This window comes from Centroberyx gerrardi, chromosome 15 (assembly GCF_048128805.1).
Source record: "Centroberyx gerrardi isolate f3 chromosome 15, fCenGer3.hap1.cur.20231027, whole genome shotgun sequence".
NCBI lineage: Eukaryota > Metazoa > Chordata > Actinopteri > Beryciformes > Berycidae > Centroberyx > Centroberyx gerrardi.
The window spans coordinates 26,929,423-27,000,790 of NC_136011.1; the positions used below are offsets into that span (position 1 = coordinate 26,929,423).

At 40.7% G+C, this 71,368-nt stretch overlaps 5 protein-coding genes across 5 annotated transcripts in view; 2 read left to right on the forward strand and 3 right to left on the reverse strand.

The window, feature by feature from the left end:
* LOC139929552 (myelin and lymphocyte protein-like) overlaps positions 1 to 8,047 on the reverse strand; it is a 9,064-nt gene extending 1,017 nt beyond the window's left edge. The window contains exons 1-3 of the mRNA XM_071922487.2: positions 7,923 to 8,047; positions 1,188 to 1,355; positions 573 to 698 (exon numbers count right to left, since the gene is read on the reverse strand). Coding sequence (XP_071778588.2) covers positions 573 to 698; positions 1,188 to 1,355; positions 7,923 to 8,015 — 387 coding nt within the window. The 5' untranslated portion in view covers positions 8,016 to 8,047. The remainder of the gene's footprint in view (positions 1 to 572; positions 699 to 1,187; positions 1,356 to 7,922) is intronic.
* A 2,936-nt stretch (positions 8,048 to 10,983) lies between these two features.
* On the reverse strand, positions 10,984 to 22,118 carry LOC139929553 (myelin and lymphocyte protein-like). Its single transcript, XM_071922488.2, has 4 exons — positions 21,885 to 22,118; positions 14,088 to 14,252; positions 12,638 to 12,775; positions 10,984 to 11,350 (listed from the first exon to the last, which is right to left on the reverse strand). The coding sequence occupies exons 1-4, from the start codon at positions 21,969 to 21,971 to the stop codon at positions 11,276 to 11,278; spliced, it is 465 nt and encodes a 154-aa protein (XP_071778589.1). The 5' UTR covers positions 21,972 to 22,118; the 3' UTR covers positions 10,984 to 11,275.
* A 12,701-nt stretch (positions 22,119 to 34,819) lies between these two features.
* nphp1 (nephronophthisis 1) lies at positions 34,820 to 46,602 on the reverse strand. The gene is made up of 21 exons (XM_071922489.2): positions 46,480 to 46,602; positions 45,300 to 45,361; positions 45,083 to 45,143; positions 44,379 to 44,512; positions 43,529 to 43,712; positions 42,289 to 42,390; positions 41,285 to 41,433; positions 41,008 to 41,056; positions 40,826 to 40,913; positions 39,865 to 39,959; positions 39,443 to 39,571; positions 38,840 to 38,914; positions 38,421 to 38,531; positions 38,213 to 38,295; positions 37,638 to 37,714; positions 37,113 to 37,212; positions 36,714 to 36,826; positions 36,198 to 36,271; positions 35,813 to 35,857; positions 35,189 to 35,508; positions 34,820 to 34,981 (listed from the first exon to the last, which is right to left on the reverse strand). Exons 1-20 carry the CDS (start codon positions 46,543 to 46,545, stop codon positions 35,230 to 35,232), a joined length of 2,076 nt encoding a protein of 691 aa, XP_071778590.2. The 5' UTR covers positions 46,546 to 46,602; the 3' UTR covers positions 34,820 to 34,981; positions 35,189 to 35,229.
* A 4,527-nt stretch (positions 46,603 to 51,129) lies between these two features.
* LOC139929555 (C-signal) lies at positions 51,130 to 55,270 on the forward strand. Its single transcript, XM_071922491.2, has 4 exons — positions 51,130 to 51,456; positions 52,508 to 52,685; positions 53,171 to 53,265; positions 54,073 to 55,270. The coding sequence occupies exons 1-4, from the start codon at positions 51,130 to 51,132 to the stop codon at positions 54,262 to 54,264; spliced, it is 792 nt and encodes a 263-aa protein (XP_071778592.1). The 3' UTR covers positions 54,265 to 55,270.
* Positions 55,271 to 57,332: 2,062 nt separating this feature from the next.
* Positions 57,333 to 71,368, forward strand: part of pank1a (pantothenate kinase 1a) — a 27,153-nt gene continuing 13,117 nt past the window's right edge. The window contains exon 1 of the mRNA XM_078288828.1: positions 57,333 to 57,600. Within this exon, the coding sequence (XP_078144954.1) occupies positions 57,333 to 57,600 (268 nt within the window). The remainder of the gene's footprint in view (positions 57,601 to 71,368) is intronic.

Sequence of the window (71,368 nt, forward strand, 5' to 3'; positions counted from 1 at the left end):
ATTGTGTGGATTTAGTTGCTGACCGTGCGTTTTGATACTTTCACCATGTTTAGATAGACCATCCAACTCCTTTATCATCACAGAGGCAAGGGGAGTCCTGCTTTACACCAGATGGGACCTTTAAGTACGTGTAGCTGGAGAGAGTAATAGCAATAGTAACAGTAAGAGAGCTTTTTCCATTCGAGAAATATTAAGAGTCGCGCCCCTTACTCAAAACACAACCTGTCTCTCTGCTGCATTGCATTCTGGTCTCTCTCCTGCTCCTGTGGGTGGAGAAACTGGTCTCTCTCCTCTTCTACGATGGATTTCTCCCTGTATGATTGTTGAACGTCTCTTGGTGTAAAATGGCGGCTCTAGAAAGAAGCCCTCGCTCTTTGATTCTGAGGGACTGACACCAAAACCTGACGCTGATGTTTTACATCCTGAAACATTTTCTCATATCAAACTCCATCGTAGCTGCTGGAAATATCTATGGACCCAGAACAGTGTGTAGAATAACAGTGTTTTAGGCTGGATTGTTCCTTTAAAAGCTGCAGGGTGGATGGGACTCTATCTGATGAATGTGTTCTTACCACAGCAGCGATGTCGATCTGGTAGATTTTGAAATCGGTGCCTGATTTCTTCAGGAAGGTGATGAACGCCAGATCCACCGCCGCGCTGAGGTAGAAAAACGCTGCCAGGCCGTGGTAAGCAAAGTCCTGCACACACACACACACACACAGATGATATAAAAATAATAATAATAATAATAATAGTAGTCTATATACAGTATATCTCTGTCTCCTTCCCTCCCTTTCTCTCTTCTTCTCTCACCCTCCTTTTCTTATTCCCTCTCTCAATCCTTCTTCCTTTCCTCTCCCTCCCATTCCTCCTTTCCTCTTTCCCTTTCACCTCCCCCTTCTCTTCCTCCTCCTCTTTCTCACTCTCCCATCACTCTCTCTCTCTCTCTTCCTTGTTTCCTCTCCCTCCCATTCCTCCTTTCCTCTTTCCCTTTCACCTCCCCTTCTCTTCCTCCTTCTCTTTCTCACTCTCCCATCACTCTCTCTCTCTGCCTTGTTTCCTCCCGTTCTCATTCCCTAACCTCCCTTCATCTCCTCTCCTCCTTCCCTCTCTCTTCCACCTCTCTCTCTCCCTCTTTCTCACCCCTCCTTCCCTCTCTCTCTCTCTCTCTCTCTCTCAGGTCTTACGGCGGCAGCCCAGCCGGAGCTGTTCTTGTGTCCTCCGGCGGCGAAGATGATCATCCAGAGGAAGGTCATGACGAAGCAGAAGACGGAGACGAACATCACCCAGCCCAGAGGGTTGGGCGGGTCCACATGGGTCGACGCCACCAGGATCCACACCAAGCCCCCGAACACCTGGAGGGAAGGACGGATAGATGCTGTTATGGTGTTATGATTTCTGATATTTACGATATTTTGGTCTTGTGTACAGACCAAATCTAGCCTCCAACATCTTTTATTAAAAAACAAACCCAGCCTCCAACTTCTTTAATTAAAAAACAAACCCAGCCTCCAACGTCTTTAATTAAAAAACAAACCCAGCCTCCAACTTCTTTAATTAAAAAACAAACCCAGCCTCCAACTTCTTTAATTAAAAAACAAACCCAGCCTCCAACTTCTTTAATTAAAAAACAAACCCAGCCTCCAACTTCAATTAAAAAACAAACCCAGCCTCCAACTTCTTTAATTAAAAAACAAACCCAGCCTCCAACTTCAATTAAAAAACAAACCCAGCCTCCAACTTCTTTAATTAAAAAACAAACCCAGCCTCCAACTTCTTTAATTAAAAAACAAACCCAGCCTCCAACTTCTTTAATTAAAAAACAAACCCAGCCTCCAACTTCTTTAATTAAAAAACAAACCCAGCCTCCAACTTCTTTAATTAAAAAACAAACCCAGCCTCCAACTTCAATTAAAAAACAAACCCAGCCTCCAACTTCTTTAATTAAAAAACAAACCCAGCCTCCAACTTCTTTAATTAAAAAACAAACCCAGCCTCCAACTTCTTTAATTAAAAAACAAACCCAGCCTCCAACTTCAATTAAAAAACAAACCCAGCCTCCAACTTCTTTAATTAAAAAACAAACCCAGCCTCCAACTTCTTTAATTAAAAAACAAACCCAGCCTCCAACTTCAATTAAAAAACAAACCCAGCCTCCAACTTCTTTAATTACAAAACAAACCCAGCCTCCAACTTCTTTAATTAAAAAACAAACCCAGCCTCCAACTTCTTCAATTCTGCAACCTACCTTATAACCTCTTCAATTCAACAGTAACAAACCTAGCCTAGCACACAACTTTTTTAATTCAACAACTAACCCTAGCTTACAAGTTATTAAATTCAACAACAAATCTATCATACAGCAACAAGAAAACTAGCCTCACACACCCATTTCAATTCAACAACACACCTCGCCTAACCCTAACGCTAACTGACCTCTTCAATTCAACAACAAACCTATCTTATAACTTCTTCAACAACAAACCTAGCTAAGAACAGCTGAACAACAACAATAATCATGACCGTGATCATAACATGAAATGATCCCCATTGGGAAATTTGGTTGTTAGCGCAAAGAACAATAGAATTAAAACCCTAACTATAATAAATGGGGGTTAAATAAACATACGTAGCCAACGATTTCAACACTAGCATGTACGAATGAAAAGTATAGGGGAAAGTATTACAGCATTGTTAGAGTGTGCAAAGTAACTTTCTGAGGCAAAGACAATGCAGAATATTTATGATATGCAAATATAGTCCCACAAATATGAAATGTATGCAGTATGAAAGAAGTGGACAAATTATAATATATATCAATATATGAAATGAGGAGGATATGGAAGTATGAAGAGGACAGACATCTGAATTTACAGCAAATAAGATGTACAAATATGTAACGTGTAAAATGTGTCACATTCACGTTAAAAAGTGTACAGAAGGAATTCATATGGACAGAAAGTTTCTAGGTGTGTAGATATGTGAACTGTAAAAAACGATACTCCTTGTCAATATATTGTCAAATATCAGTATTGATATCAGTATTGCTAGCTGCCCCCTTATAACTCCAGGTTGTACACATGTACAGAGAAATTACTGTGTCAAGCTCATGTACATTATTGATCATAATCATAATCAATCACTCCCTTTACATTAATTTCGTTTTAGGAATTTAGTTGACGTTCTTATCCAAAGCAACATGCTGTAATGTGCAACAGAAGCTTAAATTCCTTGATCACTAACATTACATGCAACCAACAGTAAAGAGTGCAAAAGTCAAAACAACTCCCAGACTGTAGACTAAGTAAAAATCATTCTAGATCCCATAGACAACGCATGCATCATCACTCATGCATCATCAACACAAAAAACATAAACATGCAATGCCATTAATACAGAAAGTCAGTTGTACCTACAGTGCCACTAAGTTCCTTAAAACCTTGACTTTTTCCACTTGTTTGGGAAAATAAGATTTTAAGCCTGAATCTAAGCTTAAATGACATTTAGCAGTGTAGTAACTCCCTGAAGACATGAAGTCCTACCAGCAGCAGAAGTGTGTTCTGATCCTCCTGGTTTCTGGTCCTTAGGAAGACATTTCCCCCCAAAGCACCAAAAACCTTCATCTGCTCAATAATAACACTCCTTTTCTTAAGCACAGCAAACTGGTTTCAGTCTAAAAAGAGCTAAGTTTTAGCAAAGCTTAGTTGAAAACTGCATTTAGTTGAAATAGTTAGATTTTTTAATGCTCTATGCGTGGATTGCACCAACAAGGATTAACTTTTAAACTGGATTAGATCATAGTTTAGCAGTTAATTCTGTTGTACTGTTAAATTTAAGTAGGGTTAAATTTAAACCTTCCTTTAAATTTAACCCTAAAAAGTTTAGTTTTTACCTTAAACCTAGATTTTATTTAATCCTGTTGCTCCAAAACTTTAAACTTTCAACTGTCAAAATGGCAGCATTTTTGAGGTGTTTGGAGCAAAATTCCCCAAAGGAAAATAACCCAGTTGAATTTTATGATGATGAAGGGTTAGAAATATGAGACCCGCCTGCTTTGTCCGTGAAAATAGACTCAGCAGGTGAAACCAGGTGGAAGCTGTGATCCCTTATTTATTTCATTTATTAAATCCACCTCAGTCATGCAGGGAAGATGCAGATGAAAGGGGAGAGACGGGTTAAAGAAGGATCTTAAAGGCTGTAAAAAAAAACCTTGCCTGTGTTTTTTTCTGTCACAGTAAATGGTGAAAAGGCAGTGATCAGTGTGTCGGTTCCTGTCTGTCTGCTTAAAGCCCTCACTACCATTATTTAGACTTGGACAGGGCCGGATCACTGATGTTATTGGGTCAAACAAGGTGAGGAGACACTACAACCACGCATGGGTCAAATAGTATTCCTCTGCTTTTTTGTTTTAAATTTTTACCTTTAATCAGGTAGTCCCACTGATATTAAGAATGTATTTTTCAAGGGGAAGACCTGAAAGCAGCATCATGACAAACACCAAAGTCACAGACGAAGAACATGCAACAAAAGCAAAATCAAATCGAAACAAAATGAAAAGTCAAAAGCCAATAAAAATGTGCTCAAAAGACAGAAGTCCAGTAAGAAATCAGCAGGATCAGCGGCCAGATCGATCTAAATCCTGACAGCATCCTTCATTAATAATTAATCGTTTTAAACTCACCAAGAGAGACCGGCTCTTTCAGTTTTAAATAATCAGTGTTTGTTTTAACTTACTCAGATGATCAGATGGGTGGTGTTTAGCACATCAGCTCATTTCAGATAAGGTGGTTGAACTAAATGTTCTGGCTCTCATAATGTCACTGTGTCGTCACCCCACCCACCTGTTACTCCACGCACGTTAAAACAAACGCACGTAAGCATTTGCAAATATTTGTAGGTCTATTTTACTAACTAAAATTTGCAAATATTTCTCCCTCTCTCACTCTTTAGTGCAGAATCAACACAAAGATAAATCAGGTCATTCCCATGTTCACTCAGATATTTCAAATATTCCAGGTCTGTGACCCAAAGACGTTTATATAGACGAGAAGTTTATAATAAAAGATTTGACTGCAATAGTGAAAGCATTATCAATACATTTCGTATGCCAAACTACCTAACTCCTCAGTCACAGTAAGAATCAGAATAACCTTAAAGGGGCAATAAGTGAGATTTTTCTGCCCCATACCGTTGAATGGCCTTAATATATCTGCAGGGGGTTGATAGAGTTGTTGATCAATACCTTATTCAATAACTTCATTTTTATTATTATTTTACAGTGGATTTTATTTTCCATCTTATGTTATGCATTCCTCATATTTTTACTATTGTTATTCAGTGGGTTTTATTTTCCATCTTATGTTATGCTCATTCTATGTCTATTTTCATGTGAAGATGCATTTTATGTATTCTATTCTCCTCTTTATCTTATTCTCACTATCATTATCAAGTTTTATGTGAAGCACTTGGTGCATGTAATTTCTCTGTTGTAAAGCACTTTGAGCTGCATTTCTTGTATGAAAGGTGCTATACAAATAAAGTTTATCATTATTATTATTATTATTATTAATACCAGTGACTCAGCGATTACTTAAGCAGCTGCTGAGATTTCTGGCTTTCAAAACTCACTTTCTGGCCTGTACTTTGGGAACAAAAACTCCCCACCCTTTGAAATCTCAACACTCCCAACCCTGAATTTTCAGCTGCTCAGCGATGGAGGGCGGTGCCAGGAGAGCGACCGGCTTCACGACACATTTCAGCTACGAAGACTAAACGGCATCGTTCTCAAGCCACAAAAGCAACTGACAAAGCAGTTTTATTATTCCACTATTCAGCATGGTGATGTATTAGCTCTTCACTAGATGTTTCTGTTGGATCTCTGCTCTCGTAAGCTAGCTCGCTCCTCTCTGTTGTAAAAATGTGACTTTATTGTTCGTGTCAATTACAGGCCACCGTACGCTGCTCGCCGATAGACGACGATAAAAGTCATAGATTACTTAATTCCCCTTTAATGACTATGTTGTTGTTGTTATGTAAAAAAGTAAAAAAGTACAGGAATTTGTCTTGCCTCAAACAAAGGAAGAACACTCTGACACTATTGCCGTTTCAATACAGTTTACGTTTCATGACTTTCACGACTTGTGACTGAAGGGTTGAAATCTCTGAGCAGATTGGTGGGGAAACTGAACGATTAACTCTTTCCCCTCCCATCAAACCACTGTCAGTGTGCCTTTGAGCAAGGCATTTAACCAACAGTGTCCAACAGTAGAAGTATGTGTGTATATTTGTGCGTTCATGTGCTGCTGGGAAAGTCCGACATCCAGGACCTCCAAGTCGGCTGCTAAACAGCGCTGCTTTCATCTGCTATTTTGTTGGAAAATCAAACCCAGAAGGACATACAGGAGAAAAAAAACTGACTCTCTGCAGCTTAACAAGCTAATTAGACAAACTTAATTCAAACAAATGGTAGGTTTTAGTCTGGCTAACTTCAAACTTGCAATAAAGGTGCATGTGTTTTCTTACTGTTGACTCATAAAACTTTATTTTTTCGCCTTGTTGAGAAGCTTAAAGGTCTCCATTGCATCAGAACTAAGAAACTCGGGTTGCTAAATTTTCTGAGGTTCCAACTTTGGAAGGCGTTCATGTGAAATTTCCAAGTAGGAAATTAGTTATTCTGATATATCCGATAGCACCAGGACGTCCTGACACAGAGCCTGCATGCTCAGCACAACCCTTCCCTTGATAAATAAAGGCTAAAGAAAAACATCCAAAACTAATTTAAAGTCGACAAATCAGACACGCAGACTCAAAAACCATTTCAGTATTTCCTCTGATTGTCGCACCGGTGGATATATGAGCAGTTTCTACCTTTTGTCATCATCATTCATCTAGATGAAGTGTTGGCCCCATTCTTGCGTAGATTAGCAGCACAGATACAATATGAGTGAAATGTGAGAAGTGAAACACGCAGCTGTACCACCCATACAAGGTGGGCTGCAGGTGTATCAGACCTATCAGTATTCATGTTAGTAAAATCCAATACTTCTCTCCTAGTTCAACAAAATGCATTTTTATGCATTATTCATATCGTTGGAAATCCTTCCTCAACTGTACATTATACTGAGCAAGAGGAAAACAACTATTAAAGGAATTAATGTTGAGTTTTGTTCCAAAGTGTGATATCCACCATTTGGGGAAAAAATGGCACCTACTCTTACAAAATGATTGATAGCATAAAATTACACAAATTATGGTACTTTTAAAAGTTTAGCAGCTAAATTGAGTCCTTAAGTTGCAAAATATAGATCTGTATGAGTCATGGCAGAGGAATGCATGTAATCATTTGAAGAGTTAATTGCCAAAATGCTACATATCCATTTTAGTGGAAAAATTACCTTTAGTTCATCATTCAATAGCTGTAAAATATAAATATAAAAAAGAGGATCCAGCCTGTAAAAGCTTTAGCATTTTGTCAACCGAAGACTTAAAAAACTTTCTACCCTTTAAAAGTGACCATAATTAGTTTTTATATTATGCAATCAATCATTTTCTATGGGAAGGTTCTATTTTTTTTTGTTTTGTTTTGTTTGCAAAAGTGGGATCATGAGATATCTGCATTTGAAAAAAATGTAACCCTACCCATATAAAAGAAAACCTTAAATTTATGAGCATCCTAAGACACTTTTCAACAGTTATGTTCCAAGCAATTACTAGTTCTTTAATTACTTGTTGTATTATCTTAATTACTCTGATCCTAAAAATGTAACCTAATCTAATTCATGAGAACAGAACCATTTTAATACCGACTGATGAATTTCAGGCTGCAAAATTTGACCCAAAATGGATATTCAGCATATTGTAACGAATCCCTTCACGTTTCCTCCTCCGGGTCGAGTCCATCCTATCCGTCCCGCTCCACTCACCAGTTCAGGCAGGTAAAATATATCCGGGACGGTGGTGCAGATGCCCAGGCCGCTGGGCAGGCTCTCCATGGGCTGAGCAGTAGTGGCTGCCATCTCTGCCTGTTGTTTCTCCCAGTGCGACCGGCCCTCTCCGCTCAACTAACGGAGCCGCGGCGGGTGTCACCGATCCTTATAAGAAAGATAAGTTAGCGGATAAACCCGTTCTGCTGTGGTGGCGGGGTGAGGCGGAGGGCCCGTCCCACAGCAAAACGGACACACCCTTCGTCCCGCAGCGCTCCGGGCTGCTGAACTGTGAGGGGATTTTGAAACTTCCCACAGAGGAAACTGCTCCCCAGAGGCTATACCGAAACCCACGCAGCTGAAACATGTTTATAGTTGCTGCAGAGTAAAGACTCGGGTCATTGGGTTTTCCAGAGCGCTGGTTATTACTGCAGGTTTTGCAAGTTTTTGACCCTTCTGCACTTTATTTTGTCTGTCTTTGGCTTGTGAGTGGAGCGCCTGCAGCCTGTGTTTGTATTGCACCCAGAGGAGAGACCAGAAGTTGCATTTCAAAATATACATGTTCATAGATGCTGTTTTGGGTGAAGACACTCCCCTTTAAAGGAGCTACATACACAATTACAATACATGTAACAAAACTGACATTCAGGCTAATTTTGTGGATACAAGATGTGATGCAGAAACTAAATAAACTAGAGAAACTGAGCTTTATACTCTGCTCCATCATAATCATTTTGGAAACCATTCTTGGACTACGCTGAAACTAAACTTTAAACTGCCCCTTTGCGTGTAACTTACAATTTTTTGGAATTACTCTCTCTCTCTCTGAGAAACCAGCAGAAAAAACATCAGAAGCAATGACGTTGATTGAATATCAAATATATTTATTTCACATCATAGATTCCAAAAATACCTGTAAAGTGAGATCATTCAAATATTTACATATTGAAAGTTGTGGAAATTCTCATAAAAACGCAAACAATAAATCACATGGAAATACCATACATCAAAAACCAAGCTTTCATTGTCAATCAAATCTGGGTTATGCTTTGCCAAGAAAGAAAAAAATCGGCTAATGTGGTTTGAAATTGAACAAAAAGAGGTGTGGTGGTTGTGAAGGAGAAAGTTATTTTGCCTTACATTCATCCTTCTGTGTACAGTAAACATGGAGGATGCATGAAATAAACCGCCTCCTTTCATCTCCCCTTGAGGGCAAGATTCAGGATTTTTTAGAAGCGTATCCTATTGATCGCTAATCAAAAACCCCTCTTAGGACATTCAACAAGGCTTCAGGTTTTCTGAATGGCACCAGACTCCCGCTAGCATTTGTTAGCACTGCTATTACTGGAACTGTCGAGCTATATGGAATAGCTTGTATGTGATTTTTAGAGGAATGGTTTCATATCCCACTTCGATTAGCACAAATGCTTACTTCAAGTTGGTGGCAAAACCATCGCATGAAATTTGAAACTGAAGACTGGACTTGATTATTGATCGGTAAGACAGATTTATAAAGATGCTGAACCTTCCATTTAAAGAAATACACCAAGTTTTTGGGTGATCGGTCTGTTGGTCAAATTATCTGATAAGTGATGAGAACATAGACACCAAAATCATCCATGTGTCCCTGGTAGATCATTGGCTCCGGTGCTCCATGCTAACACTTTAGCATTCACTGTGTTGAGTGATAGTAGGCGACTAGCATCATCTCAAAAGTGAGGAAATGAGGACTTGTAGCAGCTATAAAGCTACATGATAAGTCATCTTAAATTATATACTACAACCAAATCTGACAGTTTTGTGTCACAGATTGGTAAAATTTACACAAAATATGATATAAAAATAATGTTGTTTTGATCTAGCAGGGACTACTTTCCCTGTTTCCATAGGAAGTGAAGGTGGTGAGTGATGGGAGACTGTTTACAGCTAAAAATCACTGCACAGCGGATTAATACGTTGTTGCTCACCTGAAATAGTTCCAAAATAGATTTACATCAGTTATATTGAGTTAATGATGTATCATTTTTTAAGAATGTATGAATCTACAGGCCACTAAAACCCACTTACAACTATTTATTCCTTAAACGTCTTCTTTGGACAATGCTAGTTGCCTACTATCACTCAACATAGTGAATGCTAAAGTGTTAGCATGAGGCACCAGAGCCAATGTAAGTTAAGCAACCAGCCAATCTCCCAAAAACTCTTCCTTTAAGAGAGGCTTGGTTAGTGTAATAGCACAGACTTGTAAATATCCTGAACTTTCCCTTTAAAGCAATAGTCCATTCATGAACAGATTCAACAACAGATCCCGCTACTGTGATTTTCAGTTTCAGTTGGTCCAACGTTTTATAACATAATGTCTACGAATAGCATTTTTATTGATAGAAGAGAACATAGCGGAGGGATACCATTTAGGAGAGATATTCCCGTTTGGGAGGCCAGATCTACTTTTATTTTTAAATACTAATTTTAGTGTTAACCAAGAATAGAAATGCAAAATGACGACGGGACCAGGATGCTTTGTTGTCTTAAAAGCAGGATCTGTTGTTGACTCTGTTCACTAACATGTTAAATGTCAGTTTTTCGTGGCTCATTCAAATGAATGGGAAGTAAAAATCTGAACGCTATAAACTCGTCCAGCTGCATCTGATCTTGGTGAGTAGTTTATATTCTGGTTTTCATGGCAGTCAAGAGCCAAATAACTCCCATGTTAAAGCTAAGTGGAATATTGCTTTAAATCTCCCTGTCAACACTGCTGTTTAGTTTGTCTCAGTAATTTGCCTCTTACTACGGTGCAAGTGCATTGTTTTTTTAATCCCCTTCATCAATTTATCTTTATATATTTACCTTTATATATATATATATTCTAATGTTGTGCCCGCTCCTTTAAATACATTATTAGATCTATGGGTTTAATTAGTTTTTCTCAGCAAAGTTATACACACATCCATCTTCATCTTCAAGGGTGAAATAGTAGATATTGAAAAGTAGACCCACAATGAAATGAATACAAATGAATACAATTTCTACCTGAACAGATCCACTTGATCAGTTCTGTCTGCTTTTTAAAGAAGCATATTGTGTGGTGATAATGTACAGACCTATTTTTACTAACAAGACCAATTGACAAGTGACATTTTTGGTATTTTTTTTGCAGTTTCATTTGCGTGTTAGTACTTTGGTGTGACAGCATTTTGCTTTTGAAAAATTGTGAGATGAGGAAAAAAAATAAAAATTAAACATTCTTCATTCTGTGTTTAGTCCAATAACAGTTAAGTTTGTTATTTGATCAGTATCCCTCTCTTGTGGTCTTCTTGTTCTGTTGTTTGTTAGTTTGTGGACGTCGGTGTGTTTTAGGACCGCTTCCACCGGATGGCAGAGAAGATGGCGTGGAGGAAGTAGAGAAGAGTGGCCACATAGGACATCACCTGGACACACACACACACACACACACACACACACACACACATTATGCGATCATGATCTTGAGATAGAAAGATGGAGGCATCGCAAATCTGCCACAAGATTTGAACGCTGATTGAAGACAGAAACAGAGATGCATTTCTTATCTGAATGTCCTAAATATGATAACAAGAAAAAAACTATTCCAATAAATTCCAGATTTTGATACCAGATTTCTCTTCCCTCTGTCTGGAACAAAAACTACCTCATGTAGTTGGAGAGGAGAAATCTGCAGAAAACTTGATGGTTTGAATTAACAAAGATATGACACTGTACTGTGCTTTACTATCATTTACTTATCAGCGTTGTGTTTGCATCATTTACATACCGTAAAACTTCAATTAATAGCCCAGTTTGCTTCAAACACTGAACTCAACCGGCCTATATTTGGGACAGGCGTCTATATGAGACAGGCCTTTAATTCCTTTCGCACAAAACTCTTGCTCAGCAAAGATGGAAAATACGATCAAATTGTTTATTTAAACCAGTAGAATATTACTTGTATAAAAATTAGGCTATCGAATAACATATCAATTACGAATCATTCATTTGATCTCGCTCCGAGAGACAGCGCATCTAGGCCAGAGAGAGAGAGAGAGAGAGAGAGAGAGAGAGATGAGTCCCGTATCAAAATACCGGTAGCCTACCTTAGAAAGGATGAAAGCCGAAAAAAGTTTATGGCAGCAAGAGGTTGTACTTTTCATTTGTGTTATTGATAAAAGGTGGCGATCAGCGACCATGGCGATCAGCAAATGTGACTGACGTTTGAATGCAAGTAAAAAAAAAAAGAAACTGCTTCGCAGCATCAATGGCAACCGGCTTCTAATTGAGACCGGCCTTTATTTGTCAAAACGTGTAGCCACACCCGGCCAGTAAAAGGGACTCGGCGTTTAATTGGGACTCGGCTTTTAATTGAAGTTTTACGGTAATTTCATGCTTGTAAGCTACTGTATGTGTATGTTCTCTGTATGCTGAAATATTACAATGATAACTGCATTGTATATAGTATATAGACCTATGATGATTTACTCTGTGAGTAAAGGGTTTGCAGCTCAAAGTGTGGGATATATAATGGAACGTTAGAAGAAGTAAAAACAACACATCAACAACCATTTAAAACAAAGGCAACAAAAGAGATAAAAACAATGAGGGTAAAATAATAATAAATATGTAAAACAATAATGGATATTGATGTCTTGCGGTTAGTTTGGAGAATGTGTGTGTGTGTGTGTGTGTGTGTGAGAGTGACCTACCACTGCAGAAATTTCCAGTCGGTAGATCTTGAGCGCCTCGTCGCCGCTCAGCACCAGGCCGTCTCTCACGGTGATGTAGGCCAGAGCCACCGACGCACTGAGGTAGAAAACCACCGCAATGAAGTGATAACCCACATCCTGAGGGGGGGAGGAGAGAGGGAGGGAGAGTTAGAGAGAGGGAGAAAGGGAGGAAGAAAGGATTATGCCAATTGGCCAATTCAAAACCATTATGCCCATAGTTTGAAAACCTTCCAATAAATGAAAAACTCCAATATATTCTAGGAGAAAAAAGGAGTGTGACACTGCAGACAAACCTGTCAACTGATAACGTAAAAAAAAAAAAAAGTTGTAAACTGTATGTATTTAAATAAATTGGCTGAATGTTGTAGGCTATTTATTCATTTATTGACACATCAATTGTATATTTATTGTTCATTGACAGTTTGATTACTGTCATTTGAATTTGTTAACTTTGAGAGAGAAAGAGAGAGGAAGTGAGAGAGAGAAGTTAGAAAGAGGGAGAGAGGGATGGGAGGGAGAGAAATGGGGGAGAAGGATGAAGAAAGGGAGGAAAAGAGGATAGACGGAGAGACAGAGGAAGGGAGAGAGAGAAAGTTAGAAAGAGAGAGCGACAGATGGAGGGATGGAGGAGAGGAAGGGAGAGAGATGGGGGAGAAAGGAGAGAGGAGAAGGAGAAAGAGTTAGAAAGAGGGAGAAAGGGAGGAAGAGAGGAAGGGAGACATTCAGAGGAGGGTAAAGAGGAAGAAAGAGAGGATAGAGAGCGAGAAAGAGGAGGGAGGGAGAGAAAAGGAGCAAAGGAGGGAGAGAGAGGAATGGAGAAAGAGTAGAAGGGAGGAAGGGAGAGAGAGAGTTAGAAAGAGGGAGAGAGGGAGGAAGAGACAGAAGGAGAGATGGTGAAGGGGAGGAAGAGGAGACAGGGATGGAGAGAAAGGAGAGCGGGAAGGTTAGAAAGAGGGAGAGAGAGGCAAAAACAGAAAGAGAGGGAGGGAGAACAGAAGGAAGAGAGAAAAGGTGAGAAAGAAGGAAAGAGGCAGAGAGAGAGAGAGTAGAACAGGAAGGGAGGGAGAGAGAGAGGAGGGGGAGAAGGGAGCCAAAAGGACAGTGGAAAAAAGAGGGAGAATGAAGAAGAAAGAGAGGGTGAAAGGGAACAAGAGGAAGAGAGAAATAAGGACAGAAAGAATGAGAGAAAGAGCAAAAGGAAGTGAAAGAGAGAAAAAGAGAGGTAGGAAGAAAGGTTAGAAAGAGACAGAGGAGAGAGTGGAAGACAGAGAGGAGTAAGAAACAGAGAGAGGGAGTTAAGAATGGAAAGAGAAGAAGAAAGACAGAAAAACAGAAACAAATCAATCTATTAACAAGATAATCAATCAATCAACCGACTCGTTAACCAATTAAACAATTAGCCAGTGAAGCGGCGGGGGGCGTGTCTAACCAGGGAGGGCCAGACGCTGCTCTGATTGGCTCCGCAGAGGAAGAGGAAGAACCAGAGCGTCGTCAGGACGAAGCAGAAGACGGAGACGAACATCACCCAGCCCAGAGGGTTGGCTGTGATGACACGGGTCGACGCCACCAGGATCCACACCAAGCCCCCAAACACCTGGAGGGGGGGGGGGGGGGAGAGAGATTTGATTTTTCATTGGAATACCGCTGAAGCTTTTGATAGCTAGTTTAAAGTCCTCTGATATAACTTGTAGGGAGCCAAAGTTGATTGTTTCCGTCAACCCTGTGTCAGTGTATGGGAGGTTACTTCATATTTAAGCAAAATAAAAAAGATATGGCTTTGATTTTTAAATATGCTGTAGGACGCATCAACACATCTTGTTTGGTTCAATTTCACAAAAATGTATTCAGTATGTAAGATCTGTGAGGTTAGCAAATATAAATATTCAAATATATATTAATTATTCAAATTAGTGAATAGATTAGTAAGTATTAAAGTAGTGAATATGGAGAGTAAGAGTAAACCATCTTTTAAAAAGGAATGAGTGTGTTTGTGTCCAGCAAGACAGACTGAACTATATGAGGAACCAGAGAGACAGAAGAACACATAAATCCTTCAGGATGATGTTTCAGCAGAAGAAGAGTAACCAGAGACAGTCTGGCTCTATCAGCTCCCTAAAAACTGACAAAGCTTGACATGGATGTTATTTTGGAAAACCCTCCAAGAGGTACAAGAAGAGAAGAGAGGAGAGAGGAGGAGAGAGGAGAGGAAGACCCAAGAGAGGACCGAACGATGCCTAATTGTTTTAAAATGTCTTTATTTATGCAAAATAGATATTATTCCTTGACTGTCTTGCATAAGGTCTGGTTTTGATTTACCCCTAAAAATCCTACAAGTACTATTTACATAAACGACAAAATTAGTTACCGAGTTACACCACCCGGCAGGATTTTAGCTAGCTGGAATGTTCCGTCTCCTGTAAAGGGAACAAGCTACAGTAGCTAGCTAGCTAGCTGCAGCTTCACAGCTACAGTGAACAAATGTCAGCTGTTACTGTCATGAGCCTGAAGTCATACTTTAGTGAAGTCTCAAACTGCTTCAGGTGGAAACCTAGCTCGGTTGGTCGCCATATTGTTTGCACAGACTGGCTTTTTCTGGAGAGATTTTGACAAACCCTGTTTGGACTCATTGTTAGCAGCAAGAGGCCTAGCAGCAGAGTTCACTGTTTTGACTGACAGCTGACTCTGGAGCCAATATTTTCTGCAGGTCCAAGTACTAGCCTACAGGTAAATAAGAGACAAATTATACTGTATAGGTCCAAAATCGGCAAACCTATCCTTTAATAAACAACGTCCTGGATAGGCATGCAGGTGCTGATGGGATTTGTGGTTGACTTTACTATGTTTCAAAATGTAGCTGGGTTGTGCGACGAGTTAGTAAATGAATGTAAACAGAAATCAGATTTGGCTTTCCTTACAGCAGCAGTGCATTTCTTCCTAAAATGTCTGAAAGCAAGTCAGTGAGACCTGGTTGGCCAAAGCCTAGGATTTCTTTCTTTGCTGGGACACTACTGAGAGTTCAGTGAACCACGGACTAAACCTGTCTTTTATTCTTACTTTCTTAAAAGAGCCATGTTTATCCACCACTAAAATGAGGGTTGGCCTTCAAAGTAGAGGGATAAAAAGTCCTGTGGAGAACACACACACACACACACACACACACACACACTACTAGGCCGACTCTACTGATGCACACTGACACTACATGCACACATACCAATGCCAAACTACAGTATATTCATGCATGCTTTCTCTCTCTCTCCTCCCTTGGCAAACATTGTGGTTGAAAGAGCCTCCGGCGTTTTGATAGAGCACGAAACTCCCGCATTTGTTTCCTGATAAGAGCTTCATTGAAATGTTCATTATATAAAAATGACACTCTTCAATGGTCAGGCTTCACCGCCACACATCAAACACTACGGTTACTAAGCCTGCTTTGGTTAGAGTGACAATAGATGTAGATACTGCCTGTTGTGTTTCACAGTCTGATTCTGAACAGCTGTGAACTTACAGGTCGATACTGTCTGGTGCAATATTATGTTTTTATCTTAAACTGTTTTCTTGTCTTCAACTGCTCTGTATTTGACAAGTACTTTGTACTTTGTAATTACATTTGTGGCGGCGAGGATTTGTTGACGGTTAGAAATGCATTAAAAAACACCAGCCTTATCCTTTAATTTTTAACTAACATTTTCTTATTCAACCATGACAAAACCATTTCTCCTACCTTAACCAAGTTGTTTTAGTTGCCTAAACTTTACCCTAACCTTAACCTTAACCCTAACCAATCTTGTTTTACGTGCCTAAATTTAACGAAAGTCATTTTACGTGCCTAAATTTAACCGTTAACCAACCTTCGGGACGTAATTCAATTCGTGCCGGAGAAACGTTTTTAAATTCGTGGTGGAGGAACGCATTTCAATTCGTTGCGGGGGAACGTAATTCAGTTTGTGGTGGAGAAACGTTATTTTCCCATAATACGTGTCCACAGCGCGTAAATCGCCGTTTTAGAGATCATGTTCATTTCACGTATTTGTGTGAGATCATGTTGCTCGAGTCACAATTTTAATCAACGTGATCTCACAAAAATACGTGAAATGAACACAAAATCTAAATTTACGTGTTGTGGACACATATTATGGGGAAAAAAACGTGCCTCCACCACAACCTGAATTAACGTTTCTTCCAATGTGATCTCACAATAATACGTGAAATGAACACGAACTCTAAAACGGCGATTTATTGTGGACACGCATTATGGGAGAAAAAAAATGTGTCTCCACCACGACCCGAATGACGTCCCAAAGGTTGGTTAACGGTAAAATTTAGGCAAATAAAACTAGTTTGGTTAAGGTTTGGATCAGGGTTTATGGTAAAGTTTAGGCAAGTAATGGCGACCTTACACCAAACGACTTTTCAAGCGATTTCACTGTCGCAGACAAATTTCCAATGTCGGAATAAAATCATGAGAGTTTTGCTGGAGTTGTGGCGCGCTCCCGTCATCTCGATCGTTTGGTGTCAGAAAACTCAGTCCGAGCCGTCTTAAGTCAGTCTTTTTCTCGTCTTGACGTTCCGATAAAATCAAACATGTTTAATATTATCGGAAGTCTTTAGTCTTGGCTCATGCAAATAGTGGTGTCAGACTTTAGTCTTTTCAAAGTCTTCTAGTGTATGGTAGGCATAAAACAACTATGGTTAAGGTTTGGATTAAGGTTATGGTTAGGCAACTAAAACAACTTGGTTAAGGTCAGGGGAATGGTTTGGTCATGGTTAAATAAGAAAAGCGTTTGTTAAAAATTAAAATGTGACTTACGGTTGCATGTCCTATGAAAACGCTGGGAATCGAACCCCAGTCGCCGACATCTAAGGCAAACGTATACGCCCGTCCACCACCCTGACCACAACACCCTTACTGGCCACCGTGCTACTTCAATGTCACACTACTTCCTGTTTATAGTCGTGTCTCCTTCACGTAACCGTTTCGTGCTGGGAAAACGTAAATTTAACACTTTATGTTCCACCAACACGTAATTTGCTGTTAACATGTTGTGTTCATTTCACGTTTTTCTGTGAGATCAGTCTGGACTCAAGTCCAAGCATTTGGCAGGTAGCAAGTGTCAGTGAAATTCAAGATTTACTCGTCGCTGTTTCCTGGTAGAAACGTTAGTTACCTGCCGAGGTTCAGAAAAGTTAATAAATCAATTTCAGTCAGCTGTGTAAACATAGTAAGTTTCATGTCACACCAGTCTATTCAGGTCTATTTACTGAGCATTTTTCACCCCAGAAACCACCATTCAATCTGTACTGACCACATGTGAAGAATGTGCCACACCCTGACATTTTGGGCAGTACACCTGCACAAAGTCCAGGTACTGGACGTCCTGTAGCACACCGCTACATAGATTTAAACTTAGATTATTTCATATGATCATCATATTTTTCCTACCAGTGTGAATTTAACATAGGCATCTTTTTAAATCACTATTAATATATAAGGATGTCAAGCCTGTCGTAATGTTTATAATGGAAAAATATGTCTAACCCAGTAAGTTAATACAGTATATTATCTGTGCCAGTTTACCTCTAACAGCTGTGCTACTTTAGAATTTGTTTATGAAGACCATTACAAAACACAAAACACATGTGCTTTTTGGACACTTTTCATATGTGATCGTGACATTTCCCATGTGAAAATGTGTCTTTGCAAGTGAAATTAAGTTTTCACATGTAGAACACATATTGTCACATGTACTGGCAGATGAAAGCATGCAAAAAATGTTCATGTGGAAAAAACACTATACATCACGTCATGTCAAAATACAATGTGAAAACTATTCACACACAGTATAAAAGCCACCAGGTATCCAAAAAGCACATGTGCTTTAAATTCACAGGTGGGTTTTTCACTTTTCACTTTTTTGAGTTTATTTTATTTCCAAAATGCTACATATCAATGCTAAGTTTTTTTTTTCAAATGGGCGATATCTTATTCTGGGATGAAGCTCCTCTGGTTTAATCTGTTCAGCCTGTCTATTGTGTTTCTATGTGTAATAATTATGTGCGCTGGTTAGAAATCAGAGATCCTTTGCACCCCTGGGTGTTGTTGTGACAGGTGATACAAAAAGAACTCGGTTGCTTTAAAAAAAACAGCTAAAAAAAAACAACTCCCTTACACTTTCAATTAAAACCTTTTGTGGGAAAATGCCACATTAGTCAAACATGCGATAGTGTCAGATGTTGAAATGACCTCAAGCATCAAGTGCTCAGCATGTGAGATATGGATCAGAGCAAACACCTGAAGCAACGATGCATTACTGGGAAAACAGAATGACCTCATTCAAACACTGTATTAAACAATCACATGTAGCAGTATCGGCAAATATTACATAAGCCTTATCTCCGCTGTTCTATATCAGACTGGGAAACATTATCCGTTCCAAAAAGGGACCAAGCACTACGAAACCAAACCCCTCAATTTTATCCCTGAAATGTCCTGAATTTCTCATAAACTATCAATTAAAACAATTTGACACAGCTTTAAAAAAAAGTAAGGTTAGTATCATGGGTTTTTAAGGGATTTATTCACGAGTTGATTCATGGAGACACTAGAAATTAAGGGATTTTGTATGCCTTTTGTGCAGGTTTACAGGTTATGAGTGAGTTATTAATGGAAAGTTCCTGTCTCCCTGAATTTTACATTAAATTAGAAAGTAAGCAGTCAAACATTAAGGGGTGTTTAAGGTAGCTTTGATGGGGTCTCATCCATTAATAACTCCCTTAACCCATTTTAACCATCCTATTATGTTAAAATTAACATAATAGCAAATTATTTTCCATCGACAATTCACTCTTATAACCTTTATCAACACAGTTTTCCACAAATTTGCAAAGATTAAATCTATTTGTAGGGTTGATGCAACATGGCAGATTTTGACAAAAAATGTTGATGTTGTTGCTGTTGATGGATGTGATATTGAGGCCGTTACATCACTTCATGTGAATCGGTAAATAAATACACGATATGTCGTCTAAACGCTCATGTTGTGGTTCTGACAGTTCACTGGGAATCAGCGCTGCGTTTTCTGTAGCATAATAGTTGTGAATTTTAACTGTAATTTCAGTTGAAGTTATTATTTTTGCTCTTTTAGACCTATAACATGGTTGGTAGACAGAGATCACGACTTCAGCTAGCACCCATATCCATGAAAGGTAAGCTCCGCCCCCTGCTGTCCGCCTCCAGCTTCTTATCTCCACGACTGCTTGAGATGGTTTAGATTTACACGGCCAACTGGCAAACATTTCCCAGTACATTTCCATATCTGAGTAACACATTATCCATGATATTCTATATAAAAGCCCCGCATGCTGCTGGCTGGTTGAGATGGTTTAGATTTACACTTCAGTCTGCAGACTCAAACTGTCTTTCCACCTATGTGGCACAGATTTAATCTTCCCCTGGCTGCCTACAGGAAACAGGTCGGATTTCACGTCAGTTTTCCATGTGTGGTGAGCAGATACTCTTTCTTCTGAAAGCTCATGAAACACAGGGAGCTGTGGCTTGTATTTAACATACTAAAAAAAAGACACTTCATTGATCCAAGTAGGGAAATTCTCTTTTCTCTTGCCCCCCCACCACAGGGGGGTCAGAGGTCAGGGTAGGGATTCAGTGCCTTGCTCAACGACACTCCAGCAGGATGGAGGCTTGAACCCCGGTCCTCCAGGTAAAGGACAGTCTCTCTGACCAATAGGAACAGAGGTAACCAGGTTCCTGGTTGCCGAGCAACTCTGAACAGACAAACGAATGTTTTGGCCTGAGGAAAGTCTGTGTCCTTAAGCTAGATTTACACAGCAACAGAGAAATCAGATTGTTAACCCAATGTGACCCAGGTTTGACTGGAAGAACTGACAAATGTGTTTTAGCCAGGGATAAAAACAAGACAGCAGTTCAGGTCTGGTGTTGAGGCCGAGAGTTTGGTAATGACAGACTGAACTTTCATTATCAACAAGGCTTGATTTAATCCTTGAGAAAGCTGATGCCTACGACTACAGTACATAATGATTGAGAGCACAGAATTTGAGCAACAGGCACCTTCAGACCTTGTTTATACAGTATGATGTTTTAGAAATGAAAATTTCTATTCCAAAATGCTATATTTTCTTTTTTTTTTTGTCATTTCACCTTTATTTATTCAGGGAGAAAAAATGATCATTACCTGAGCTTGATCAGTCAGTATCTCTAAAATATAGAAGATCCAGTCTGCAAAATCATTTGTCAACTCAGGTTTTAAGTTATCGACTGGCCTTTAAAAAGTAGAATAAAAGTTCTAATTTTGTGCTATTATGCAATTATTTTTGCAACAGTAAGCATCAACCAAGGACTGAAGTTAACTACTATACTTAACACTAGAAAGGCCAATGGATTGTGGGAGCCAACAAGCCGTACATTTAACAGAATAAATATAATTATAACAACTATTTAATTAAGTGATTTTGAAAATCTAACACTGGTTTGTACTGAAAAGTGAGTCTAGGAAAAGTCATGGAGGGACATTTTGAAAGCTGAAGATATTTCAACTCTACACTTCAAAACAGCAGTTGGCATCTTGGCATTTCCAGTGTTAAAAAAAAGTGACATAACTTAGAGATCTCATTTTGGAATAAAACTCTCCAGCTCATATCAGCCCCGGCTCCAGGCTTTAAGACCAAACCAATGGATCCTTCTTATCTTCATGCTTAGTTAGCCGGTCAGTCCGACAGATTCCTATCTAAACAGAGACTCGCCTCAATGGAGTGGAGCAACGATGAAGAAAGAGAGAGAGAGAGAGAGAAAGAAAAAACTCAAAGAGAACAAGATCAAAATCTAAATGGCGTTGACCTGAGTGAATAAAGGATGCATGGATGAGAGAAGAGAAGGAGCGAAAAAGGAAAACACAGATAAGAGAGAGGGAAAGGAATAAGATGTTAGTCTAACTAGATATGAGCAGATACGAGTGAGTAAATGAAGGATGGATAGAAAGAAAAGAAAGACAAAAAAAGGAAAATGTCTTATATAGAAAGGGGAGCGATCTGAAGAAAGACAGAGAACAAATAAAGATGTTAGTCTACATTTGATTCTGCTGAGTGAAGAAAGGATGAAAGGATGGATAGAAGGGGGGAAAAGGGGGATCTTACAAACAGAAAAAAAGAGAAGTAGAAGCTAAAATAGTAGAATAGTAAAATAGAAACTCACAAACTCGGGGAGGAAGAACAGGTCAGGGATGGAGGTGAAGATCCTGCCGCCTGTGGGGAGAACATCGACCGAGGTGGTGGAAGCCATAGTCCAAAACACAGTGTGTGTGTGTGTGTGTGTGTGAATCAGAGTAAGTACAGTAGTATTACAGTCTGTGTGTGTGTGTGTGTGTGTGTGTGTGACAGTTTTCTCTGGAATGAGATGTGTAACTTGTCTTAATCTGCTTTTTAAATGCCCTCTCTCCCTCTCTCTCTCTCTCTCCCCCCACACCTTCCTCTACCTCGCTCGCCCACTCCCTCTCTTCCTCTCCTCCTACCCATCCATTCCTCTGGTCGTCACTTTGTGTTTTCCTCCTCTCTCTCTCTCCTGTTGAAATACCAGTTTGACAGGTGCTTTACCGCTTTTGGTGTTGTTTGTGAAAGGAGAGGACGTCTCTCTGTGTGTGTGTGTGTGTGTGTGAGTAGAGGTTTTATGTGTTTGTGTGGGCCCTCGTGTGTTTACAGTGTTTGTGAGTGTGTGTGTGTGTGTGTCTGTAAATGGCAGTGACCACATTTACATGCACAACAAAAAATGTGATTACAATGCGATTAAAGCGCATTTTATAGTCAAACGTAACGCAAACGAATGTAAAGTGTGAACGTAAAGAAGGCAGCGGCGCTTACATTTAAGTTTTTATTCTTCTGCGTTGATGTGAGCATCGCATGTCGTTGAAATCACGAACACAGGGTGGCAGTGTTTTTAAAAAAAATCATATCGCACCAAAACTAAACGTAGAAGAAGAAAGGAACGGGAAGCAGATGTGACGACAATCACCGGTAAAAACAAACTAAAGCAATGCAGCTGGAGGAATGGGATGTGTCGGAGCAGCTGGAGGTTAAAGCGTCGGACGCCGTCATGATCGCCCCTATGATCGACCAATCAGAGTGCACGAGTCTGTGTAGACTCTGCGTGAAGTTGATCTTTTTGGGCAGGTTCCAACACCTACACTGAGACTATTTTCTACCCCAAATATGTGTCAAATAGCGTCAATTTCCACGCAGAGACGCTATTTCATTAAAGTATAAAATGCGCTTAAGTCAATAATGTGAGTGAAGCAGGATCCATGTAAACACCGTACTTTGATTATGTTACTTTTTAGCCTTCAACCCGGAAATCATTGGCTCCAATTGTAAGCTAAAAACCTTTAAATACAGCTCACAAAGACATAGTTTCAATTTTAAAAATCGCTAACTGTTACCATGAAAAGTCAGGCTGTTGTAGTTATTACCAAATCAAATTCAAATGGGAACAAATTCTTCATTACGCCGGGGACTATTTTCTGTGCTACGGAACTACTTTCCTGAGATGGAAAACGTGTTTTTACGGTTGGCTTATTAAATTGTTTGAGGAGAAAATTCGGCAGTGATGAAATATGTATCGTATTTTTAATACAATGGAGTTCTATGGCTACTGGGACATGGCTTCCTTGGGCATGATTTAGTTATTTTCATAGGATTTGTTGACGGTTAGAAATGCATTAAAAAACACCAGCCTTATCCTTTAATTTTTTTTCAAACATTTTTCTTATTTAACCATGACCAAACCATTTCTCTAACCTTAACCAAGTTGTTTTAGTTGCCTAAACTTTACCATAACCTTAACCGATCTTGTTTTACTCGCCTAAATTTAACGAAAGTCATTTTACGTGCCTAAATTTAACCGTTAACCAACCTTTGGGATGTAATTTTCAATTTGTGCCGGAGAAACGTTTTTAAATTCGTGGTGGAGGAACGTATTTCAATTCGTTGCGGGGGAACGTAATTCATTTCGTGGTGGAGAAACGTTATTTTCCCATAATACGTGTCTGTCTACAGCACGTAAATCACCGTTTTAGAGATCGTGTTCATTTCACGTATTTGTGTGAGATCATGTTGAATAGAAACCTAGGGGCATAGGCGGCAGTGAATACGTGTAAAGCGGATTATTAGGGGAAGTGTCACTTCAGAGAATCATGTAAACGCTGTTGGAGTTTTGACAGTAGTCGGGTAATTGTGTGCATGTAAACCAGTCCCTCCAGGAACTTGCGATTTTGCGATCGCAATAATTAACGCAAATTCACGAAATCTCCACAATATTTGCGAGAGCTTGCAGTTTTGCAAAATTGCCGCAACTTTTCCGCATGAAACGGCCAAATCAACAGACCGCTTGTGATTTGGACCAATTGTCGCATTCGGTGTCGCGGTAACTTACGTCATCGCAGCGCGCATTCAGGTGGAAGATGAACAAAGCTCACCTGCCAACAAAAATGACTGCCATAGACCGTGCAAAACAAAACAAAAGCAGCAAGAATCGAGGTGAGTGCAAAATTCAAGCTCTTGGAAGAGTTAATAGCTTAAACGGAGAGTGGGAGAGAATAGGGGGAGGCTGTGTGTGTGTGTGTGTGTGTGAGTAAGAGAGAGAGAGAAAATACTTTTTTTTTTTCCTTTGCTTGCAATTTTTCCCAATTCCCGCAATTTTACCGCAAAAAGAGCGCATAAAACCTCGCAAATTGTATCGCAATTTTTGAGAAAAGCCGCAGCAAAATCAAGCATTTTTGGCCGCAATAATCACAAAAAAAACTCGAAATCCTGGTGGGACTGGTAAACGTAGAGGTGGGTGTGGGTGCGTAGGTGGAGAATTTTGTTTTCTGCCAAAAAATACAAAATCATATTGCCTCTAACGAATGCTTGCATCTGCTCAGCGCTGTCACCCGCCTTCACTCTGTTGTCCCACCTGGTTTCTACTCACATGTTCACTATGAAGCAGCAAGAAAAAACAGCTCATTTCTTTTTTTTTAGATTTGAGATTTGATGAACAGGTTGAAAGAGCTGTTCAATGTTGTTTCTTTCAATTGAAGAATATTTCCAAAATGAAGCAATTTTTTATCTGTCAGTGATCTGGAGATAAGTCATCATGCTTTTATTTCTTCGGTGCTGAATTGAGTTTCAGAAGTAGAAGTAGTCCAGTTTTAGTTTTTCGCAAAGTCTAGTTTTTACTTTAAGTTTACAACAACGTTTTTTAACAGCTCATTTTCATCTTAGTTGTAGTTTACTATAACGACCTTGGCTAGGATTCTCTTCAACTGTTACTTGTTTGCTGCAGAATTGATTTGGAGATTTTACTGAGCACTTTTAAGGCAGGAAAGGCTGTAACACACACCATTTAACCCTATATGAGCTGGATGGCAGCTTGTGTACATTTGTGTGTGTGTGTGTGTGTGTGGGGGGGGGGGGGGCATTGTTGAATGGTAGTGCATTCCTGCTGACTTAACAGGATGTTTGTTCATCAGCTCGTTTGCATTGAAACTCAAAACTTCAAGGCCAAAATATATGGATGGAGAGAGGGAGGGAGGGAGTATTTGGTTTGTTAATGTACGAGAGAGAGAGAGAGAGAGGGAGGAGTGGCAGGGATTGAAGTCATCACCTGTTACACTGCAGTAGTTTTCCACCTGGATTCAGAGGAAAGAGACGCTCCATCTCCTTCACTCAGACAGAAGCAATGTCTTTTGTTATTACCCAGAATTCAGTGCTGATACTCCCATCGTTACCCATCTATGTGGAGAACGTTCTCCACCTGTGACCTTGTAGAGAAAGGTTTAAAAAAAAACATAGCGATATTCCTTGTACTTTATCTAAAGTAATAATCTGTGACATTTTCATATGAATCAATATCCATTTTATTACTTTCTATCCCTGACTGATAAAACACAACAGTGATTCAGCCTATATCCAGTTCATAAATCTTTTCCACTGTCTGTCTGGTAGCTCTTTCCCGGGAAAAATCCTCTGCCGCACAGGAAGTGATGCGTTTTATGTTTCCGGTTTGTTTGGAATAAACAAAAGAAGAAGAAGAAATGGGTAGTTAGCATGAGCAGCGATAGCCACCATGACTGAACAGACAAAGAAAAGAGAAACTCAAACTGCATCAACAGAAAACCCAAGCTCCGCCCCCCACACTGTTTGATTGACAGGTGATCTGTGGGAAGTGCAGTGCAGAAACACCACAGTGAGGCTGAGCGACAAAGATGGAGACTGAATGATAAAAAAGAGCAACTTCAAATTACCATTTTGAATTTGTGCATGTGTGTGTGAGAGAGAGAGATTGTGTATTTCTCTTGTTTTCTGTCTGCTTTGATAAAGACAGAGAGATAAGAAGAATTAAAGAATAAGACCTAAACAACAGGTTTTGTGTTGTGTGCCGGGTCTTAATCCCTCAGCCTAGAAACCATCTGTCTGTTTGGCAGTTTGACTGGGTTAGGGTGTTAGAGACACTTGGAGACAAAAACACAATCAGGCTAATCTTCATTCACACATAATAACTAGCTGATGGATATTTGGCATCTCAATTGAACAATGGACAAAATGCCATATTGTTTTTCTCACAAAGGGTAAAACATAGCAGGAAATCCAGGACTCAAAGACCAGTTATGGCAGTTAAAAGTTCTCTAAATCATGGTTTATCAATAACTTCTGTTGCACCAAACTTTACACCTAGTTTAAGCATAAACAAGATTAAATTTAAACCTTCTTTCTCAGTTCAGTTTTTACTTTAAACCTAGATGAACTGTCGCTCCAAAACTTTTAACTGCAATTTAAACTTTTTTATTCAGGGGTTAAATTTAAACTGACAGTTGAGCTGGTTTAACTCTCATAATTGCAGCTTCTTTGAGGTGATAATCGTGGTTTAAATCATTCAAATTTAGATTCGAAATTTTCGAAAATAAATTCGTGGTAACAGTTGGCGATTTTTAAAATGTAAACTATGTCTTTGTGAGCTGTATTTAAAGGTTTTTAGCTTACAATTGGAGCCAATGACTTCCGGGTTGAAGGCTAAAAAGGGAACATGGGAAGTCAGAAAGTAACGGGAGTAGAGCAAAGGCATTGTTGATTTTGTTATTTTCATAGGATTTGTTGACGATAAGCAATGCATTAAAAACACCGGCCTTATCCTTTAAATATAAATTGTGCAACACAGCTCTAGTTCATTTCAAATACAGATACAGATGTATTTTATTAATCCTGGGGGGGGGGATTTCAGTGTCGCCCAGCAGCATTACATAAAAAACAGCAGGAAAATCTGACAACATTATGGAAAGGACCCTACAGAGAAATCAAATGTTTTTCTTTACCTTACGCTTGATCCGGTCTGTGTGTAACTTCCTGCAACAACTCTTGGTTACACACAGACTTAATTTACTTAATTTAACAACAACTATTTCATGTAGGCCTATTCATTTGAACAAAAATAAACACAATTAAACAATTAACAATAATTAACTATAGACAATGTATTTTGCGAGTGAATTTTTTTTTTTTTAAACTTCAGGTATGAACATGTTTTTCACTTGTCCACCATTGTAAGACAGGATGATCTTGCAGGGAATAACTGCCTCTGCAGATGGGAAACACCGGTCCCAAACATCCCTGGTGATGAAGACCAGCGAGTCCGGAGACATCGCACAGGAGGAGCTCGATGTCTCCGGAGTCCAGCTCCTCGTGCCCCAGATCTGAGCTTCCCTCCTCTCACTGGTGACAATCTACTGAGAACAAACATGTTATTACACTAGTGTTTTGTGCATACACACATACATAGCCTTTTTGAAATGGTTCAATGAAGTAGTCCATTAGAAGTCCAGTGGGGTACAACACAAAACATACAAATATCATAAGTAAAATAAATATGTACTCTATATGTTGGTTACCTCCACTTGGGTGAAGTTGGTGGAGTGCAGAAAGAACATCACCTTCTCCTTCGACTTCGGCTCATCTCCAAACCCAGTCTCGTCGCAGTTCCAGATCAGGTGAGGCTTGTCGTGGAGACTGTGACTCTCGATGATGTTTTCGTACAAGCTGAAAAACTTGTCTGTTGCCTCAGGTGTGGCAGCGAGGACCCTGACCCGATCAAGGGAGTCCGGTGTCCGGGCGGTCAGCTCTGGCTGCCGGACTTTAAAGCGGGCCCACCAGTTATCGCTTGGGCCCCTCTCAAGGTTCACCGGAGTCTTCCGGCTGCTGTCCCTGATAATCTCCAAGGCAAGGCTCTTAATAATGGTCCTGGTTAGAGGAAACCCATGACCATGAAAGAAAGAGAAAACACATACAGGTTTTCTCTGGGTTTACGATGTAGTTTGTTCTATTTCTTGCTTTTCTCCTTGTTTTTATGTTTTATGTCCATCTTATATCCATCTTTATAGAGTTCTGTCTTTATTTTCACAGAGTAAAGTGATGTTGAACCTTGGTAGTGTCTTGTGTTGTGTCTCTTCCTCCATGATAAAACCCCAAAATCGCTGATTCTCTGTTATCTGTTGCTCTGGTAGAGGAGACTGGAGAATTGTGTTTTTTTTTCCCCCCATTCACTGCCATTGTATGGAGGAACAGTCTGAAAATCACACTTTCAGATTCTGACAATATATATATAAAAAAAAAAACGGAAGTCATGCTGCTGTATTGTTTTTAAGTGAATCTCTTTTTTATGTTTATTAAACCTTTCAATTTGAACAAGTGTAACACTGAAATCCGGTTGGAGGAAACGTATGATGATGGAATAAAGAAAATAAAATGTTTATCAATAATTGTAAATAGGCGAAAACCAGGATTTTGATAAAGCAAATTCTGCCAATATATAAGAAACGAGTCTCACCTTTTTTCGCCTATTTATTAATTTATCATTTTATCATCAGTGAATCATCACCACATTAACTAGGAAAACATGTAATTTTGTCATGTTGCATGTTAAACACTACAGATGAAGGTCACTGTGCTTCAAATTGACTGCGGTGTGTAAACACACACACACACACACACACACACAGAAACATGGTTATTCTTGCCAGGCGGTCAACAAGTTGTGTTTGACCAGCGTTGAGAGAGACACACCTGGGACAGGCTGAGCTGCTATGGATCTGGTTACATGCCATAACTTTCCACCTACACACACACGCACACACACACACACACACAAACATGCACAAATCTACTTCCATGGGAACCCCTGCCAGCACTCTCTGCCAAAATACAATGGCTATTTGTCAGTGTCAGGTAGTTACACACTGTAATACACACTCACACACACACCTACACACACGTATTCTTTTTCCTCTGTAAATCCTCTGTCCATCATGGCTCTGTCTCCATCTAAACACCCTGCGGAATGAGGAAGCAGTTTTTTTTAAAGGAATAGTTCACCCAAAAATTTAAATTCGGTCATTATCTACTCATCCTCATGCCAGTACAAACTCGGGTGAGTTGTTTTGTCTTCATACGACTTACCTGGAGTTCTGCAGGCTCGCTGCTGGAGGAGCTTCTTCCAGTGAATGGGGAGTGAATGGGGAGCCGGACGTTCTGCTTCAAAAAGGGCAATAAATGTCCATATAATTACTCCATAAAGCTCGTGTAGTATAATCAAAGTCTTCTGACGCCTGACGATCGCTCTATGAGTCGAAAAAAACATAATTTGATCCATTATTTCATGAAAATCTGAGTCGATTGCCATTGCATTTACTTCCCAAACCTCACGAGATGGAGGTCGTGCACTATCGAACACACACACCGGGTTCAGGCCTGCTGAGGTCTGTCTGAGCTCTGAACCCCTCCCGGCTCCGGGGCGACGGCTCTGTAGCTGACCCTGACCCTGACCCTGACCCTGACCTCTGACCTCCCTGGATGACAGCAAACAAAAACAAAAATTTCAATGAAATGTAAAATATTTTTCACCTTGTTAGCCAATTCTCATATCATAATATACACCTATTTAATAATAAACGCCATTTTTTTTAAAACTTTTTTATTGTCTCATATTTTTTCCTTCACAGTATATTTTCAAGTGACACTTAAATGAAAAATGTCTTTTTGCCTTTTTAGCTCATTCAAACTGTTTTCTTGGAGAAAAACTGAATGCACGGGTTAACATGAACAACTTCGATATTTTAATATTGCGATACAGACTCTGATTATCAAAATATTGTGAATGTTTATATTTTGTGGGGGAAATTTTTCATCCATGAAATAAAAATTACGGGAAAAAAAATCTTTGTTCTAATTGTTGACTTGCAGCAACATGTGGACTCCTTGGTGGGATTTAAGTTCAATAAAGTCAATCAAATGTCTGTTTATTGTAATCCATACATTACAATTCATGTATATCTACTTTTTTTTATTTGTATTTTTTCTTTACTTTGTGCTTTTTATAATGTGATGCACATGCAGGTTTGTTTCTTCAATAAAGAAGCAGGGGGGGGGAATAAACTCAGCTTTCCTGTGCGCGCCTGAAACTTTACCCCCTGGAAACTCTCACCCTGCTCAACTGGTCCTCCTCCCACCCCCCCATCCACCCACACACACACACACACACACCTCCCTCATCTTCCTCCTCCTCTTCCTCCTCAGACACAATAGTCCCGGGGCAGAAAGAGACTTGGGAACTGGGTGAAAACGTCTCAACATTTCCAGGTGATAATACCAGTCACGTCAATGCCGGGGTTGTGTGTGTGTGTGTGTGTGTGTGTGTGTGTGTGTGTGTGTGTGTGTCTGCGGTTGGGTGTTGGCTGCAACTATCAAGTTTCCATCACATTTTCAAAATTCCACACTTTTTTTCCAGAACTTAAAGGGGCATTACGTAGATTATTACTTTCACTGACCAGTAAGAATTGCAGCAACATCAACAGGGCTGTACAGGGCATCATCAGCTCTGTACGGTGGCCTGTAACTGACACAAACTAAAAAGTCACATTTTTCACACTAGAGAGGAGTAAGCTAGCTAATTAGAGCAGAGATCCAATAGAAATGTCTGGTGAACAGGTAAAATATCACCAGGCTAAATACTGGAATGATAAAACTACTTTTTGTCTTTTGCTTTTTGTCTTGAGAACGAGGATTTTTAGTCTTCTTGGATAAAATATCTTTCAGTGCTGGTGGTCATTTTTGCGCCATGGGACAGTAAAAAATTTAGCTTACCGCCCCTTTAATTTCTTGACAGCATTTTGAAGATTTTTATTTCTTTTTCTTCCTTCTCCTTCTTCACGATGATTCAAGTGTCACAGGAATATTGTCCAGCGCCTCGGAGCCTGTGTCTCCTTACTACTGGTGGCTGGTAATGTTGGTGATGCAGAAGTTGAAGCTTTTTCCACTCTTACCATCGCTGCATGCTGCTCTGAATCCGGAAGCAAGCTAAACGTCTAAAATCTAAAATGTAAATCGCTGAACCAAATCATGTTGCAGGTGTGATGTTTGGCGGTTATGGTTATGTGTTGACCAAATTGTCAATTCTCTGCCTCAAAATGTGTGTGTGTAAGTATTGCCATGAGGATGGTGATACACTTAGCAATTTATTGGGCAATATAGATGGGCAACACTCCCGGCACTAGGCAACAAAGTGAGAGATAGAAATGCATTCAGATGTTTCCTGGCAACACACTCACACTGTTTCCATGTGATTTAAGCAACAATGCTGAGGCAACTGTATGTGCAACTATTGCTCCAACAGAGTTGCCCAAAAAGCTCTTTCAGTGAAACACTAAACAACGCTGTTTGGTCGCTGTGGGTATCGCCATGGCAACGGCTAGCACTGGCTGTTTGTGGAGCAGAACACACAGGATGGAATGTGGAAATACAGGAACTGCAACCATATTATTTACCAGCAAACACTGCAGTGAAGAAAGGCTCTGTGTGTGTGTGTGTGTGTGTGTGTGTGTGTGTGTGTGTGTGTGCACTTGGGAGGACCAATTTGAGTTCTGGACATAGAGAGTAAAGATTTTTTCTAGGTGAGTGAGGGCAATTTCAGCACAGTCCACCAGCATGAAGCATCTGATACATACAGTAGTTATAATGTGATTTCTCACTGATGTTTTGAACATATTAAAATTTTAAAATCATGATGGCCACAATGGAAATGAGTCAGATTTAATTGTGACATCTCTGTTGATTTTATTAATGCTTAATGGATTTTAATATCCTCAAATTATAACCCTAACAGGAATGTTTTGACTGGTTGATTCTTTGCATAAGACTCCTGGTTATGTTATGTTGTGTTAACGTTATATTAACATTATGTTTATGTTTATGTTATGTTAATGTTATGTAATAAATGTTAATGTTACATTAACGTCATGTTATGTAACGTAATATTATGTTGTGGTATGTTATGGTATAGCATGTTATGTTGCCACAGCCTCCCCAAATCGCTTTCTTTGTCTCTCATATTACATACAAAAGAAAACTAGAAATAACCGGCTCACGGTTGTTACGACCTGGCTCAGGTGGCCATAACAAAAGGGAGACACACCATGATGAACGTTTAACAAAAGAAATCTTTATTATACAAATTAAACCAAATGTCATCAATTAAACCAAATTAAACCAGGATAGGGTGCCAATTGAACCAAATTACAGAATGGGTTAAGTAATGAACGTCAGTGGTATCAGTAGGATGTGTAAGTGCTAAATGATAGGTGTGTGTGTGTGTGTGTGTGTGTGTGTATGTGTATGGGTGTTGGAAGGTGCATAAAAGCAAAGAAACTAACTAAGGCAGCATAATGAAACCAAGCCGGAGCGAGTGCCTGTAGGGAGAAGCAGAGAGAGAGAGTGAATGACTTCAGCCGAGACTTAAGTAACTTCAGGACACCGGGCCCAAGTGCACTGAGTTACTGCAACTAGTCACCTGCAGGGGAGGTACACAGATTACACACAGATACAAACTCCCAGATAACACCACAGGGGCCGTCACATCCGCCAACAAGTCAAGTTGCAGTTTACATCCATGTCTGTCCAGACTGATAAAATATATATAGTGAAGACTTTGAAGGAATTTAATAAAAGGTATTAAGTGTATTTTTTGGCGAAATGGAAGTTATCACTATATTGACATGTATGATTCCAGTGAATAATTTCCAGAGAGAAACATGCTGTCTTCACTTAGAGACTATTTTTACAGGAGTACAGAGGACTGATGGAGAGCTTCGTCACACGGTGCAACGACAATCACCTGAAGCTCAAGATCAGCAAAACCAATGAGCCTGTGGTGGACTGCCAGAGGAACAGGAGGCCCCCTGTCCCGGTGGTCATCCAGGGAGAGGAAGTGAAGAGGGTGGACTCATACAAGTATCTTGGGGTCCAAATCAATAAAAAACTGGACTGGACTCACAACACTGAAGCGCTCTTCAGGAAGGGACAGAGCAGACTGTTCTTCCTGAGGAGACTCAGATCCTTCAGTGTGCAGCAGGCTCCTGCAGATCAGGTCAGCAGTCTCAACAAGCTGTTAGTCTATGAATCTGTCTTTTCAACAGGTTTTTTTTTTCTAAAAGCCCGACAATGTCCAAATATCTTACAATACAAGCTGCACTTGCCATAAAATAAATAATTATGTGTAGGTTAGGCTGTAGTCTATTTGGTTAGGGACATCCAAGCAAACGGTTAATGTGCCTTATTTTTATACATTTCATTAAAGAATTCATGTGCCGTTTCTTTGTCATTGGTGTTGCCTATAATGTAAACATTTAATGTTTATAAAAATTATTTTATTATATATTATATTTTATTATTTTCTCATTACAACCTGAATATTTAGTTAAAGGCAGATTAGTGGAATGATAAGACCAAGAAAAATATTTGATTATTTACATTTTTTAATAAAATTGCACGTTTAAACAACATTGTATGAATTTATTTGATTTGCACCATCATTTTTTTCTGTCAAACCAACAACAATTGAAGAATATTCAAACAAAAAGTGTTTGATACTAACTCTAAAATATCAACTAATGATTACATCACCAATCATGAGAATGGGACGGACGTGAGGTCACAGTGACCTTGACCTTTGACCACCAAATTCTAATCAGTTCATCCTTGAGTCCAAGTGGACGTTTGTGCCAAATTTGAAGAAATTCCCTCAAGGCGTTCCTGAGATATCGCGTTCACGAGAATGGGACGGACGGACGGCCTAAAGGCATAAATATATATACAGATTTAATCGGAGAACTTTTTTTTTTTTTATCATTTCATCTTTTTTTATTTTTTTTTTAACATTAAAGTATTTCTTTCTAGAACAATTGTATATCATAACTGTTGTAATATGCTGCCATATGTTAAGCTATTATATCATTACTATAATTAATAATAAATGTTACGTGTAAAAATGTGTAAAGACTGAACATAACCTGACCGTGTCTCTGCCCAGACTGAACTAACCTCTGACTGCTCAGGTTCCTTTTATACCGGGATATAAATAGACCACAGCAGTAATTATTAACCCTGAACACTCCTCTGATAACCTGTAACTCTACTCCACAGACAGAGAGAGAGAGAGAGAGAGAGAGAGAGAGAGAGAGAGAGAGAGAGAGATGTTGAACTAATGGGTGGGGATGAATGGAGCTCAGTGACCAGAGACAGTCACAGAGAATAAACTTGGTACGTGAATGCAAGCCCGTTTTGTTAAATTTGAACAAATCACCCACTGTTACTGACAACATGTTTATTACAAAATAGTACAAGCTTTGGCAATAAATAACAGTTTCAAAACATGCTGATAACGTCACTATCAAATCTAACATCATGTATCTGTGTTGGTCTCAGTCTCCTTTCTCCTTTGTTCCTTTGACCTGTTGAAATGTTGTAAAATAAGAGCCTTTCTAGTTTGTTGAGAGATGTAGGAGAAGAAGAACGACTGAAACTACAGCTGCTTCAGGAAACGAGCTCAACACAACTGTTCAGTGTCAGATGGACTCAAAGTCTTGTCAGCCAGTTAAAGGTGCGAGGTGTAGCATTCTGAAACATCAGTATATCATTGTCAACTGTGATACCTTGGTCTCCTCTATCTCACTCCAGTAGTATTGTTAGTTCTAGTGTTTCTCCACATTAAGACTACATTTCCCATAAGCCCCGCTGCTTCCTGTCCCCCCCTCCCCCCTCCCTGAAGAGGATCAACATGTTGGAAGTGATTTCTCCATCTTCCTTTCCCTCCTTCCACCATCTGCTGCCAGAAACTCTTTCAGCTTTAGCTCCGTTTGCTCTGGAAGAACAGAACCTCTTCCTGTTTTGTGCCGTAAAGCGATCCAGCAGATTTCCCTCCAGATCCACCAGGTGGAGAAACTATGGAGGATGAGAGTAGAGGCTGAGAGAGGCTGACAGGCTGACCACTGATGCTCTGGTTTGTTTACTGTAATTATACTAATGTCTAAATATGAATGCTGTAATGATTTATTGATGTTAAAAGAATGTCTAATGTCTAGAACACAGTTAATTTAACATATTAAGTCAAATTTTACTTTAACATAATCAACCCCAATCAAAATGTACCATGTACTGAGTGATGTTGTCTGGTGTTCATCCCCACCCTGTTACCGCGCCACACTGAGGAGGTCAAAGGTCAACTCTGTGACATCAAAGGCGAGGTGCTGATGGGTGGGGTCGAGAAAGACCTGCGGGCTTCCCGATTGGCCGGCGGCGTGCTGGGCGTGTTTGAGGGCGTCCAGGGTGTCGTAGATGACTCTCGCCCGCTGCTCCTCGGAGGTCGGGTCCGCCCAGCGTTGGCACGGCAACGAGGGGCAGTGGAGGAGGAAGTAGACTGATGACATGTAGATCTTAACGAACTCCTGTTTCAGATGGGGCAAGTCTCTCTGCAAACAAACAATAATAAAAATAAATAAATTAAGTTTACAGTATCATTATTAAACACACAGGGAGGAAGGAACGGTTCATATACACACAAAGTCAGTAGTCTGCAATAACTATATGTACTGTATGCACACACACACACACACACACACACACACACAATTCAGAAAGAATTCATCAGGAATGGAATTATTTTAACATTTTGGTAGAGAAAAGCCACCAGGCAGCATTACAGCACTATCTACAGGTTAGTAAAGGTATTGTACACACACACACACACACACACACACACACACACTGTCTGACCTTCTGCGCTCTGCTCATGTTGCTCTCAGCTTCCAGCCAGGCACTCTGAGGGAAAACACCGGTCAGTCAGACAGTCAAACAATAAAACCAACAGTCAGTAAATCAACTTGATAACGAGTCAACAAGTCAATCAGCCAATCAGTGAGCCAGCAAACCAATCACTAAGCTGAACTGTGTATGGATATATACAGTATGGATATCCACTGTGGTGCAAAACACTGAATACTTATCATTTTTGGCATGAAAATGGTAAAATTTAAGCTTAAAATAAAAATTAGCAGTATTGGCCTTTAAAAAACCATATCCTATTATGGTAATATGATGTAACTGGCAGCTAGGAATATTGTATGCGTGAATGTGTGAGCATGAAGCGCTGCCTGCTGACCCTGAGAGCATCCAGCAGGTCTGGCTGGTCCAACAACACAGGGAAGGTAGACAGCACAGGACTGCACATCAGATCTGAGAGAGAGAGAGAGAGAGAGAGAGTGGGAGAGAGAGAGAGAGAGAGAGAGAGAGAGAGATAGATAGCGGGGAAGAGAAAGAGAGAAAATTAGACATAACAGCATCAGCAAAGCAGCACTGTTCCTCAAGTTCCTAGAAGAAATCGCCTGGTTTTGTTTGACTATCATTAGATCCAGAGAGTTACACAACAAGTGAGTGATGGTGTGTGTGTGTGTGTGTGTGTGTGTGTGTGTGTGTGCACGCATTATCCTCTGATCAGAACAGAGCTCTTTCTAAGAACTGGAGAGATAAGACAGGACAGGACAGGACAGTTTGAACATGATTCCCTTTATAACAAACTCTACTTCTACTGAACCCATCTGGAAATAAGTTATCTGTGTGTGTGTGTGTGTGTGTGTGTGTGTGTGTGTGTGTGTGTGTGTGTGTGTGTGTGTGTTACCTGCATTCTGCATGGTAGGCCTGTCCATCAGTAGTGTGTCAGCCAGCAGCTGTCTGTGCAGAGCCAGCAGGTGAACACAGCTCAGACAGTGCAGCAGAGAGTCTGGGAGGACACTGACAGGGAATACACACCATTAACTAACACACACGCCCAGATATTTCCAGCGGCTACAAACACAAGAAAATGTTTCAGCGATCTAAAACATCAACGGTAAACGTCAGGTTTTGGTGTCAGTCCCAAACGTTCAACAATCATACAGGGAGAAATCCACCGTAGAAGAGGAGACATCACAAGACTGATGAGGTCTAACAGTGTAAGTGAATGTGAGGGTGGATTTTTCCTTTAAGTCTGAACAGATCATCCACTGGGTGTGTTAAAGCTCTCCAGTGGTTCTCTCACCTGAGCTGGGTTCTGGTCCGACTGTTGGCTGATTTCAGTTTGATGATCAGCTTGGGCTGCCGCCTGGCCAGGAGCATCTGCTGGAAAACACCAGCTGGAGCTGAGAGAGGAGGGGGGAGGGGAGGAGAGGAGAGGAGGAGAGGAGAGGAGAGGAGAGGAGAGGAGAGGAGAGGAGGGGAGAGGAGAGGAGGGGAGGGGAGAGGAGAGGGGATGAGAGGAGGAGAGGAGAAGAGAGGAGGGGAGAGGAGAAGAGAGGAAAGGAGAGGAGGGGAGAGGTAGGGAGAGGACAGGAGGGGAGAGGAGAGGAGAGGAGGGGAGAGGAGAGGAGAGGAGAGGAGAGAGGAGAGGAGAGGAGAGGGGATTTCACAAATGCACATGCCAGTCTGAAAACAAGGCTGCTTATCTCCTGTCCTGAAAGAACAGACTCTGGAGGTTTGCAGCTTTCTGTTTGTTAACTCTATAAACCAGGATGAGTTTGTCTTCAGTGGACCGGAGTGAGTGATGAGCTCTGCTGCGTCTTCTCACCTCCTCTGGTTACTGAAGCCTCCATCGCTACGTCTTTCTCATAGGGAGTGCCGCCGTTCACCGGCAGCTCATAGGTCCTACACACAGATTAGATTAGATTAGATGCAATTTTATTGTGTAAACAGGGTCAAGCAGCACCAAATAGAAATAGGATACAGCAAAGAAAAAAATTATATATAATTAAGAACAATGCAAACGGGGTGTATGAAACATAATGCAACCAACAATTTCAACACGAGAACCGATAATGAAGTAAAAATATATGAATGAACAAATATGAAAAATATAAATTTCCAGCATATATGCAAAATGACAGCAGTGAAACATACATGGAAAATGAAGGGAAAACTTCTTTGAAAAATAGGTACAATATGAAAAAGCATGAGATAATATGAAAATAAAAATAAATGCAAATATGTGTGCATACATGTAAGTGTGTGTGTCTGTGTGTGTATGACTGTGTGTATTTGTGTGTTTGTGCGGCTTTGTGCACGTGTAGATATATGACTGTGTGTAAAGGTATGCATGCCACTGTGTATGTGTGTGTGTGTGTGTGTGTGTGTGTGTGTGTGTACCTAGCAGGGAGTGGATTTCCAGTATCGTCAGTCAGTTTGAGGAAGGCCCAGCCACAGCTCAGGTCTCCTCTCTCTCCTGTAGACTAAAACACACACAGCTCATCACACACCACTGCTTCCCATACACACACACACCAGAGGGAGAAATTCAGCTTTTCTGTATGTGTGTGTGTGTGTGTGTGTGTGTGTGTGTGTGTGTAAGCCTTACATTCCGTATAAAGGTAACTCCCAGTTCAAAGAGGATTCCCAGGTCAGGAGAGTTAGAGCTGCAGCGCAGAAAACAGTCTCCGTCTAGGAGGGTGGGCAGGATACCGGTCATCTGGACACACACACACACACACACGCACACGCACACGCACACACACACACACACAGTTAAGTTTGCTTTCACATATACTTTTTCTTTTCACCATTTACGTTTAGGGTTAAGCACAAGAATAAGGAATAAGCTCAAAGCGAGGGTGAGGTTTTATATTGAGCTATATTGAGTTTAAGTACAGGAAGTAGAAGGAGCAAAGTGTCTGTCACCTGACCAGACAACAGAGGTAAAGAAAGAGAGTAGTCTGTACTGAGATGCTGATCATGTGGTCAACATAAGGGTTTGTGTGGACTCGTGCCTCTTCATACCCTTGGAGAGAAGCTCCAGGTCTTGGGGCTCTTGGAGCTGAAGGTCGCCCTCACTGTGTGGATGTTACTCAGCACCTGGAACACAAACACGGCTCCTTCAACATCATCCAGGGTGGAATGAGACAGAAAGTCCAAACAACATCAGCTATAATAATAATATTTAGGGTTGCCACTAATGACTATTTTCATTATCAATTAATTTATCAATTATTTTTTCAGTGAATCGATTCATCATTTAGTCTATAAAATGTAAAAAATAATGCCCATCACAAAAGATCCCAACAGAGCCCAAAAGTGATTCTTCAAATGTCTTACTTAGTCAGACCAAAAACACCAAAGTATTCATTTTATAATATGAAATTCTTAGCATTTGTGAAGCTGTAACCAGCAAATGTTTGGTGGTAATCGATTATCAAAATTCTAATCAATACATTTTCTGTCATTCGACACCACTGTTAATAAGAATAATTTGTATATTGGCTATCAACAGCACTAATAATAATAACAATTTGCATATTTGCTGATCAGCAGTATCTATTCAGCCAACTTTACTTTGCAGGGACTTGGGTAAGGAAATGGCTTCATAAAAGACTAAAACCCCACCTGAGTTCCATCGAAGGCACAGAGGCGGATGTGTCTGCTGAGGACCTGAACTCCTACACCCGGAGTGGGAATCATCCTGCAGCTCCACAGAGTGAAACAAACACTCGTCCTGACCTGACGAGAACGAACCTACAGGAGGAGGAGAGGAGAGGAGAGGAGAGAGGAGAGGGGGAGATGAGAGGAGGAGAGGAGAGGAAACAAGGAGGAGAGGAGAGGAGAGGAGAGAGGAGAGGAGCGGGGAGAGGGGGAGATGAGAGGAGGAGAGGAGAGGAAACAAGGAGGAGAGGGGAGGAGGGGAGAAGAGGAGAGGAGGAGAGGAGAGGTAACAGAAGCATGTGTTGATAACTAGAGGCTTTGCTCTGGTTCATTGAATAACACACACACACACACACAGACACACACACACACACACACTGTCTCACCCTGCCAGTGTCTGGGTCCAGGAAGAGGTCTCTAAAGGAGAGCTGTGATTGGCTGAGCTCAGGCTGAAGGTAATGACTTCCTCTGTATGTCAGTCCTACAGAAGAAATGTTTATATCAGTTAGTAAAATAAAACAAATGATTCTCTGGTAGTAGTAGCAGCAAGGATAGTAGTACTACTACTAGTAATAGCAGTACTAGTTAATTTGTGGCTGTCAATCAAAGGTGGGCATATGGGCATATAAATATAGCTACTTAGTGAACTGGTTTGGGGCGTGTCAATGATCGCAGCCGCGCCCCTTACTCAAAACACAACCTGTCTCTCTGCTGCAGTGCATTCTGGTCTCTCTCCTGCTCCTGTGGGTGGAGAAACTGGTCTCTCTCCTCTTCTACGATGGATTTCTCCCTGTGTGATTGTTGAACGTCTCTTGGTGCAAAATGGCGGCTCTAGAAAGAAGCCCTCGCTCTTTGATTCTGAGGGACTGACACCAAAACCTGACGTTTACCGCTGATGTTTTACATCCTGAAACATTTTCTCATATCAAACTCCATCGTAGCTGCTGGAAATATCTGGATGTGGCGTCACATCATCTACATCTGACCAGTTATCTAAGGAAATAACAACAAAATGGGCCCAGAAATGCAGGGTACAACACCAATAGCTGTTTTTAAAAGTGTTTAAGTGTTTTAGGGTGGATTTCTCCTTTAAAGAGTTAATTTATCTGTCCTCAACTACCCTGGTCTGGGGTAGTTCAGCATCAGTCAGTCAGTCAGTTTGTATGTATATGTATTTATAACTATTTATAACTAATTTAAAACTGTACAGACCTAAATTCCTTGGCATGCCTCATTAGTGTGAATTGGTGTGTCTGTTTATGTTTGTGTCAGTGTGTGTGTATGTGTGAAAAAGTGGGAGAGTGAGGGGGCATATGCGTGTGTGTGTGTGTGTGTGTGTGTACTGACCTTCCTCCACCAGCAGTTTATTAAGAGTTGATGGTCTGAATCCTGAAGGGATCGCCCCCATGGCAGAGAGCACATCGGTCGCATCAATCTGTCCATCACACACATACACACACACACACACAGTGAAAACAATGAAAACCCACAATGCACTGCAAAACACATAGTGGAGCGTAGAGTCTCACCTCAGTCAGAGCCTTCCTGACAGTAGACCAGTTGGAATGGGAAGCAGTGCTGTTAAAGAGCAGAGGGACGGAAACACTGACATTATTCCTAGAAAGCATCATTATAACAGCATCATCATCAATTTTAATCAAAATGAATTCTGTATTTTGATAACTAATAGTCCTGGGATCCTTTTGACCGCATCACTCAGAATAATCTGAAGGGTGAAGCTCTGGAAACAACACACAGTAAAACCAAATCCCAGCAGATTCCAGGTTTTAAAACGGAGAACCTCACCTCCGTTTGTCTTGGTCCTCGGTCAGCTCTTCACCATCCTGCTCCTCCTCATCCTCCTCTGACTCCTCCTCCTCATTATCATCATCATTATCATCCTTATCGTCATCGTCATCATCATCATCATCATCATCGTCGACACCGGAACCACTCTGAAATGTTTTGGTACGGTGAGCGGTTTTAATCATCTAAGCATTTTACAATACACTGATTCAGGTAGTTAAACTAAACCTCAGTCTGAGGTTCGAGTTCAGGTACGCTGATGGTTACTCACCTCTTTAAGTACTTCAAAATTCAACATTATTATTATAGTTCAGCACTCAATATTTCTGATAAACAAATGATTACATCCTCTAAAGTGTGTCTATTTTGCAAATGGGTGGTGGTGGTGGAAGCCTAGAAACTAGAGAAGCAGGCTTGTTCCTGAAAGGTTGCTGGTTCAAATCCTAGACCAGATGGGAAAATCTTGGTTAGGGAAAGAGAACGACACTCTGCTATCAAGGTGCTCTTGAGCAAGGCACTTAACCAGACTGAGGCTGTACTGGAGAGCTGCTAGATGGAGATGTGTGAGTGTGCAGCAGGGCGTTCATGACAAACAGTGTCAAGGTGGATTTTGGAATTTTGTAGATGTTAAGCGGATGATACACAAGAAGATTTTTAGGCAAAATTTGGGGCAAAATTTGCTGGCAATGTAATAGTATAAGTGACTGGGCAATGGGCAAAGAGGGCAATGGTAACTGACAAATTTGACAGCTGGAGGAGTGAAAATTAATGAAATAAACTGCTGCCATCACTGTCATCTTGACCTCCTCTGTTCTACTGAAAATGTAATAATTTAATCATTTTATCAAGGTTTCCACTGGAATTTCATACATATTAGATTCCTTAGATAGCTTTAGAAGTTGATATTTCAAATTGGACTAAAGCTCTTCAGATGGATTAAAAGTAGATGTTTGTTCATATGAGCGCTAATAAGTCAGTCAAACTATTGCTGACTGGTTGTGTACCTTCAGGTAGGTTTTAGGGACGACTCCTCTGTTGCCTTTAGTGTCCTGAGCCAGCCACCATCCATCTGCCGTCTTCCTGATGATCCTCAGCACCTCGCCCCTCTGAAACAGCAGGGCAACAAACCACTCAGTACATTTATTTATTATCTATATATATATATATATATTTTAAAAAACAACTACTGAATGAAGGATTTCTCTCTGCTGATAAATTATGAACGTTCACCATTTAAATTGCGGATCTGAAAACCAAATATGGGAGGAAGTTTGTCTAGTTGAAAGGATGTGCATCTCAGTGATTACAGTTCTAGTAAAATGGTGCAAAGAAAAAAACCCTAAGGATTAGATATGAAATATTTTGCATTTCATCATTTATACAAAGTTGTTCCTTTGACTTGCAGAATGCACAACTGTTCTATTCCAATCACTTAACTTTCTCTATTTCTCCTGCTTATTTATGAACCTTGTTACACTGAGAAATTCCACCAACCTGTTTGATGGACAGGAAAGCTTTTAGTATTAATATTTGACCTGTATAGTGCAGTAAATGGTCTAGAGGTAGCATGCTGATGTTCACCACACACCAAACAGTGGCTGAAAATAAAAGTGTGTAGTTGCCTTGCTTGTGTCCTATCAGCCTTGCTAAACTTCAGGGTTATTCTACTAGGACTAGGACTGTGGAAACACTGTCTGAGGGGCGTGAGCGCCCTCTTCTGTTTGAAGTCAAGGTGATGGAAAGCATTTTTAAGACAAAAAAAAAGGCCAAGATGAAAGAAAAAGTCCTCCGTTCAATGTATAACTCATAAGCACTTTATTTTTCAGTCATGCAAACACATTGAAAAGAGTGTTTCTTTTCTGTTTTTTTAAATAGAAAGCCTCTTTATCATGATTATCCGAGAAGATGGAAAAACAATTGTTAGACCTCATTATAAGAAGCCATTTTATAGGAATAGTGAAAGGGGCCTCAGTAATAAAAGATGAGTTAATTTCATTAAAGATTAAATTCTGATATTTTTTGTTTAAATCTGATAACTTATATATCGCTTGTTCCGCCATGTTGGTCCATGCACAGGAAATTACGAACGATCACAATGCATTCTGGGCCAAATGCTGAAACCTACAGAGTTGTTGACTCGCTCCCTCGGCCCTTGCAGGGTCGATCTCAGAGGGGAAGTGGAGGTCGGGTTAAAACGACGAATGAAACGGAGCCTGTCTGCCTCTGAAACAGGAAGTAGCTCACCTGAACAGACAGATCTCCTTCCTGTTCTCCTCTGAAGCCGCTGAGTGCTGTGTAGATGCGAGGGTCGGACTGAGAAGGCGGCTTCACAGCTCTCTTCTCATCTTCATCATTGCCGTCATCATCGACATCATCACTGTCATCGTCGTCATCATCATCTTCCTCGCTGTCTTCCTTGGAGGTGTCACTGTGGATCAAAACAAACCATGTGGAAAAAGATGTCAAAACTTTAGAGAAGACACCAGACTAAACCTTCTAACATTTTGCAACGTTAATTAACCAGACAAAAACTATCTAGATTAAATTCAATTAAACTCTGTGGGGAAATTGAGTCATCAGCAGCAGAGAATAGAATATAGATAAGAATAGAATATTGAACATAACATGAAACTATATAACTATATATCATATAATATACACTGCCCTCAAGTTTGGGGACACCTTGTTTTTTCTAAATTTCCAAAGTCCTATTTGGTTTTCTCTGTTATTTTTTTATTAAGTAAGGAAAAAAACGCCTGCAATGCTTTTGTTAACATAGCTATTTCCTAATACTTTAGATCTATCTCTTCCACACTCGGCTTCAAGTTCAACAAAATGTCTCTTTGGTGTGAAGAGAAGGTTTTTCATGGCAGAGCGTCTCTGACTGTTGGCATGAAGAAAGTGTGAGCAGCGGTTCCAGCCGCTAAGGAGGTTTTTTGACGAACGTATAGTTTAATTGTTGTAGTGTTATCGTTCCTCAAACTAAACCTAGTTAGTCTTTAATGGGCTTATCTATGAAACATTTTTAAAAGCTAGGTGTCCCCAAACTTGAGAGCAGTGTATGTATTTTCTTTCGGGTCAACACGCTGCTGACCGTGCTGCAGCGCTGGGTCCTGGAGGTGAAAGCTCCAGAGAGAGGCTGTTGAGACGCTCCATGAGGCCCTGCAGTCGTCTCTCCTCCTCCTGCTTCCTCTGGTCGTAGTTCCCCACCGGAGCCGGCTCATCGGCCTGACGGCACAACAAACAGCAGCTTATTGTTTTAATTTAGCCGGGTTAAGAGTCAGCTTTGATAAGGACAGAACAGAATATAGTAGGGTTAGATCAAACCGTCTGGAAAAGACGCAAAGAAATATGTTTTCTTTGCATATTTTTTTCATTGAATTGATCGTAGTAGGTCTCTCTGCTGCTAAACCTAAAAGAATTTCATTAGTGTGGATTTCAATGGAGAGTTTTAGCATCGCATGATGGTCTAAACGCTGTCTCAGAGGCTTTTCCACCTTGACAAGAAAAAAATTCTGGGGGAAACACTTGTAATTCTAGGGCATGAAGATGGTCAAATTTAACGATATTAACTATCAGCACAAAATATCGTCAGCTTTAGTACAAGAAAATATCAGTATCTGTATCAGCCTTCAAAAACCCATATCTTTCGAACCCTAGAAAACAGTATATAGTAGTATTAGTTGTTTGTAATTTTTGTGATCCAGGACTTGAGGCTCATTCTACTGCTGAACTCATTACAGCTTATTTAGGCTTAAATGTAATTCAGAAGTACAGTGCAGACAGTATGGCACTAACCTTGGTCAGCTTCCTCAGTGTTCCCATCGTCTTCTGAGCCGAGGTCTGCAGTTCTTGACATCTGTTTGTTAAGTGGACACATTTTCATTCACATCACATTTTAAAGTGCAACAGGAAAAAGACGATTACAAGCTACCAAAACACAACAGGAAGAAGAAAAAGAAAAGCAAAGCAACAGTTCAGGAAGCCCAGGTGTGAGTCTGTCTGGGGTGTTTACCTGTGAAACGCCTCTTCAGTGGCTCCACACCGACTCTGCACATCCTGCACCAGACTGTCAACCTGGGTTAGAGAAACAGAGAGCAGAGGTGGGGACTCGAGTCACATGACTAGGACTCGAAGTTTAATTGCTTGAGACTTCACTTGGGACTTGACTTTGAGGTTTCTAAAGTCTTGACAAAAGATCTTGTGTTTGTGTAAATTACTTGGATTCAAAGTGATGAGATTTGTTCCAGCAGACGACTGAATTTAATTTATCCCATTAAAACTATATTGCATTGAAAAGTCGAAGATATTGTGTTTTCTTTCAGATATTGAATTGATACTTGGCTCTTGATTTGTTCTGACTTGACTTGCTGTTCTACATGTGTTCTGTCTGGACACATTTGTGCATATATGTCTCCCATCTGGTACACATGATAACAGGAATAGCTAATGATACACACTTACACACTTTGCTTCAGCCTGTACGTAGTACCTTTCATTTTCTGGTGTCGACAGAACATCACGCCGAACTACATTCAAAATCTGGCAGTTTAACTTTACTTTGCTTCTCAACAAATGTAACTTACACCCCTCGTAGATCAAGACTCAAGTCATTGTGTTAGTGTCTCCTGGTCAATTCGGCATTCAATTAATCCACCAAGCATCGCTTTATTCCAATAAAATCTCAACTTTTATAATTGGTTAAGTTACACTGCTCGCGACCGTCCTCCACACTGTGTGTATTTTGGTGGAAGAAACCTGTAGGAATAACAGGCGAACCAAATCAAAAAGCTGGAATTTTATTGAACTAAATAGCTTACTGCTTGGTGTATTGGTACACGCCGGATAGAAAAGCGGCTTACAACGATTTCATCTTCTATTTATGAGCATTTACCGATACGCAAGGCAACATTAATTAGATGGAATTTGGCAGGAGACGTTTTCTCCACACAAGGCAAAACGGTTACCTAACGGGGCTGGCTCGAGCCTTACATGAAGCTATAGGGTCTGTTTAGCTAGCGAACTGTTTGGTGACCGGTCCAACGGTAAACAAGCCGTTCAAAATTATTAATTCTGTAGACCTATTTTAGATATTTGTCTAACAAACATAAACTAACGTTAACGCTAAACCGTTGACTCAACCGTTAAGTTCTACATAACACACGCACACATTCAGCCATAGTTTACTAACAAACCTGTCTTTTGATGTCGTCCGTCTCTCTCTGGACAAGTTGCAAAGGTCCTTTTCGTTTTGGTGGCATTTACACAGAGTTTTAATAAGAAACAAAAAACATTTGACAGCAGCTCATCTAGCTAGCAGACTTCATTCATGCACGAGACGAACACTTCCACTGGTCGCTGGGCAACCGGCTTCTTCTTCTTCTTTTGGCTTCCGGCAGACTTTACACTGGTTGGTATATTGCTGCCACCTGGTGTTCATTTTTCATATTGTAACCTGTTCTCACCTGAAAAGGTGAATAAAAGCTCTCGCCATTTGTGGAAAATGTCTTTTTGAGCCACAAATGAAGGTGAATGTGTTGCAGTGGCATTCAGGAATTCAGACTTTAACTATCCATGCAGCTTAGATGGTGATCATGTATTTGCACTATTTTACCATATATTAAATATTTCCACAAATAGTGAACTGAACAGTGAAACTTGTTTTGTGACAACTTGGCATTGTGTCGGTGTACTGGATGTAAGAAATGTCGATGTCAGGATGGAAAGCCTTTTTTATAAGTGATTGGATGCTACTGTGTTGTATTGATGTTCATGAGCTATATTACATAATGAAGTAACTCTTGTAGAGATATAGAAGTAATATCATGTCGGTATTGACATTGAACTTTGTCTTTTTCTCTTTCCCCCCTCCACAGGGAGGTCAGAGGTCAGGCTCAGCTACAGACCAACACACTGAAGCTGGTAGGGATTCAGTACCCCTGTATGTCTGTCGGTGACAATGGCTATGGTGTCTCTGATGAGGTCATCCTGGTTTTGTTTCCACTGCCGGTTGATGGTGGGGAAAAGGAGCTTGGCCTGGTGTTTGTGGAAGGTTGTTTCCGAGATCCCTTGGATCTTGAAGGCATCCATGAACTAAAAGGAAAACAGCAATGTGATGTGATGACATAATTGTTATCTACTACTGGAACAGAACCTGTCATTACAAATTTGGTCGTCTCTCACCTTTGATATCTTAACAAAGGTGTGAACAGAACCGCTTACAGAGTTGAAGGTTCCCTGCTGGCATGTTGTTCACCATTGGCTGGCTGGACCACTGATGAAAGTACTTGCAGTGAGTGCATAGAGCTCCGGGTGCAAATTGGACATCTATTGAACAGCTCTATTAACTTGTCTTCATAGACAATGTACTTGGTCACCGTATGAGGTGGCAATTCATTTGAGGTACTATGAAGAAGAGAAAAAAGGAGGGACAAATGACATGGTGTGAAAAAAAAGCTGTATCATTATTAGAGTAAATCTGCACCTTCTGCTAACAAGAATCTGACTAAATAAACCAGATGTTAGCCAGAAGTAGGTTTGTTTTCTTGGGGAATGGCATGTAAGACTACATTTTGGTTTGGTTGGTTTGTGGAGACACTAGAAATGTATGCTTTTTGTGCAGGTTTACAGGTTATTAATGAGTTACCGTAATAATGGAAAGTTCTTGTCTCCCTGAATTTTACATTAAATTATGAAGTAAGCAGTCGGAGAGTTTAAGGAGGTTTTGATCGGGTCTCCTCCATTAATAACTCCCTTAACTAATTTTAGGGGGATTTTGCATGAATTAAGGAGTGAATTAATGTAAATGTAAGGTTATTTTAAGGGACTACTGGTTCATACAGGATTATATTATATTGTTAGGTGTCCGTTATTTTCCTGTACTTGAAAGGTGTTTTGTTGGGCATGGTAAAAACTTTTTTCTTGCACGTTGCGCTGTGTGTTGCTTAAGACTAGTCTAAGCCTTAGACTGGTCTTAAATTCTCAGGGTAGATTAGTCTAATTTACACTGCATTTTGCTTAAATATTAAGACTGACTAATTTGAGGTACCTTCCCCCTGGCTAAGCTTGGGTTAAGAACTTTGTTTCTATAGCTATGAGTCGGCCTGTCAGAGTGGGAAGTTTAAATACTGCAGCTATTTTATAAAAGATGGCAAATCTTTGGTTTTTGGAAAGAGCCTGAAGAAGAGAGCGAGTCTTTAGAGACAGAAACAACCCATTAGAGATCTACAACAATCAAGAAGTAGTAGTAACAGGTATAAGTGTCTATAGCAAGCTTGACTTAAGGTCAGATTTAAAGTCGAGATGAAATGAAAAATGCATTTTTAACCCTTTTAGATCACATCCCCGGTCATATTGTGCACCTATTTAACAATATATGCCAAAAAAAATACAAAAAATCAATTTCTTTGTATTCTTATATCAAAATTCAATCATGTTTTCTTCCTGTAAAACAAAATATGCCGTGTACTTACGTAAGCATGAACCAACCAATTTCAACCAATAATATCATGACATCCACCCATCAATCAATCTTCAACTTTTAGCGCACAGAGCTAAGATTCATTAGTTAGCTAGCTAGCAGCAGCACGGTACTGCGGTGTGTCTTCGGGTGTTATGACACACCCACTTTTCAACGTTCAAATCAAATTCCTCCCAACGTTACGTCCCGCCTGTCTTTCCTGTTTCACTCGGAAATACGTCACGATACGGAAGTTAGATACTCTCGAAATGCCGTTTCATCTCGACTTTAAGTCTAAGACTAGGTCTATCTTTATGCAACTGGCCCCAGTAAATAACTCAAAGTCAGCAACTTTGGAGGACAGCTCTGACAGCTCGGACACATTGGCACTCCATGAGGAATTAGGCGTAATCCGACAGTGTTCTGAAATTGACAGCTCTGGATTTGGGAGTCTGTGGGTCCTAGTTCCTCAGCCTGGTCTTGTAGTGCCTGCTGCCAGTTTGGCTCCACCATTTAAAGCGGCATATGATGGTGCCTCAGCTGATTCGGTTGTTTCTTCTGAGTCAGCAGTGACGTCAGAGAGTGGCTTTCAGTACAGACACTTGGTCACTCGTCTGCTTGTGAGGCTGCTAACGCATATCGCTAGCAGTGCCCACACATCACTTTCCCAGGTGGACTTTGATTAAATAATCAAACGTCTGTCAGAGAAGACAGTGGCAGAATTGAATGGCACCATTAGTGTTACCAGCCACAAGACTAGTGCTGAAAAGATCCACAGGGCTGTGTTCAATGACTGAACACAACACTGACTTCGTTTTCATGTGTCTTTTATCATAATTTGCTATCAGAGGTGGATAGAGTTGTGAAATATTTTATTCATGATAAAGTACTGCTAATTAGTTACTATTTTACTCAAGTCAGAGTAAGAGTATTTGTCTAGAAAATAAGTCAAGTGAAGGTAGAGCAGTCTGTCACTAGTCTGTCTGCAGTGAATCAGATTCAACCACTAGGAGGCAACAAATGACCATCACTGTTTCTGCAAACTCTTGGACATTCCTTTGTAGCCTATAAATACAGACATTCACATCAATATATTTAGCTGGACTTAGAGGTGTACACACACACACACACACACACACACACACACACACAAGCATAGATAAACAGACACCTGTGAACTTGTTGGTATTGCTATTAGTAGTTTAGACCAGGGGCTGGTTTGTTTGTTAGGTATGGAAACTTAACTTTAACCATAACTTATTTTAAGAAGTAAATTATTCCACCTGTGATTTTCTTCTGTTAGGAAGCTGATATTTTCAATACCACGTCACAAAGATCATCATGAAAAGCCTCATCCATTCTGAATGGCTGGAGGAGTCTACTATGCATTAGTAAAATATACAGAGGCACAAATTCAAATTTTCATTTTTAAACATATTTTCTCACGGTTAAGGGAAACAATGTCTGAAGTTGGAAATACAGATGTTTCATGTGAAGGGAATTAGCTTTTGCATTTAATGTTCAGCAGCCTATTTAAATAGAGGGGAGGATTCTAACTATAGTCCAGATAATAGCTGTGAGTGATCTCACCTCTCCAAGGTCACCTTCTGAAAAGTGCTTTATTTTCTATATTCCTTTTTGGTTTCAATTATGAATATTAATCATGGACTGATGTCCTAAACATCCCTATGCTATTTTTCTGTCTGTTTTAACGTAATGTGCACCAATTGGCTGAATTACCATAAAATAATCGCCTGACCTGTGTGGGTGTGTTTAAAGAAATTTTAAGAAATTATGTATTAATGACTATGGCTTTTGATAAAAACAAACACATTATAGCTTACAGTCCTGAAGAACACTCATATTGACGCATGCACTGGCCTAATGTGTCTATAATCTATTTAGGAGGAGTTGACTTGAGACTGTGTAGGAACTGGGATGTGGCACGTGCTCATAAAAAGTCCGTATCATATATAATCTACATCAATACACCTACATTATAAAGACTAAACAAAAACACGTGGCCTGGGTAGAGTTGTGTAAGTGCCCTTTCTACTGTACTGAGCTACAGAGGGCGGACTGTGCTTGTTGTGAAACATGCTGCCTTCAGGGACTCCTCCTAAACTCCTACTTTCAATTCGAAATCATGACTTACTGACACACATGCAAGTTGATATCTATTCAATACTAATCATTTATATATGATTCCAAACAATAACATTTGATAATAAATACATTACTTTTACTATCAGCTGATGATGGGGTTTACATGCTCTCGGCACTCTTTGGGTCGTAAAACATCTAAATTACGATATTTCCCACAGCATTTGAAGGCAACAATACTACATTTCTCCATTCACCGGCGTCCTACTGTCATCGTACCATCATGGCTGCCTCCATCGCGCTGGTACAGGGAGCCAGCAGAGGACTTGGGCTTGAATTTTGCAGACACATCTTAAAAAACAAAACCCCCGCCGCCGTTATCGCGACATGTCGAAACCCGGACGGTGCGGCCGAGCTGCGGGGCCTGGCCGCCCAACACCCGGGCAAACTGACGGTCCTCCGGCTGGACGTGAACCGGGAGGAGGAGATCCGCGGAGCTGCGGAGCGGGTCAAGGAGAGCTTCGGCAAACTGGACCTGATCATCAACTGCTCGGCGATGCTTCATCCGTCCGGGAAGGGAGAGACCAGCCTGAGGGATGTTACCGCTCAGGTGAGGGGAGGACAGCTAACACACAGTCAAAGTGACTTGAATGCTGGTTGTGATTTAGCCCAGTGGCACAACAGTCGTTTCCAGTGGCTCTCGTACGGAAAGAACCGTAACGCCAAATCCCATTCAAAAATATGTCACTTCAATGTGGCCTTACTTATTGACAAACGTACACGCCTCGTATAACATGTTTTAAGATCTTTCACAAATCGTTTAGATCCACTTTTATATTCGGCATAGATCCAGTACACCTAGCAACACTTATTTCAGTACAATTTTAACTTTTGGAAGTGATTCGCCCCACGGTCGTCTTCCACTAAAATATACAGCAGAGGCGACAGCGAGCACTCTGAATAAATTATAAAAGTTTATTGAAATAAAGAACTGCTTGATACGTAAGCTATACGCCGAATTTACCAGAATGGCCTCTTATTTCACAAAATGTCTTACGTTGTGGTCTATCATTATGTACGGGTGTCGATAAGTTAGGAAATAGTAAATTGCCAGATTTTTTTAATGGACGTTGGCATGATGTTCTCTCCACAGAGAATGAGAGAGGGCACTTTGAGAGAGAATGGCAGGTGTCGGGGGTAAGGAGGCTTCCGATCTACTGGTGCATTCAGTACACTCATCCTTCCAAAGCTACTTGTATGTGGGTTGGGTGTGTGGTTTCCATCCTGGGGTCCAGGGACTACCCAGGGGTCCTTGCGGAGGTTCCCAAGGGTCCTCAGAAAAATGAGGGTTAATTTAACTTTCCATTCATTCATCTAGCTCCATAGAAATAACCAGACTGCTCAAAACTAATATTGTTATAAATGTATTGATTAATTCATTATATATTTGTTTGTCTCCCCTGGATGTGAGCTGGGAAGATGAGATCAGAGGAATGTTATTTCATTACTGACCACCTCATTCATTCATTGATTCATTCATCCGTTCATTTACTCATTCATCCATCTCCTGGAGCTCTAAGGAGAATGCCCAGCCACTCTCACCAAACCTTTTCATTGATTTATGTCATTGATCTGTATGTATTTGCTTGTTTTCCCTGCAGGGCATCATCTCCACCTTGACCACCAACACCGTGGGTCCGCTGGTGATGGCCAAGTACTTTGCCCCCCTCCTTCAGAGAGGCGGAGGGGGGTTTGGTCAGCAGCCTGCAGAGAAAGCCAAGCAGCACAGCGGCATCATCGTCAACATCACCGCCAAGGTGGGATCCATCGGCGACAACGGTACGCACGGTGGGAAATAACCACCAGCCAAATGATGGGAAATTGTAGCTGTGGCTGCTAAGTTTGTCTATCCTCACTTTGGCAGGTAGCCAACCATCAGTTGAAGGCTTCCATTCCAAAATGCTATGCATCCATAATTGGATGCATAAAAAAGATTTTGCTTTGTTCTAATATGTTCTAAACATAAATTATTCTATACTTGAAAGCATAACTATTTTGTAATCAGAATCAGTTTTTCCAGTCAAGTAAGTTTGCACATACAAGGGATATGACTTGGTGGGTTGCTCACATAGGTCACATTAAACATGAAAACAACACAAACTTAAAGGGATAGTTTTTTGTTTCTTGGCAAATTTGGCTATTTTTCCTGCTTACCCAGAGTCAGACGAACTCTGGATGCCTTTTTTATGTCTCTGCATGCAGTGTGAAGGAATGGGAAGGGTTCACTTCCTAAATCTTCTAACTGTCTCTGTCCCCCCCCCCAGGTCTTGGTGGTTGGTACAGCTACAGAATGTCTAAAGCGGCTCTCAACATGGCCACCAGGAATCTGTCTATAGAGCTCGGCCGAGCTCGACCCAAGGTAGTTGACTGTTCTTAATTTTTAAACATCACTATATCATTGTCAAATTAACCGTGATATCTTGGTATAATTACCTTAACCATATGAGACCATGGTGGAGACCATGGTTAGTAGCTTCCATCTCACGCCAGAGGTATTGTTAGTGCTAGTGTTTCTCAAAATTATGACCACATTTCCCATAAGCCCCGTTGCTACTTGTCCCCCCCTCTGTAGCATCTTTGTCTTCACTGAGGAGGATCAACATGTTGGAAGTGATTTCTCCATCTTCCTTTCCCTCCTTCCACCATCTGCTGCCAGGAACTCTGAAAGCTTTAGCTCCGTTTGCATGATATGACCCGCTGTATTTCTATGGGCAAAACAAAAAAATGACATTTTCTGTGGTTGTGGTTCAAAACAACATTATTGACAATTACAAGACATTCCACATGCAAGCATATTAAGAAAGCCTATGAAGAAAAAGAAATCTATGGATCATAAACCGAATTGGTAAAATCAGTAAGGGATCACAGCTTTCACCTGGATTCAGAGAAGATAGTCCTAATCCTTTGAACCCTCAGTGTATATCGTTGTTGTTGGGTGAAAACCTCGTAACCTCAATTTTGAAGGATTACATGCTGCTTTATGGGCTGAGAAACTAATTCTGTGACCGCTTTGGGCTGACGAAACCCTTTACAAAACCCATTGGATGAAGTCAAAACCACATGGTGGTCAGGCTGAAAACCAGTCTGACATGTTCGCATTTTTTGAGATGCAAGGTTTTTTTGCAAGCTGACAAACTTGTTTCCATGTCTGATTTCTTTCCCCCAGGTGGTGTGTGTGTCTCTACACCCAGGAACGGTGAACACGGACCTGTCCCGGCCGTACCACAGGAACGTACCGAAGGACAAGCTGTTCAGCACCGAGCTCTCTGTTAACTGTCTGATGAGCGTCATAGACTCACTGAACATCCACAAGACTGGCAAGGCTTACAGCTGGGACGGGGCTGAACTGCCCTGGTAGGATGAAGGAACAGATGGACGAACAGACGGACGGACGGACAGATAGATAGATTGATTGATGTATGAATAAGACCTGTGTGTCCACCAGGCATCTCTGTTTTTTTTTGGCACTAATACGATGCTCATGGGAAGCGTCTGGTGTGGCTCTGGATGCTGCTAGAAGTCTATTAAAACCTTATGTGAAGCACAGCACTCTTGCTAAAAGTTGAAATATTTTTAACTTCTCTGAGTGTTAAAACCCATGCTGAGCTCTCAGTTCTGTCTGGGCCGTGCAGCCCAGCGTACTTTCTGCTGAAAAGAATGAGAAATGAAGCTAGTGCCGTAAAGCAGTGTAGCGTTTTCAACCTTTTTGGCCCGGGACCCCTAAAAATGAACCGATGCCTGCTCACAACCCCCGTCACTGGGCTGCATATGCAGAGTGGTGAACAGTTCAACCAGAGAATGATTTTCCCTTTTCAGGTTGTTTCATTTGAGTATCAGAGGAGGCCGAGAGGCTGAAAACTATGCAATATTTCACAAGGAAAAAAAGCCAAAATTAGAGTAAAAAATGCATAGAATAAATTTGTCTCAGATAAATATGTTTTTTTCCTATCCAATTAATAATCTTGCGACCTCCCAAATTATCTTGCGACCCCCTGTGGGGTCCCAACCCCCACGTTGAGAGCCACTGCCGTAAAGAGAGGATCCTGGTGGACTCACGAGTAAAATAGACAGACGGAGACAAAATTGTGCAACTACCTCACAACCAACCAAGATGCTTGAATAATTATACATTACTAGTGTTAAGGCCCCCTTTACACCTGGTATTAATGCTGCGTTCATGTCCTGTGAGATTTATCGTAAATACGACCTGCTGACTGGGACAAACTGTGCACGTCAACCTGCTACTGGTGATTACAAGTGGGATCAATGGAACTTTTTTAGGCCTTGATTTCTCCCACTTGGCATCATGACTTATTTCACAGTGATACGATCAAGTCTACTTACAAAAAGTGAGTAATAACTGCTGCGCTTTGTTTATGGTTGATTGTAAATTTATAAAATTATTTGGAATGTGGCCGTTTCGTGAACACTAATAAGTTGTAGTGACAAGATGTCATCCCACAAATATGTTTTGCTGTGCACAAAACAAATCTCTCAATTTGTGTTTTGTAAACCTTCATTTGAATTAATGCAAAATGATATTCACAAATGCATACACATTCGTCAATAAATGTTTTCACTTTTGATGCTGGACTCTTGATTTGTTCTGACTTGACTTGGTAATCTACATTTAGACTTGAGACTGACTTGGGACTCGAGCAAAGTTGACTTGGTCACACCTCAAGCTCTCGGTTCGGTTGCTTTTTACCAGAAGATGGCAGCAAAACTTGACTACATCGACCCTCTCAGTCATCCAAGATATTTTGGTTTTACGTCTTTCAACTAAAAAGAAATGACTTAAAACTTAAGGAAATGTACTTAAAGCATTGTGTTCCATCTCACATTTAGGGATCACTACTGATAGAAGACAAACTGAAGAACTGGTGAAAAATATCAGTGACTTTGTTTTTATTTTGATTTGACATTTGACATTGACATTTTGACTTGCCTTCTGTATGTGAATTTAGACAAATGGTGCTTGGTATATTCTCATATTTCCACTTTGATCCATTTAATAAATTACAACAGTTTTTTGATTAATCTCCCTATCTCTCTGAAAAGCAACTATAGTAATCCTATAAATCATTTTAGAAAGACACTACACCTATAACAGCAAAACTATAATACAATATGAATATTATAGCGATACCATAGGAGATAGAAAAAATACCAGAGTACAAAAAAGTATGAAATTCACTAAAAAGTCACTACTGAGTACCACAGAGACACAAGTCCCTGTAGGAATATTATAGGAATATTAGAGTGATTTTTCTATATTAAATGACAGTGCCTTATATATGGCCATTGCTTCATACAGTATAATTTATTTGTAAGCATTCTATAATCAGTGGCAATGGCAGTCGTTATGCTTGCCAATTCCTAACAAAAAATCCTTGATAATATTCCTATAATAATCCTATATGGATTTATGGTGTTTGGTACACAATAGTGACAGGGCATTTTGTTTATCTCCTATTGTATCATTATAATATTCCTATAGTGTCTTATATTGTGTCTGTACTCAGTTGTGTGTCTGTACTCTCTATAGCGACCTTGTGGTACTTTTTTAAATCTCTTATGGTATCACTATACTGTTCCTATAGGATATTAGATGTAATTTATAGTTCTGTTGTGATATTTTTATGATAGGCTGTGTTTCTAAATGTAATAATTACAGGGTTACTGCAGTTCATTTTCCGAAGTGACATACTGACAGCATGACTGCCCACATCACGCACGGAAAGGATTGCAGGGAATGAGGATGACGGTGAACAGCGATGCTTATAAATAAAGCGCACACAGCTGCAGTGACTGACAGGAGTGTGTTGGTGTGTGTGTGACTTTGTTTTATATGTTCCAACGGGAGCCGCTACCACATTTCACATTTATATCGGTCTTTATATTGGCGACACAGACGAGTCGCTGTTTGCATTCTGTAATCTACATTACAACGTCTAATTTTGCTGCAGAGACGAGGCTGCTGCGCCGAGAGAAAACCGGTCGGAGAGGGTGAACGGGTTCGGGCCTCGCTCTGGAGGAGCTGGGTGTGACGTAGACCACCAACACACGCGCGAGCGAGCGAACACATATATACATACACACACACCGGCTGCTGCGCCAGCCAGGATCCAAATGTAGGGAAATGACCGCGAGTGACCTCGAAGGAAATATTGTATTTTAGCGGCTAGCCGTATTTCCATTTTTTACTCTTAATGGAAAAAAATGTACGTCAATTTTTAGCGGAATATTTAGCATAAACTGCGGAAGATATTTGGCTGTAGCGCGTGCTTTAGCTGCTCGCAGAGCTGTCACATTAGCTAGCAAGCGAGGCTAACGTTAGCTTGCGCGTTAGCCAGGTATCTCATTGCTGGCGGTCGGGCTTTTTTTGCACATGCTAAGCTAGGCGAGGCTAGGCTAGCTGCAGCCATGGATAAAGCCAAGTCAATGATGGACAAGAAAGGAGCGTCGGGACCTTTTCATGTCAACAACGGGCAGAGCCAGAGGGGGTTTCACAGCCACGTCGTCGTTACCGCTAACGGCGGCTGCAGCAATGCGTTCGGCTCGAGCGGACCCAACAGCACATTTGAAAACGTGCATCATTTGCACCGCAGCGACGATGCAGAATGCAACGGCTCCCCGGCCAAGAGGTGCAGGCTACGGAGGAGGACTGAGTCGGTGAGACGGAACAGACCCCGTAAGTGTCAACCAGATAGGAAGTAGATGGTGTATTTGCACAATATGTGACTTATTTGGGGGGCAGGGAATCGCGTGATGTCTAGTCATTGATTAAGAGACACCAGATGAGGCGACTGCAATCCTCTACTGTGCAACATTGATCAGCTGGGGGTTTGCTCGCTTTGCACAACCATGGCATGTTGCAATGAGAGCCAATGCATGAGCTAACGTTACCCTTGAGTAACAACCTCTGACATCCGGGTGATGTTTTCTCTTCGCTCCCTTTTTATTGTTATAATTTGAGGGGTAATTTGTATTTCAAAGCACATTAACTTCCGTTCATACCTGCATTTTATTATCAGATAAGGTGTTTGGTGCGTCTAGTTGTTCTGTCCAATCTCGCAGCCTGCCGTCGTCGGGGAGACCTCCTTTTGTTTTTATGAAACCTGAGGTTGCAGTTGGTGCGTTGTGATTGGTGGACACCCCCGGTGGTGAAAAAGCTCCTGATAAGTGGGCTTGGCGTGCTTCAGCCAATCAGCGTCCGACTCCTGTCACCAGGAGGCAGGGTTAAAGGTCTCCGGCCCCGCCCCCTTATTTACTGGCTGTCGGATGGTGTGAAGATCATCCTGTAAAACTTGCGGTTTAAGCACAGAATGTGTAAAAGTGGCGTTTTCGTAGCTGTGTGAAGCATTTTAAAGATACCAGACTGACTAAAGCCTGCTGAGCCTTTTCCCAGAGGAGCCTGTTCAGGAGTTTCTGCATGCACCTGTGAGCTGAGATTTTGCATCACTATGAAGCTTATAAGTGAGAAGAAACCTGGTAAGTTGGTCAGTGTTTGGCAGTATTAACCAGGCGTAGGTATAAAAACAAGGAAGGAATTTAAATCTCTTTACTCATTTTTTTTTCTCCTCAAGCTGGTCTTTGGCTTGTTTTAGAAACTAGGCTTGGATATGAAAACAAACAATTGAAGGCTGTTAACAATTTTTTCCTAAGTTAGTTATTTCAGTGTTTTATAGATTAGGCCTAGATTTGAAAACAAGGAGTTCAAGTCTCTCAATTCATTGGTTATTTTAGTACTTCTCACTTAATGATGAGAATGTTGCACATATGAAACATGATAAAATACAAAAAACAAACAGATTATGCAGTTGATGAACTTGACTTTGTCTGCACGTTTGAAGTTGTGCTTTTACAGGCAGCTGCACACTCCTAGATGGCAGGGAATTGCGAAACTTAATGTTCTGTTAGTCCCTTATTGTTGCCACTCAGTGAGAGGCCTGCGGTTGTTGTGGCCGAGTCTGGGTGTCATGGTGAAACCTGTTCTCATCCTGTGGAAACGTTAGCAAAGAGACCAGCGTCAAGTGTAGGGGCCTGGTTGCTAAGCCGACTAGTCGGCATTCCTCACATCCATCTGTAATTGTGTTAGTGGAAGAGAGAGAGAGAGACTGGGAGACTGTTGGACTGAGAGAGAGAGAGAGACAGTGTGTTAGAGAGAGAGAGAGAGCGCATCATGTTTGTCTTTATGCTTTCAAGGAAATTCGTACACCTATCACTAATTCAAATCCTGCATAAAAATATATCAAAGAAGTGATTTTCTTAGAAGGATACAGTTATTTCAACTCCAACTTCAGCTTTTCCTGATAGTTTCCTCCAAAATGTTCTACTTTTTGAGGGTTCTCCTGATTACATGCTTTCATATGAAGTGTTTGTTTTGGTTACCACCGGCCTGCACTGTTGGCCTGGCAAGCTCGACCTGATTAAGGCCCGGTAACTACAACTTTTGTAAGCTATTGTTCTTTAACAAAGAGCGTGACTGGCAGCTAAACTGTCCTTTCCACGAATGTAGTATAAGATGTCATTTCGTTGAGGATCGAATTCAAAGCGCCATACAGTACCATTTCTATTTTTTTGATGTGTGGATCCACTGGGAATGAAACACCTAACCCTTACAGTGTCTGTACTCTACCTATTGGGCAAGACAGAACAACACTAAAACCTGCAGTTTACCACAGATATTAATATTAATTTGTGCTAAAAGGGGAATAGCGTTCTGTTTACCCGCTGGTTGTTATTATTCTGTTTCCAGCAGAACAGAAATACCAAGGGACAGTTGTTCTGTGAGGTTTATTCTTTGAAGGAAAAAAATATCTCCAACACAACAAGATAAAACACAATCACTTTAATTGCCAAGTACAGTGAATGTACAGGAACTTCTCGGTGCGGAGACGTGTTGACAACTTACTTAGTAACACAGTACGTTCCTCTCTTTACACTCTTTAGTACAGGGACTGCAGGACCTCACATGCAGTGCAGTGGGACGGTGTAAGATATGCAACAGACAGCAGACTAGACATATCACGATATTTGTACTCTGCATTCTGTATCTATGAGTAAGATGAGATATTTCAAGTCCAGGTGCAATGAAGTCAGATATTTGTGGAACATTTGGCTGTATGGCTGATAAAACCAGGCAGAATCCAGTCTCATAAGCAGCGTAAAATTTCATTGGAAAACTGTGGTGTGATTTCTCCCCCCAGACTCAATAATGAGACTCCTCCTTTACATCCAGCATAACGAGAACAGATAATGTACAACATGTTGCTCTGGTGCGTTTGGCGTGATGCAAATAACCCTGGAGAGCGTGGTGTCGTAATGATCAGATAGCGGATAACGCATACATTCCTATGCTGTGGTCTGCGGCGATGCACCGTAGCCTCAGAAAGATCAGAGTTAGCCCACATTACATAATTGAGGGGACATCGTGTCAGTAAACTTTGAAATGTCCGATCGCAGCCCCTCTGCTTTATGGCTGAGTTATCCTTGGAGGAAAGCCAACTGTCCTGATAAACTGCGATAACCTCTGGGCTCCTCCCCACCCGGGTCGTCCCTGGACTGTAGTCCCTGCAGGGATGGGATTTTTCACTTTTTTTCCTCTTCTTCTTTTTTTTTTTTTTTTTTTCTTGAGGTGGGTTAGGGTTGTGGTTGCACAGCAGCCCCGTAGGTAAGGCGGCGGACACACTGATCCATCACAAAACGGACAGAATTATTGACGGGGATAGATTTAAACATGGTGGCAAGGCAGAAGAACCGGAAGGCTCTTCTTTAGCGGTGCTGCTTCACAGAAAAAATAAGAAAAAGTCTATATAGTATAAATGAAATAAGAAACTTATCTTTGTTTTGGTCGTACTGTTGCTCCGTCCGTCCGTCCAGAAAAAGTTCAGCTGGGTTGAACGTTCTGTCCATCAAAACGGATGGAAATCTGACAGACGGAGCGTCATCAGTCCTGTCCGGACAACAGACACCTGTCAGTGAAAATAATTGAAATGAACATAGACAGACAGACACAGTGGATTCAGTGTGGCCGCCGCCTAACACTGCCAGAATTAAAATAACGATAAATAAACAGGGTGTATTGCACATCATCATTCTGTGTATGTTTGTAACCCTGTGTGTACATACCCAAATCCCTCTGTTTGCCTGAAAATTGGCTCGGGGACGTTCTGGAACGTATAAAATTAGCTGTGGGTGTGTCGTATGAGCCTGGCCAGCAGTGAGCTGGGTTGTAGCCATCCAGGTGAGGCTAGTGGCCGCAGAGCAGGGAAGTCACAACAACAACTATGACGGAGCAAATTGGTAAGAAACGAAAGAACAGCAAAACTTGGCGTTGCTTTTTTTTTTTTATTGTGGATTGGCTGCGTTCGCTGTCTGCTTTTTCAATGCTTGTGGTGGATTTTCGGATGCCAGTTACCTCGGGCTGGATGTTGTTTCGAGGTAGACTGTAGAGCTGGGTGATATATCGATATAATATCAATATTGTGATATCAGACTAGAGATCCTCTGGGATTTTGGTTATCGTAATATTGTGATATAGCTTAAATGTTGTCTTTTCCTGGTCTTAAAGGCTGCGTTACAGTTATCTTGACTGTTATAATGTTATAGAGTGAGATGAACAGTGAAAGCCTCGACCTGCTTCTCCATCATATCCACATTAACCTGCTAATGCTTGTTTCTCAAAATTTTACTCGTGTAAATATTTTCTGAAAGCACCAGCTGTCATCCCCAAAATATCGTCACATTATTGATATTGTGGTATTGGGTCAAAAATTTTGTGATATTTGATTTTGTCAATATCGCCCAGCCCTAGTAGACAGCTCATGAAGATGAGTGAAGTGTTGGGCTAGGATTAGGGGTGCGCTGATACCAGTATTTGTATTAAGTAGGGATGTTCCTAACGACTAATTTCCCTGTCGATTAAATGGAAATTTAAATTTAGACTAGTCGACTAGTCCCGAGTCCCGACATCCCGAGTATTAAGGGTGGAGGCTGAAATGAAGGGTGAAATGCCAACAATTTGGGAGCATTTTACCATAAATGAAGATGGAAGAATGAGAATAAACGTTTCCTATTTGATGAGAAGCACAGATATTGTTCCATGTAATGAAAAATAAATCCAAAATGTGATCTGGTTATTAAATATTGTGTGGTTGAAGAGGTGGCACTTGAAGATTTTGGCTTCTCCTGATAAAATCCCCGCTTTTGGGAAGACTTGGTTGGTTAAGGTGGGATTCCTGCAGTCATGTTGGGTCCAAGTCACACAACAACGTTTACAGGCAAAAATATGGCTACTAGAGCCATTGCAGGACATTAACTCTTTTTTATAAAACTCTTTATAAATCTCCAAATTCACCAGCCACTTTTAGATTTTCAGAATAGAAATGAGCCTCTGGACAGTGTTTGGTTGGAAAAGCGGCTGGTAGAGCCGACAGTTTAGCAGTATTTGGCTGCTGGGCTGAAGCTATAAGATAAGAAAGACACACTATTTGAACTCAATCAGAGGCTGTTGACGAAGAAAAGCTCTAAAAATACTTAGCATGACTTGATCTTGATCTTTGATTCTCCTTTATGTGTTTGTTGAGAGACTAAGAGTTTGAATATACAAGAAACCTGGTGCCGTGAAGTGTCATGTATTGAATATGAGGCCAAAAAAAACGACTTCTCTCCTGTGAAAAAGGATGTTGCTGCTTGTAGGCCTTGACCTGCAAGTCAAGAAACCAGCATTTGCACAAGTTTATGGTTACAGCTGAATCTGATACCACGCAGAAATGATTCAGTGTGATTTTATTGTTGCGCTTATCAAAGGTTAGCCGTGATGAGACTTTGTTTCAGTACATCCACACCTGAAATATCATGATCGAGATACAGAAAGGGCTCTAAATGCTCTGCAAAGCCTTCTTCGTTTTGTACTTTTCCTCTGTGATTCTCAGCAAATGTTCAAGGTCAGCAGTCACATCAGCGCTTATTTCGTTTTGTCTAGAGGGCTAACGGTTGTTTTCGCCTGAGCTTTTCAAGAAACCCGGAGGTGCAGGATAGTCCGGCGGATGCACAGCCCACACTGTCTGGTCTCCGATTTTCAGAAATGTTGACTTGAAGAATATTCTGGGACACGATTATGACCGCTGTAGTGATTTCTTTTGCACTTTGTCACTGATATCAGGGTGATGCGTGGATTGTCAATATAAGGAGGGATCTCAAGAAAAACATACTTTGTTATCTGAAATCTCTGTGAAGGGAGATTTGTTGGTGACAGAAATGTTCTGTGTTTGGGTGGTGATACACAAGGCAATTTTTGGGGGCAATTTTGATCTCCAATGTTCCTGGCAACAGGCAATAAAATGAGACATGGGGTCCAAAATCTATTCAGGTCTACTGGTCATGGAATTCCTGGAATATCATGGAATTTAGAGAGGTGTCTTCCAGGCATGGAAAGTGAGGGAATTTAATAAATTCTCTGAGGAGGTCTTGTAATATCAGGGAATTTTACAAATGTGCCACTTTACAGGAATATAGCAGAATGTATTTTCCTTGTTCCTTGTTTCACACACTCATTATCAGAATCAGAATCAGCTTTATTGGCCTAGTATGTACACATACAAGGAATTTGACTCCGGTTACATGAGATGATGGCAGTTTTCAGCCCAACTGTAGTGGAAACGAGACTGTTCATCCCTTAAGAAAAATGACATTAACAAACCAGGAAGGAAGAACATTTTTAGTTCACTGCAACTACAATTTAGTTATGGAAATATATGGAAAAGTCATGGAATGTAAGATCAGGGCTTCAGCTGGAGCCCTGGAAGTTTCTTGGGATATTGATGATTCCCGATTGAAATTTGAAAGCCAGGGTGATTTTTCTTTTTCTTTTTAGGTTAATCCGATGCAAAAGTGTGACCAATTTCCAGTCGGTTTGGCTAGACAGTTTCAGTCTGTGCGTGTGTTAATGTAGTCGCAGAGTAACTTCCATAAAAAAAAAAAAAGATTCAGGTGTGTATAAAAAGTCTGGAACAGGTCAAGTCAATGTTCTACCACTGGTTGTTGTCAACCGATCATTAACAGGGTGTGCTAACAGGTCCATAGGTTTCAGTAAGGGTGCAGGTGGCTCTAGGTGTGTGTGTGTGTGTGAATGATCATGTAAATCAAGATGAGAGGAATTGTTCAGTGTACGGCACACCCCAAAACCACTTGAAACTCGTCCTTCTACCTGAAACTGCACAAATTAGCATCTGTTTACCCTTTGCACGAAACAGACTACTGTCCTCACGTTCCCTCTCTCCAGTGTCTTGTTTTATTTTACTTGTGAAAGTAGGAAAGAAAGCAGCCAAGAATGAATGTTTTTTTTCAGTATTTCAGGTTTTATGGACATACAATTCCCATTCATTTATATTTTACATGCAAAATTTTGTACAAAGTTTGATTTGAAAATGCTTCATGGCCTGTAATGTCGACACAACCAGTGCAGAAGTGACTTTGTGTGTTGCAAGACTTTCCTCTTTATAGTTTTGGATGATTTGAACTTGAGTTTTGGACTGTTCCCAGCACAGTGGTCTGAATGTTAACCCGCCTGTTTAGATTTGTAAATTGAGATTGAGATATTGTCGTTGAGCAGGGCAATACAGTTAAGTGTATTTACACAGTGATAAAGCATAGCGGTGAGTTATCCACATTTTATTGTTGTTATTTGTAGTAGTAGTAGCAGTAGTAATGGTAGGAGTAATAGCAGCAATACCAGCAGTAGTAGTAGTAGTAGTAGTAGTAGTAGTAGTAGTAGTAGTAGTAGTAGCAGCAGTAGTAGTGGTAGTATTAGTATTAGTAGCAGTAGTAGAAATAGTACTAGTAGTAGTATAGTAGCAATAGTTGTAGTGGTAGTATTAGTAGTAGTAGCAGTAATAGAAATAGTACTAGTAGTAGTAGTAGTAGTAGTAGTAGTAGTAGTAGTAGCAGCAGTAATGGTAGGAGTAATAGCAGCAATACCAGTAGTAGTAGTAGTAGTAGTAGTAGTAGTAGTAGTAGTAGTAGCAGCAGTAGTGGTAGTATTAGTATTAGTAGCAGTAGTAGAAATAGTACTAGTAGTAGTATAGTAGCAATAGCTGTAGTGGTAGTATTAGTAGTAGCAGTAGTAGCAGCATAACAATCAGGATCACTTATAGTATTAGTAGTTGTGGTTGTAGTAGCAATAGTACTACTAGTAGAAATAGTACTAGTAGTAGCCTAGTAGCAGTAGTAACACCAGTAGTAGTAGTAGTAGTAGTAGTAGTAGTAGTAGTAGAAAAAAGAGTAGTAGTAGCAGCACCAGTGTCATAATAATCAGGATCACTTTTATTAACAAAGTAAAATGGGTGCACAAAGAATTTGACTAACCACCTAACAATATTATTAATAGTAAAAACACTATATTAGAATACAGTGAGGAAAGTGACAGTGCTGTAGCTTCTGTTCTGTCATGTGAACACACTGCAGCTCAGTGATGTGTTGTATCCACTGTACACGATAACATGAGTTCAGCTGCCGTACTGTGTTTTCTTGTCTTATCACACACACGCTGTACAAGTATTGTTCTTGTCCTCTGCTCTGTGCACAATATAGACACACACACACTCACACACACACACACACACACACCAAAGCTCCCTGTGTGACCTCAGATTAAAGGTTAAGCAGTAGAACATGAAATAGAAATGCTGCCGATAATCTCTGAGGTCACGTTGGAAAACTGAGTGGTAAACATGGCAGAAAATACTATATTCATGAGGACTTCTAGACTTTGTAATTCGAGTCAAACTACACACACATACATACAGTACACACACACACACCTAGTGGAGGTAGAGAGCCAAGACAGCGGTGTGTTTTGCCAGAGACCTTTCACCTACATGGGCTTCGGTCACTCCTCAACCCCCCACTCTGCCACACTCACCTTTGGCTGGATGTGTGTGTGTGTGTGTGTGTGTGTGTATGTGTGTGTGATCTGTTTGGGTGTACGCGCACGTTCTTTAACAATGAATGTATATATATATATATATATCATGAGAAAAGCATATCATCCCATCCATACTTGACAATAATTGTTGAGGCAGCGTGTTGCTTCTCGTTCACTTTTCCCCCCACCGCCCAGATTTTCTCAGCTTGTGTCTCTTAATTAGTGTCTCCATTAGAGTTACTAGGTTAGGGGAAAGGTAAGAGGTAAGGTTAAGCGTGGATAAAATTAGCCACAGGGCTTCAGTGAATGAAATGAGAGAATGTAGGTCAGTCCCACCGTATTCCCATGACGTCTTTTCAGTCGCCGCGGCCATACTGTTGACATCAGCGACAGCCAGGTGACAGCGGAGCAGCTGGAGACAGACAACAGTGTTTACAAACATTTGTTGTGCCAAAATTTGTATCATGCAAATAATGTACTCCCCAAATAATGTGTTTATTATGGGAGAAATACACTTAAATGTCAGGTAGACTCATGTATAGCCTGACAACTGCCTTGTAGAAATCAAGGTAGCTTGTGGTTTGAGATAATAAAATCACAAATAGGAGTGATTGGCGTTCATTATGAGGCAGCTAGGTGTGTGTGTGTGTGTGTGTGTGTGTGTGTGTGTGTGTGTGTGAGATGGGGAGGGGGGGGTTCCTGGCTAAGGCTGTGGAGGACAGTGTGACCGTCTTGGCCGGCCTCTAACAGTGTCACTGTGCCTTGTAGTGTTAACTGTCTATCAGGGAAGGAGATAAAGTTTCTAGTTCTAGTGTTGCACAGTTCTGGGTTATTTCTGGTGCTTGTAATACATCTTGTTTGTAATAATCTTTTTCTTCTGACGGGGTCAAAGGTGATGCAATAGGAAGGAGGCCCGGCTGACCACAACCGCAGTAAACGATGCTCTCAAGGGAATTTTGGCTTTTGCACAAAGCTTACCGACACGTGTGCAGTGTGAAAGTTTCGTACAAAGTAGTGAACATACATAAGAATAAAAAACATTACAGGGGATCATTACAGGGGTCATCACAAGTGGAACACATCACTGACCAATCAGATTGCTTCGTTGAAACTACCCATTGTATAAAAACCCACAATAAAAAAAAAAGAAACCAACCTATTATTAAAACAATGTTATTGTGATGCAAGTCCCCTACATTTGATAAGACTTTTAGAATAAACAAATAAATTTCACCCCGATGTGTACGCTACTCAGTTCATGTTTACACAGATTAGAGGAGGTCAGTAGGTGATAGGGGACCGCTACCAAAAGTCATCCAGAGAACAAGGAGGTGATAGGTGACCGCTGTTCACTGTAGTAGCAGTAGCAGTAGTAGTAGTTGCAGTAGTAGAAGTAATAGTTATAGTAATAATAGTTGCTGTAGTAATAGTTGTAGCTACGGCAGTAGTAGAAGTAGCCTAGTTGTAGTAGCAGCAGCAATGGTAGTAGTGGCAGTTATAGTAGTAGCAGTAGTGGCAGTAATACTAGTAGTAGTACTAGTAGGAGTAATTGTAGCAACACCTGTGGTACAAGTAGCAGTAGTGGCAGTAGCAATAATCGAAGCAGCACCACTGATACCAGTAGTTGCAGTAGTGGTGGTAGTAATAGAAGCAGTAGTAGTAGCATCAGCAGCAATGGTAGGAGTAGTAGTTTAAGTAATAGCACTGGTGGCAGTAGTACGAGTAATAGAAATAGTCGTAGCAGCAGTGGTACCAGTAGTAGTAGTCACAGTAGAAGTAGTAGTAGTAGCCTAGTAGTAGCAGCAGCATTAGTAGAATAACTTTATTTACTACGTAGCCGTTTTCAAAACAGTTACAAAGCACTTGACAGACAAAACAACGGTAATTAAAAGCCTACAAGATAAACAATTAAAGATGCCTGACATGAATGAAAAACGGTGTTGCAGAACAATAAGACAGGTAAACACAATGAGAACAGATCAGATGAAAAAAACAAAACAGTGAAGTTGACTGAGGTGAGAGGTCACCCTCCTGACTTTTCAGTTTTTTTCCTTTGATCTCATCAGGTGAAACTGTTTTGGAAACTTATTTCAGATATGGAGTCTGCAAATTTTAATGTCCTCAGAGGCAATTGGTATTGCAACGCAGTGTTATTAAAAAAGCTATTGCTGCCGTCAAGGAAAAACTGTGTATCTGCAAAAAGTATTTTTTTCCCCAAATGAAATTAATTTTCCCTTTTGACGCCCATGTGTTTCAGCGGCCCAAGGGTCACGAAACTCACTTGCCGCAAAAATGACCATGTAAACTTTTAAAAAAGAACAATTAAATTGCAGTTAGGATGATTTTTACTCGACTGCAGCCCTGTAGTTTAACGCAGGTCTAATAATTCATTAACAGTCATGGCACTGTCACGCATTCACTGCTCCAAATATCATATCATATCATCTATGATACGATTCACAATAAGGGTAGTTATGGTTCATCCAGGGACTTAAGTGGTGTTTACTGCTTAGATATGCTACCAGTTTGTCTCCTAATGCCATTTAGCATTAAAAAGCATCAGTTCTTACCATTTTACAGACAGTTAAAACATGGAGAAGCAGACATAGCTAACACGGTGGGAAGCTTAAAAAAAACATACAGTAGATGTTTACATGCGGTTCACCCATGACCTAAAAGCACCAGTTGTAATATGAAGGCTCTAATCTGAAGGCGGACTTTGCCTCAGTAAGCCAGACAGAGTCATTACACTATAGGAGGCCATTGTGAAATGGTCCCATCTCTGATTGCTGCGTCAGGACACAGTGGGCAAAGTTAGGTGTTAAAAGTCATCAGTGATATACAGGATTTTAGGCTCCGCAAGTCTACAGGCGCTAACAGGCTGGCAAATCCCAAAATTCACAAGACGCTTTGTCTATTTTACCATCCAAGTAGATTGTTGGAATAGAAAAAGATCTCCAAATGATAGTTTTTTATCTCCTTAACTTGCCCACAGAAGTGTCTGGTAGAGTAGACGAACTTACCTGCTTAACCGGCTGCTAGTATAAACGATCAGCATAACTGGCCATTTTCCCCCTGGAACCCGATTTTCCCAATCTTTTCTCACCTGAAGCATTTCTTTTTCCAACATATTGACACTCACTGTGTAATGAGACATGCACATATTTACTTTTCGGTTTATCCATGACCTGTCAACTTTCTCTATTTATTTTGCACTACTTTACACAGCGGCACATGCAGACAGGCAGCTGCAGCTGGCCGGCAAAGAGCAAACAAGGAAGTGTTAAAGCATCAAAACTGTATTAGAAAGGCTTTGACTTCAGATGATTTTAGTAATTTTCTTCTGTATCTTTTTGACAATGTGTGTCATTACAGAGCGAGCAATCAGTTTTTGGGGTTGATTTTTGAGTATCCATAGCTGGTAGATTACACTAACAACAACTCTGAATATCCCAGGGATTACAGATTTTAATTTTTCTGTTTGATTAAGTCTGTTTTTATAAAGAGTACCATGGATCACAGTCTTGGTAGCTCAGCGGGCCGGACGGTGTCACCATACACTGTTTTGGAATGGATTTGTCATTTTCAACACATCTGTATGTTGAACACGTCGCCGCTTGTTGCTTTCTAAAAGGACGTGTTAATTTAAACTCAAATTGACACAGCATATATTGTTATTACCATGTGCTGTGTTAAAAAGTAGAAAGGAGGTGTGCGTCGTCCCAAACTATAGACACACCGATTTTTCGAAAATGTGACGCCCTGTTAAAGAGCATGCCCTCCTGACATTGTCGGTTCAAGTCCAGGATGTCGCCTGTGTCACGTGTCGTCTCCTCAAGTCTTTCCTGTGTATCTAAACTCTGTATCGCACAACAAACCTGACCTAGTAATGTTAAAGGTGATAAAGAACCTGTCCCCCAAGGAATGACAAGAAGCTTCTGCTGACTTGAACCTCAGTGACCTGATTTTAATCTATGTGACGGTTGTGAGTGAAGACGCACGTAGTCGCCTAGCCTTTGGTTCACACAGTATTCAACCAGGACTTTGGTATTTGTTTAACTGGCAATGCAAAATAAGCTGATTGACGCAGCTGCTTTCTAAAATAGCAGCATGTGTAAGACTAGAACAGAAAGGAATGGAACAGAACAGATCCTCCGAGTTAGAAAACAGTTTTACAAGTTTTTCCTCCATATACAAGAGCAAGGCGACCCCCCCCCCGCTGTGATCTTACATGATCACTCACTCTCGTGACACTGAAGTATTTGTTACACCCACATGTATTTCATCACATGGGGCGACAACGCAAATTTCCAATGTACACCAAATGACCGATTGCATAACAATGTCATACAAGACGGCGAGCAAACACAGCGAGCTGCCGGGCGAGGTCCAAAACGTATTCACTGGAATGGAAAAAAAAGTGTGATTGTGAAGCTCATTTAATTGAATATTATTAAAGTGTACCTGTAATTATCAGGGATGTGATCAGATGCACACAAAAAAAGCAGGTAAACTTTAATTTCCCACTTGGAATGAGTGGGAGTTTTATATCCGAAAACGTACTGAAAGTGATTGAAACACCACTCTAGTCTCGTGAGTAAAGTCTGTTTGAGTTTCCTCTGACATTTCAGCAGGATGTCGATGTACGTCTATAAATCATGCTGCCTGTCTTTGCTGATGCCTGCATTTCCCCCCCAGATACTAGCAGTCCTGAATGTATGCTTAACCCAGTTTCTCCTCAGTGAACACTGCCATTAATATGAGAGAGAGAGAGAGAGAGTAAGAGGGAGAAGAAAGAGAGAGAGAGATGGATGTACCTCTAAGGTAAATGTAATAGACTAATTGGTTCTCTGCAGTTCATGCCAAGAAAGCTTATTTGAGTTTAATTCAGTTGAATTGAGAGAGAGAGGGAGCGGTAAGAAGACAGAGAAGGAGCGACAGAGAAAGAGAGAAAATGATTTAGAAAGAGATGAGTGAAAAAGAGGAGAGAGAGGGGGAAAGATGGATGTAGACAACGAGAGAGAGAGAGAAGGGGAGAGATGGATAGAGACAAGGAGCCAGAGGGAGAGAGAGATGAGAGAGACAGAAGGTAGAGTGAGAAAGAGGTTGAGAGATGAAGAGAAAGCTAAAGAGAGAGACAGCGAAAGAGAGAGGGAGAGAGTGTGAGAGAGAGAGAGAGAGAGAAGGTGAGAGAGACAGAAGAATGTATGCGAGACTGAGAGAAAGCTAGACACAAAGAGAGAGAGAGATGGGAAGGTGGGGGTTCGTCTCAGAAGTCTGTTTCCATGGCAACCCTGGCTCTTGTCGAGCCGTGGCGGTGTATTTTCTAGCCGGCGGTGCTGCAGAACTTTCTGTGCTGGACTCCATGTTCCAGATAGCTAACTGGCCGGCCTGCATCTCCTCTCCTCTCCTCTCCTCTCCTTGTTTCCTCTCCTCTCCTAACCTTGTTTCCTCTCCTCTCCTTTCCTCTCCTTGTCTCCTCTCCTCTGCTCTCCTCTCCTCTCCTCACCTCACCTTGTTTCCTCTTCTCTCC

Excerpts from the sequence above, each read along its gene's own strand:
- nphp1 (XM_071922489.2), bottom strand. The coding sequence starts at position 46,545 with ATGCCACCAAAACGAAAAGGACCTTTGCAACTTGTCCAGAGAGAGACG. Across the intron at positions 38,532-38,839 it reads CCTGGAGCTTCTCTCCAAGG|ATGACCGGTATCCTGCCCAC; the intron begins GTATGAAGAGGC and ends GTGTGTGTCCAG. Across the intron at positions 35,858-36,197 it reads ACCTGCTGGATGCTCTCAGG|AGTGCCTGGCTGGAAGCTGA; the intron begins GTCAGCAGGCAG and ends GTTTTCCCTCAG.
- LOC139929553 (XM_071922488.2), bottom strand. The coding sequence starts at position 21,971 with ATGGCTTCCACCACCTCGGTCGATGTTCTCCCCACAGGCGGCAGGATC. Across the intron at positions 14,253-21,884 it reads TGTTCTTCCTCCCCGAGTTT|GTGTTTGGGGGCTTGGTGTG; the intron begins GTGAGTTTCTAT and ends CCCCCCCTCCAG. Across the intron at positions 11,351-12,637 it reads GACTGGAAATTTCTGCAGTG|GTGATGTCCTATGTGGCCAC; the intron begins GTAGGTCACTCT and ends GTGTGTGTCCAG.
- LOC139929555 (XM_071922491.2), top strand. The coding sequence starts at position 51,130 with ATGGCTGCCTCCATCGCGCTGGTACAGGGAGCCAGCAGAGGACTTGGG. Across the intron at positions 51,457-52,507 it reads TGAGGGATGTTACCGCTCAG|GGCATCATCTCCACCTTGAC; the intron begins GTGAGGGGAGGA and ends TTTTCCCTGCAG. Across the intron at positions 53,266-54,072 it reads TCGGCCGAGCTCGACCCAAG|GTGGTGTGTGTGTCTCTACA; the intron begins GTAGTTGACTGT and ends TCTTTCCCCCAG.